This window comes from Nyctibius grandis, chromosome 27 (genome assembly GCF_013368605.1).
Source record: "Nyctibius grandis isolate bNycGra1 chromosome 27, bNycGra1.pri, whole genome shotgun sequence".
Lineage (NCBI taxonomy): Eukaryota > Metazoa > Chordata > Aves > Nyctibiiformes > Nyctibiidae > Nyctibius > Nyctibius grandis.
In genome coordinates this window covers 2,827,553-2,884,784 of record NC_090684.1, presented here as the reverse complement: position 1 = coordinate 2,884,784, position 57,232 = coordinate 2,827,553, and the positions used below count along the sequence as shown (strand labels likewise).

The following is a 57,232-nucleotide window of genomic DNA, read 5'->3' as shown; positions in this document are numbered from 1 at the left end:
TGCTCTGCTCCATGGGGAGCCCCAAGCTGCTCTCGGAGCCCCCCCTTTCCTCGCCACATGCAGGTGTCGGGGGGCAGGAGGGCAGCGCCAACGGGAGCCGCGCTTCGGGGAGATGGGCTGTGGAGTTAGCAGTACGGCAGGTACCGGCATCCGCTCTTGAAAAGGCTTTGTGCTCAGCTGGGGCACGGCACACCGGATTGCCCCCCCCCTGCCTCCTCCCCGAAGTGCAGCGATTTGGAGCCCATCCCTTTATCGTAAATCAACAACAGAGCTAATATTCATATCGAGGAAGTGAGATAATATCAGAGGCCAAGGTGGGCTCCGAAGTGGGTGCGTGAGACATGCACAAGTTTGGGGGGAGAGGGAAAGGGGGGCTGTGGTAGGAGCTCTTTATCAGAGAGGAAATTGCACTATTCAAGGGGGAGAGAGTGTGTGCGTACACGTTTGTGTAAATAACACTTGCCAGGAGCAGGAAAGAGCCCCCGGAGCAGGACAGGCTTGCTGCCAGCTCCTGCCAGCACCTGTGGTCGGGTCGGCACGTTGCAAACCCAGGCTGGTCGGTGTGTACCTGGGCTGGGGTCTGCCCAGCCCCGACAGGGAGCCGGTCCCTGCCACCTCCCTGGGCTGGCACCTTGAGAGGATGAGAGCAAGTCCCCAGGAGACCCGGGGGATCACGGCAGAGGCAGCCAAAGCAGCGCCAGAGCTCCCAGAGCCACGGGGTGCAGTCCCCAGGGGCTGGGCACCCTTGGCACCCAGCGTGCTCGACCCTGCAAACTTCACCCCCTTGCTCCATGGCAGAGACACGAGGCCCCAGAGAGCAGAGGGGTTTGGTTAGAGGCAGGCAGTGCAGCAGTACCAAGATCCAGCATCTCTTATCACACCTGACCTGTTTTTCCCAAATAACTTCTATTGCTCCCCAAACAAACCCCTTGGTGCTTTTTCTGGAAATTAATCTTAGAGACATTTGAGGGGCAAGGTCCACCCTCATCTTCTGATTAGAAGCAGTGGGAATTCCCAGGATTAAAACATAAACAAACCAACCCAGGTTGGATTTATGCCTTTATTAGCTGCCGTTGCTTCCCTCTCTTTGAAAAACCCAAACCCTGTTATTTGTTCTTGTGTAGCTGAGCTTGGTCTGGGGCTACCGACTGCCTGGGCTGGGCTTTTCCCCCTCCGAGGGTGGCCAGGCTGGGGGTTGGCTGGCACCCAGGCAGCACCAAGGTGCATTTGGGCAGTGGGGAAAGATGCTGGGCGGCAGCTGATCCGAGCCCAGCCCTCGGGCGAGCGGGCTGCGGTCCAGGGAGCGGGGGGAGCAGTGGGGGGCCGGGCTGTGCAAGCCAGCGCGTCCAGCTCATCGGGGCCCTCTCTGCGGGTTGTCCAGGAGGGTGGTCGGAGGCCTGGGGAGAGGGGCTCCGCCGGGTCTGAGCCCAGCTCCCTGCATGGCAGCAGGGCACGGCAGCGAAGCTGTCCCAGGCTGATTGAGTTTCCACAGGCTGGGTGTCCCCTTCCCCCAGCGCTGCTTTGCCCAGCCCCGGCCCCCTCCCCGGGCTCAGCCTGGGCTCCCCGGGTGGGTTACTCCCATCCCCAGCTGGTGTGAGCAGCCTCATGCTGAAAGGGTGTCTCTGGGGAGAGCATCTCTCTTCCCTGCTCCATCAATCTCCCAGCCCACCTCCAGCACCGATGTGCCTGGCAGTGGCAGGCTCCGGGGGGGCTCAGCTGTGGGCTGGAGACGGCTCCCTGCTCCTTCCTCCTCCCCTGGCTTTTGCATAGCACCCAGATTTATTTTTACATAGGAAGCAGCTATGCAAACAAGTCCTGGGCCTGGGGTGCTGCGCAAACAGGGACGGGAGGACCCAGGGCTGCGTCGTCTCTTCCCGAGTCCTTTTGATGGTACCAAGGACCTTTTCCTTGGTACTGATGGAGAAGTGGGGCTTTGCAGCGAACAGCAACCACCCCTTGCTCTGCCTGCCTGGGGGATGCTGTGGGAGGAGAGGAGGCAGCAAAACTGTAGGGATGCTGCAAGGCGGCCCCGGTTCATCTCCTGCGGGTACGGAGAGGGGAGCACCAGCAAATGCCACTGGGAGGGCAGCGGGGCACAGCTGGAGCCTGGGCACCAGCGTGGCAGCTCCGTCCTGCCCTGCTGCAGAGGTGGATGGCTCCTGGCAGCACGGGGGCCTTCGGCTCCCACCGCAAGTGCCGGGTGGGTTGTTTCCCCTCGCCCTGGCACAGGTTTGCTGGAGTCCGCAGGGATGGAGAGAGGGACCTCAGCCCCGCCGGGGTGATCCCTCCCTGCTCTCCCCCCATCTCCGTGGGGCGTGGGGGTTTCTCTGTGTGCTCCCTGCTCAGATGGGTGGTCCTGGTGCCTCTGCCCGTGCTGTGCCGGGCCGTGCCCTGGCCTGCGCGGGCACAGGCGGGCTGCAGTGTGCCGTGCCTTTTTAGGAGGGGTGGTGGGGAGGGGGTGGGGAAGGAAACATGCCTGCTTCGTTATTTAGTGTCCCACACACGGAGCCTGCCTGGCCCTCGGGAAACCTCCATCCACTGCGCGGCTGGGATCTGCAGCGAAAGCAAACAATGGGATCCCCAGAGACAACAATGCCCCATTGTCCTTTGAAGCCATAACAATGAAACAATAGACCACAGTCTGCTCCCTTTATTCCCAGGCACGCCCCCCCCGCAGCCCTGTCCTGCAGCCCCGGGGCCGTCTGCGTTCGGGGGCTCGCGCCGTCCCCGAGGACCCGCCGCCACTGCTTGCTGTCCCCCCGTCCCGCTCGCACGACTCCCATCCCTCGCTCGCGGGGTGAGTCTCGGGGGTCCCCGTGGCCTCCCTGTCCGTGCGGGTTGTGCCTGAGAGGAGAAGGAGGTGGCTTCTGGCAGGCTTTGATCCTCGAGCTTTCATCAGCGGGAGGGATGGAGGAGTCCCGTTAGGTCACGCGGTCCGTGCCCCGGAGAACAGCGGGGCTTTGTTGTCTCCGGGGATGGCCACTTGTCAGCTCTCGCCGTCACGGCACTCCCTGAAGGTTTCCTGGTGTATCCTCCTCCTCCTCGTGGGGTCTGAAACAACCCCAGCGGCTGTGCCCACCCTGGTCGCTGCAGACACCCCCAAATGCTCCGTGGGAGGGTGGGCCTGGGGAGGAGGCAGGAGGGGATAGAGGCAGGAGGAGGGGATCGGGTGCAAGGGGTCCCATCTCGTGGGGACCTTAGAGCTGCTTCTGTCTCCTGGCCGCATCTAGCCATCCCCAAGGATCAAGCTCTCAGCTCTCTTTGCTTCCCCGTGGTCCCCAGAAGCTGCTGGGGGCTGTTTCGGAGCAGAGGGGTGAATCCCCTCCCTGCTTTGCCAGATGGGCTGCGGCAGCCCTGGGCACTCGTGGCTGGCAGCGTGGGGGGTGGGTGCCCAGCCTGCAGCCCCAGGGGTCCCTCTCGGAGGGTACCCAGTCACCGTGCAGCGTGGGGGAGATGCTGGGGGGGCACTGGGCAGTGGGAATGCTGCTGCAAGGCAGCCGTGGTGTTTCCTGCCATTGAACGCTCTCCTCGTCCCTTCACCAGCTCCTGACAAGCAGGGATGGGGGAGAGCCAAGGCAGGGACCACCAGTGCTGGAGCCAGGACTGCTTGGCTGGGCTTGGATCCGGCATGGATGAGGGCTCAGATCCCCAGTCCTGGCTCTGGGAGTCAGAGCAGGCGGCACGTTGGACCTGGGCACCTCTCCTGTGCCTCCCCAGCTGCGCCTGTGACTGTGCCACACGGTCACCGCCGTGTCTGCGTCAGCATCCTCGGGGCAGCAGCACGTTGGGGTCCGATTTGTCCTTTTCCCAATCCTTGTTTGTCACAGAGGGAGAAGGGAACCCGGTGCTGGGCTCGGGGACATGGGGACCCTGGTGTCCCCAAAGGCCACTGCCAGCCTCCTCCTGTGCCCCATGGGAGCTCCCGGAGGCCCCCCCTGCTCCTCCCGGTTACCTATGGGCAGCCAAACCCACCTGAATAGGTAATGAATGGAGGAGAGAAAAGAGCCCCGAGTACATTGTGTTTGCCACAGGCCGGGAACAATTGCTAAATACAAATCACACAGAGAAAAGGGAGAGAGAGAGAGAGACAAAAGAAAGAACCCCAGCACAAAGGAGAGGAATGAAATGGTAAGTAAAGTCAAACAAAAAGGAGCCGGGCTGAGACAAAAGAAGGGAACAATATCCCCGAGGCAATAGGCTCCTGAACAATGGGGACAGTGACAGCGGCACAAAGGCACACTGTTTGCAAGTAGACGTTATCTCACACAGCCACTGGCAGCCCTGGCCCTGGCGCTTCTATTTTCAGGGATGCTTTTGTGCTGCGCTGAACAATATTCCTTGCATGGCTGCAGATAGAGAGATGAGGGGGGTTTGGTGCTTGCTGTTTTTTTTATTTTGCCTGCCCGGTGCCAGCTCTGTAATAAAAACAGGTTCAGCCCTTCGGAGAGCGGGGCAGAGCGAGGGGGTGGGTGGGCAGAGCCGGCCAAGCCGACCCATTGATGCCAGGGACGGGGCAGAGCATCCATCGGTGCTGCCTCCCGCAGGGGCCAGGCTGGGACCCCAGCAGTGGGCAGCCGTGGCAGGGCTGGCACCCCGGGACGAGCGGGAGCCGATGGCTTCGGGGCGGTGTGTTTTATGTTTGTGTCCAGGGCTTATCAGCTCCGAGCTTTGCATTCAACCAGCTGCACTTGCAGGCCTGAACCCAGAACCGGGCAGACCAGAAAGATGGCTTTTCCCAGCTGCTTTTGTTTCAAGCACTGAAGTTTTTAACCTCTGAAGTGTGCGGGCAGGGACAGAGTTGCCTGCTGGGCTGAGAACTCCCCAGGTGCTGGCAGAGCTGCCTGGCTGCTGGAGGCTTGGCTCCCTGGCATCCCTCCACACCCGTCCCCTGCTCCCTGGCCACGGGTGCATCACCCAGCCCCGATGTGTAGAGGTGATGGCACAGTTTGGAGGGGTGAATCTGCAGGTCATGGCTCTGCCGTGCTCGGACACCGCAGTGTGCCCTGGGTGAGGATGTCCCGGATGGATCCAGCCTCTTCCTGCCACCCACCAAGCTCAGGTTTTTGCACAACCTGGAGCTACAGGAACGGGTGTGCAGGCTGTGCCCCTTTTGGCATACTGGGGCTGGCAGGAGCTGTGCGGGCACTGCCACGGCTAACGGGGCTGGGGCAAGACGGGGCTCTGCTCTGCACCCTCTTTGTTTGCCTCCTGCTTGTGCAGGTTGCTGGTCCTTTGCTGTCCTTGGCTGGCGTAAAATGATAGTTTAGAAAGCCGACATTGGTTTATTGCAGCGCTGGGTGCATGGGGGATCTCTGCTCCTATCATGCACACCTAAGAACAAAAGCTTGCTCCTTATATACATAATTCCAAGAAAAGCCCACCCATTCAAAAAAAAAACTTATGCATATGCTAATACGTTATGTAATGCATTATATAATGTCTTTATGCCTGCGTACTAAATTGGGGAAGGGGTCTTGGGGGGTCTCTGGGGGTCGCTGGTGGTCCCAATCCCCCTTTAATCGTGCTTGTGCGCAAGCGTGGTCGAGGCCCTTGTTTACACGTACGTGTGTTCTCAAGAAGATATTGTTTTGGACTTATCTCTCCTCTGACACAAGAGTTTATGAATCAAGTTAATTTAGACATCACAAAGTTGTTCTTTACAGTTTTGTTTTGTCTTTTGGCCCCTTATATAATTAGCAGAGACCTTTGTTTTTCTAAGACTAAGCGTAAACAGCATGAATCATTGTCTACTAGAACCTTGTTATCAATCCCATAAACAAACTCTATCTACAAAACATGTAGTTTGCTTCAGAACCTATTGTTATTCTTTATTATTCCAGCTAAAATGAAAATTATTGACAGGAAAGTTTGTTCTGTGTAGAGGTAACACAGAGCAGGCCTTTTAGAGCCTGCTCTGAGGCCTGCTCTTGCTAAACCATTGCTGAACTGAACCGTCTGGTATCACTCCCATCAGACAGGCTGTCCCAGCCCGCGATGGAGAGCTCACTTGCTGGGCCTGCCATGGTTCCTGGGCTTCAGTGGAGCTGGTGTGGGTTTCATCCAGCTCTTGCCTGGAAAACCCTCTTTTGGGGCCTTCCCAGTTGTCTCCCGATGTCTGTTCCTGCCTGGTGATGGGCCGGCTGCGTCGCGAGCCCGGAGTCACACGAACACGGTTACGCACCAGCGCATTTACAACAGCGTGGGGTTGTTACTGCAGGGTATGTTATCAAAGCACCCCGTCTGCAGCACCCAGGAGCTTTCTGAGCCAGCTGGACCCGTCCGTTTGGGCAGGGACTGATGTTCCCACAAGCCACCCATCCCTTCCTGGAGCTCCCGGCATGCTCGTGCCCTTTTCCCCTCTGGTCCCGCATTCGGAAAACCATCCCTCCTACGCCGCCCCACCGCGAGCTGCCACAAGCCGTGGGGACGTCACCCAGTTACTGTAAGTGACTTGGGAGAGGAGAAATCAGGGTGTTGCGAAGACAGAGTCACAGACGCCCCGTATCGGTGCCGATCTCCCGAAACACCCAGTTTTAGCAGATGGGTTTAGCTCTCACTTGAAAAAGCTGCGTTTCTGATATCGATCACGTTATCTGAGGGTACATCCTGTTGCTAAGTTTGGCTGCTTCCTCCCTTCGACAGCTGTTGTGCAGCTACAGCTGCTTCAAACCTGCGCGGCGGGGATGGCGTGTGGCGCGGGGGGGTTTGGTGCTCGGAAAAATAGATCCTGGGTTTCGTTTGACCGTGGTGAGCAAGAGCGATGCGGCCTCTCGGAGGGGCCGCACCGAGCAGGGTTGTATCCTGCCCTTTTCTGCCCGGCCAGTGGATCACGATGTGATCAGACACCGAGGACACGGCGCTGGCGGGGGGAATATTTGAGGCACTAAATCAAAGCAAAGCGGCAGCGTCTTTACATGGAAGTTGTTGTCAGGAAAAGGGTTGTTCCCTAATCCTGACCGCCCGGTATCTGGTTTTGGGGTTGTGTTTGTACACGTGCTCTGAGCTGTGTCTCGAGGTGCAAAGCGAGCGCAGGAGCAGTCGTTCTCCTGGAGCCAAAGCCCCTGTGCTCTCTGTGTCTTGCCGGAGAAGCAGCCCCGTGTCTGTGTCCTGCCCTGCCCGCGGCAGGAGCTCGGCGAGGCCAAACCCTCTGCAAGTCCCCGTTCCAAAGGGTCCGTGGGCCATGCAGTGCGATGGGCACCAGCAGAAATCACCAAGCCGGGGACTTTAACCCACTCGGTTGGGGCAGCAGCTCTGCCCTCGTACCCCTCGTGCTTCCCCAGGGCTCTGCCATGCCGGCTCACTGATCTCTGCATTTAAAATCCCTGGAAGCAGGATGATGCTCTTTGGTCTTCTGGGGAGAGGCGAGCCTGCTCCTCCTTGCTCTGTGCAGCCCTTTCTGACCATCACCCAGCCCTCAGGGCTGGAGCCAGGACGTGTTGCTGCTGCTCATCCCCTGCCTGCCTATGTGAGGAATTCCTCTCCCGAGCCTGGTGGGCGAAAACAAGCCTGGCTCCTCTGATATAATTCAGCGAAGTTGAAGCTCTTTGCTGCAATTAGCTGGTATTTAAACCCTCGCTAACCCTTAACATCCTAATGACAATAATAATGATGCTCCACATGTCCTGCAGTGCCGCGCATCTAAAGATTACACTCGCTAATTAATTAAGCGCCGACTCCCCCCCTCTACTTTCCTCGCTGAGGAGAAGAAATCGCTAAGAGTCTCTTAAGAACGGACATAAAGGCAGGGAAATCCAGGCACCAAAACAAGACAAATGGGGATTTGAAGACAATCCGGGCCGGGTCCATGTGACCCGCGGAGTGGACCAGGCAGCAGAAAGGATAAAAATGCCAAGCGCAGAGCGGGGAGAGAAAACAACCGCCAGCTTAAAAACCCAGGGAAAGAAAAGCACCAAGATGAAGGGAGTGACAAAGCATCAAAGGGAAGAGAAACCAAAGGCGTCGGAACAAAGGACAAGCTGGAACAAAGGACCAAAGAGGGGAGAACAAAAGCACTAAATAGAAAACAAAGGCAGGGGACAAGAAAAGCCCCTCTGTCAGGGCTGAGCTGGAGGGTCCCGGCCGGGGAGGTGGGTGGCACGGGCGGTGCTGCGGGTCCCTGCTGGAGCCGGACTGGCGGAGGCCGCGGGAGCCTGGGAGCAGAGACCCCGGGAGCCCAGTTTCGCCTTTGAATGGGAGGCGATGGGCTCGGCCCCCCAGTGCCACGCCGTCTCGGGCGCTGCGTGGAGGTCGGCAGCAGCTTGGGGACGTGGCTTTGCTCCCGCGCTGCCCTCTGGCCGCGGCCCCCTCCCGTCCCGCTGGGTGGTCCGGCCATCCCCTCCCTCCCCACGCGTCTCTTCGGCGCAGCCTGCTCAGCATCACCCCTCTGCGCTGCCCCGCCGCAGACACCCCGGCGCAGCCCCCTGCCCCGTCTGCCGCCCCGGCCCCACGGCGTGGGGACGGCTGGGGATGCTCTGGGGATGCTGCCAGCCCGGCTGCGTCCTCCCCACCCCGTGGCTTTCCCTTCGGAGAGGAGCCATGGGCCGGTGCTGCGTGTGTGGCTAGCCTGGTCCAGCCTGCTGGGCTGCGCTCTGGGGGGGACGATTCGCATCGTCTGGATTAAAAACAACGGCAGCATTTAGGTTGGGAATAGAGAGTTACAGAGCTGCGATGCTGCTTTGTTTCCTCTCCCCGTCGCATCCCTGTTTGGGGCTGGCAGGGTTGTTGGCACGCACGGGGCCGGCTGTGTTACGCGTGCCGCCTCGCGGGGGGACGCGGCGAGTACCCCCGGGGTCAGGCAGCCGGCGTGGGGTGAGGATGGTGACGGTGGAGGGGAGCCCGGCCGGAGCCGGGGTGCTGGCAGCCGGCGCTCCGCTCTGCCTCGGGTGCTTTGGCTGCTCGTAGCTGCGATGGGTTTGGAAGCGGCGGGTGATTTCAGTGTGTTTGGGAGGTGCCAATCTGGCGGGCTCTTGGGTAGCCGGAGAACCAGGCAGTGAGAGCCAGGGGCTTTCTGCAAATCCCACTTCCAGACCCCAAACATGGCTCTGCTCTCCATCACCTGCCCTGGCTGCACACCTTCCCTGCCAGCCGGCTGGTGCCATCCCCTTGGTGTCCTGCCTGCAGGCAGCGCTGGCCAAAGCCGCCCTCCTCCGCCGGCACATCGCCCTGGGCAGAGGCTGGCAGCAGGGAGGGGGTTAGGGCAGTGGGGTGCAGGGTTTTGGCCATGTCTAAATGTTCTGCCCAGGCAGGAGCCGGAGCTCACCAGCAATCTCAGCCCACCCCACCCCAGCTCTGCCTTCCTGCAGGATCATTATTTGCTCAATTTTACTTTGCTTTTCGGGCGAGCTCTCTCTGAGCGTTGGCTAAGAGCTGAGCTGCTCCGAGTGCGCTCCTCATAGAGCAATCCTGGAACATCTTGGGTTTATTATGCCCAGATTAGAGCCTGTTACGCTGCGGGCAGACTCGCTCGCACAGCTCCGACTCCCTGCAGTAGCCGGGCACTGCCAGCGCTGGGGAGGAAGGCAGCACGGAGCTCCCAGCCGCTGGAAACGCCTCTGAAGTGGCCAGGATAAATTGTGGTGTTTGGGTGGAAATTAATTGGTAGGTTAATTCCTGGAGCTCACCCACCACCCTGCTAGGAGCCCAGGAGGGCAGGCGCCGGGCGGGGAGCAGGGGAAGAAGCTGCTGGCTCCGGGAGGGTTTGGGATGTGCTGCTTTCACAGCGAGGGTGCAAGACCATCACAGCAAGGTGCCCGTGGCCTGGGGGTGCAGAGGGCTGGGAGGGCTGCGGAGCTCTGCCGCTGGCCCTCGGCGTGCCGCGTCCCTCAGCCCTATGGACCACGAGAGCCCGATACGGTGGGGTGAACTGAGGACAGCCCCAGAGCTGCCGTGGTTCCAGAGGGCTTGAGCTGCTCCGTTAGCATTGTCATATCAGCTTGGGTTTAATGGGCTGCAGATGTCTGTCTGTCTGTCTGCCGTGCGAGGCCGCAGCGCATGTGCCCGCTACAGCTCCCCGGGAGCCAGTTCTCATCAGATGGCACAGCCGGGGCATGTCCAGCCTCGGAGCCTCTTGGCTGCAGGCTTGTTTCTGGGTCTGCTGGGCTTCAAGGGACCCTTTTGGGTCCCTCTGCTCTCCCCACCAGCCTGGCACAGCTTCTCCTTGCTGAGAAGAGCAGCATGGCCACCCGCCCTCGTCCCGCATGCAGGGGGGTATCGCGAGATGCATGAGGCAGGTCTGGAGGCAGGAGCTGGGGAGGGTTTGGACCCCATCATCTCCCCAGTCCATGGATGGCCAAGGCTCCTGAGCTGCTCCCTGGCTCCTCTCCTTCCCCCTGCCTTGGGGCTGCTTTTTGGGGTGCTCCACATCCCCAGGGTCAGTGCAAGGGTAACACCGTGCTCGGGTTTTTTGGGGAGGTCCGTGGTGTTTGTGAGATGCCTGGCGGTACCCCCTCTTCTGCCTGCTGCGAAGGGGGGCTTTAGTGGGAGCAGGGAAGGGAGGCAGGAGGGGGGCCCATGAGCCCAGCCCCTCCAAAACGGCGAGGAGCTGAGCTGGCATGTGGCTGGCCGGGGTGCTGCCACCACGCCAGCTCGGGCATTGCCACCACAGCAGCAACTCACTGCCCGAGCAGCCCCCAGCGGGGTGCGTGGCAGGGACCCCGCGGGCAACGGCAGCACCTTCATCCGCATCTTCCCTAGGTTTTCCCAGGCAGCAGCGAGGCGGGGAGCCACGGGGGCAGCTGGCAGGACCCACGCAGTTTGCTCCCTGCTTTGCAGCTTTCCCAGGCTGGTGAGGAGCAAAGCACATGCCCATTTCCAAACAATGGGTCCGCTTCCGCGCAGGAAGCAAGGTCGGATTTGTTCTCCCTGCTTTGCCCCCTCCAGCCAGTTATAAAGGGGCCAAGCCATTGTCTGAACCATTTCCATGACTCAGTCACCAGTATCCTGCGATCGGGAGGCCGGGACTCGCAGCCAGCACAAAGCAGGAGGCACGGCTCCTGCGGCCAGCCGCACCGCGGGCTCCGCAGCAAGGGTGGGGGGCTTGGGAAAAGGAAGGCGAGCACTGGCCGTGCCTTTCCCCTCCGTGCCCCCTGCGCTGGCGGCAGCGGGATCTTTGCCCCCACCAGCTTTCCTGGTCCCTCCACCCATTGTCCCGGCTTCCTTCTGCTGAGGGAGGCAGAAAGCTGAGGGTGGGATCGCAGGGTGGGAGCAGCCCTGGTTGCTCGCCCCGGGGCAGCCAGGTAGGGAGAGATGGAGCAGGAGCTGAGCAGGCCCCATGCGTCCCCGTCTGAAAGGATGGGGACCACCATGTCCATCCTGACACCTCGTGCCCATGGTCCTGGGGCTGCCCAGCAGGTCCTGGGGCTGCCCCGAGGGTCCTGGGATGACTCACAGTGAAGTGGAGAGAAGGAGATGCAGGTGGAGCTGGTGTGGCTCACAGGAGGACATGGAGAGGAGCAGAGCCAGGATGGGGACAGGACCCATGGGTGCATGGGTGGTGACACCAGGGGATGGGCAGTTGGGCCACCAACTCCTGGCACCCACCTGGGAGGTGATGCTGGTCCCAGAGGACCGCAGTGTGGCTAGCACCTGGGGGGGACCTGCCACGCACGGGGCAGGGAAGGCCACCGTGGCCACCATGGCCACTGGGGACAGGGAGGAAGGAAAGGAAAGTGAAAGTCCGTGGCTGCTGCTCTGGCCTGGCTGTTGCTATGACGACCCGAACAAAGCTTCTGCTCCCTTTTTTTGACTCAGTTGTGCAGGTCTTCAGCCCCTTTGTTAATTGTTTCCTCGTCCAGTTTGGGGGATGCACCTCCCTGCCCCCTCTTGCCCCCGGAGCGGCTCGGGGGCCCCAGGAGGTCGCCGTGGGCTCGCCTGCCTGCTCAGTGCTCGCTTGGCCGCCGATAACCATCTCCCTCACGTGACCTCTTGGGGTCTTCTCCCAAGCCGGGGTGGGGGAGCGCTGGCAGCCGGCAGAGAGGGGCCGGCAGCTTTGGTGGGCGCACGAGGCTGCCCGTGCATGGGATGGCACTGGGGACAGCCAGTCCCCCCCGTGAGGAGGGGGCTTCAGAGGGGCTGGGGGGTGCAGGGGGAGCTGCCTTTGCATCCTGCCCTGGTGCAGGTTCGGTACTTGCTGCGTGGCCCCAGGAACGCCGTGTCCTCTCCTGGCCTCAGTTTCTCCATCTGTGAAATGGGAACGTGTATCACTGAGCTCCTTTACATTTTGGGGTCTGTGGGTGCAGCCCACTTGCCACCTTTGGCTTCCAAATGCTGTTGTGCTTCGTGTTCGATCCTCTGGGTGAAGATGCCAGATGGGAAACTCTCCCAGCTGACTTCTTGCCTGGCTCTGCCCAGCTCTGCTCATTCCTGTGTGCTGGGGACAGGGCGAGGGGAGCTTGTGTGTCGGGGTGGGTATGGGGGGTGGGTGCCTGAACCCCTCCAGGTACCCCATGTTCCCAGTTAGTGTGTGGTGGCTGGGGGAGCCGGGAGTCCCGGGAGCCCGAGAGCTCTTGTCTTCTGCTCCTGGGACTGGGTGAAAACAATGTTTGGAAAAAAGAAATTCCCATGGAAGAAAATGACAGAGTGGGGGAGGAAACAGCTTGGAGTCAATGGGAATTTTCCCCTTGGTAAAACATAAACAGTTCTCCTTCGATGTTGACATAACATTTTAAAGATTTCATTATACAAAAAAAGAGACTGTTTGTCAACATTTGTTTGTCCAGACCAGCCCCCTCGCTCTCCAGCTGGAGCATCGCTGTTTTCCTTCGGGAAGGTGGGTGCCGGGTGTGGGGTGCGGGATGCGGGGTATGGGGCAAGCTCCTCAGTGGCCAAGGGCAGCAAAGGCCCTGCCAGGGCCCCCTTTCCCAGTCAGTACCCGAGCTCCCAGCCAAGTTGTCTGCTCAGCATGAGCATGTGGTTCCCCAGCCCGTGTGCGGGAGCGCTGCCTGTCCGTCTGTCTGTCCGGCTGGAGACAACGTGCCAACATTGTCTCCCAGCCCCATGGTGGTCTCGTGGCTCAAGGCTGGTTGTGGTGGTCTGGGTGAAGGAGCAAAAATTAGGGGGTGATGTGGGGAGGAGAGGCTGGAAGCGGGGCTTTGGGGGTCTGTCACTCGGCGTGCCGTGGTTTTGGGGCTTCCCCCGGAGCTGCGAGCCAGGCATCGCTCCAGCCCCTCGCTGGGAGCGGGGCAGGACCGGTCCCTGCACGGCCGGGGGGTGCCGGGGGGTCCTGGGGTGCCTCCCAGGACTCCTCCGAGTCGTGCCTCAGTCTTTGGGAGTGTCTCGGCCCCGCCACAGGGCTCCAGGGCAGAGGGTGGGAGCAGCCCGGGGGCTCCCCGCGGTGTCACGCGTGGGTCCCCCGGCGGGGCAGGGGGTCCCGAGGGGAGGGGACGGGGCAGAGGGGCCGCCCCGGAGGCGGCTGCTGGCTGGCTGGTCCGGTGTCCCTCCTCCTTCTCCACCTCCCCTCCTCCTCCTCCTCCTCCTCCTCGCTCCCTCTCTCCGCCCGGCGCCGGGGCAGCTCCCACCGGAGGCGCCGGGGACATGGAGCGGACCTGAGCGGGGCGCGGCGGCGGCGGAGCCCGCACCGGTACCGGCACCGGCAGCGGCGGCAGCACCGGCAGCGGCGGCGGGGACCCGGACTCAGCGCTGCAGCGCGGCGGAGCCGTGAGTGCGGCCGGGGACGCGGGCGGGGGCACGGCCCGGGGTTGGGGGGGGGCACGGGCATTGCCCGGGGGGGCACCGACACGGCCCCGGGGCGGCGAGCATCCTCCCGGGGCGGGGAGCATCCTCCTGGGTCGCGGTCCCCGACCCCGGCTGGGCTGAGCGGGGCTGGGGGGGCCGCCTGGTGGGACCCCCCAAAGCTCCTTTGCGTAAACAGAAGGAAAAAGGGGAAGGGGGGGGGGGGGGTGCAGGGCCCGTCCCCGCACGGCCCCGTCCCCGCTGCAAAGTTCAGGGGCTGCAAACTCTCCTCCGAGAGCCCCCCGTGCCGGCAGCCGTGCCCGGGCGAGGGCGAGCCCGGCCGGCGAGGGGTTAAGCCCCGGGCACGCCCCGGGGGCACAGTGCCGGCAGGCAAGGGGTTAACCCGTGGGCGGCATCCTCCCCCCTCCCGGCCCTTGACCCGGCTGCCACGGGTCGCCCCCCTGCAGCCCCTTCCCCGGGGCGTCCGTCCCACCCCCCGGGGAGGTCTCTCGGCCCTTCCCGCTGGTCGCCGGTGGCTGCTCTGGGTCGGGGCTGCGGGGGGCCGCAGGGCATAGGCTGGCAGCCCCCCCAGACACGGCACTGGGGGGGTCACAGCACAGACAGGCGCTGTGCGCGGACAGACAGACACGCTGTGCCAGCACAGACAGACCCCGCGGGGCAGCACGGGCGGGCAGGGTGCCCGGCTGCCGTCCCTGGCCCCTGGCACACGCGTGTGCGTCCGCAGGGCTCGGGGCTGTTTGTGGGTGCTCGTGACTGTGCAGTGCTCAGGGGTGCGGGGTTGGGGTCCCCATCCCTTGTCCCCATCCCTTGTCCCCATCCCTTGTCCCCATCCCTCATCCCCCGCCGCACCATGGGGCAGACGGGACACTCCTGCCCCGTCCTGCATCTCCCACCGCCTTGTCGAGAGGCGATTTGTGCCCGGTGTGCCCGCATCGCTCCAGCCAGCCCCGCAGAGCCCCAGCCCCGCGGCACCGCCGGGAAGCAGGGACGGGGGCCGGGCAGGAGAACTTGCCGGCGGTGCCACGCACGGATGTTTGTCTGTGCGAGAGGGGCCGGGGTTGGTCTAATGGGGTTGTTCATCGCTATAACGCGGCCAGAGGGAGGATTTGGGACTGGGGTCAGCCCTAAACTCCGTCGCTTGCCGGGATCTAAGTGCAGATGAACCTTGTCGCTGAGATTACATCTTCCCCGGCAGCCACGGCTGGTCCTGCCCGTGCCCCGGCGCCGCGTGTCCGACCCGTCCTGGGCAGGTTTGGGTCTCTCGGGGCTGAAGCTGCTGCGCAGCGGAGCCCTCCCGGCTGCGGGGCTTGTACCGTGGGGTCCCGCAGCCGGCTGGCAGCCCTGAGGTGCTGTGGGTGCAGCCGCGGGGGGGATTTGGGGGATTTCACCCCCCCGGGCGCTGGGAAACCGCAGCTCAGGGAGCAGGAAGGCGAGTGATGGAGCGCAGAGCTGGGCGCTCGCCCCCAGGGACCCTCCGCAGTTTAACACCAACAAAGTTAGTGGTGGAAGAGAAAAACCAAGAGATGCGTCGCCCAGGGAGCCGTAAAGGAGAGGGTTTGGTGTGAAATGCATAAATAAATACAAAGCTTTGCTTCTTTCCACCTCTGCCTAATGATTTCCAGTGGTTTATGCAGGGATTTTGGTGCCAGTGGGGGATGCTGCCCAGGAAAAATTACAGACCGTGGCCACATATTGTTCGAGTCTCAGTTACATCTTGTGAAGTACCTTCAGCATGGAAAACACTTGACTTGCAAAGCAAAGCTGGAGTAATAGATTTTAGGAGTGAAAAAGGACCATTAGCTCAGCTAATGTGATTTTCTCCATAGCACAGACCCAGATAATATCACTCAGTTACTCTCCTATTGAGCCAATAACTCGTGTTTGTAATTCATGCAATTTCCTTTTAGTTCAATTTAATTTCGTACAGAATCCATTCTGTTGACACTGATACAGTATTTTTTTTTTTGAAAGCCTGCGATTTCAGAGGCTCCGTGTTAAAAATAGCTGCTGTCCTTTGACAAACGTGTGGGCAGGCTAAAGACAGTTTTCTAAATCATTTGCGAGTGACACATTTTTACCAACATCTCCCTTTGTGCTATTTGTTTCACTCACGATTGGCAGAGCCGCTGCCAGGACTGCCCTGCCGTGGGGCTGGGGGCTCGCCCGTGGCATCTGATCTGGCATCTCACGCAGGAGGTGAAATCCCTTCGGAGCAGAGTCATAGGTAGGAGCAGAGATCCCAAATTTTTAAAACTCCGTTTTCCTCCCTGACGTGAAGCTCTTGGTGAAGCTCTTCGTGCCGTTGTGCAGCTCACCTCCTCCGGCGTTGCTTTTTTTACCCCTTGCACCCAAACCACCCCCCGCTGCTCCCCAGAAAGTCCTTCTGATGAGCAAAGTTTGTTCCAGCCAGGGTGCAAGATGTCCCGGGGGCAATAGTTGGACTTTTTGTCTCCCTGCCGAATGTCCATTTTCCCTGGGGGTGCCGGGGAGCTGTGCCCTGGCACGCGGGGCCGAAGGGAAGATGGAGCAGGTCGTAAAGTTGTTATGTGCTAAAGGGGTTTTGATTTCGTTCACGGGACGCAGAGGAAGGGTTTTTTTTTCTCTCCGCGCAGGGGACACAGAAGCACAGTAAATCTAGTCTCTCACTGGGTTTATTTTTACATTTGTGACTTGCTGGTGGGCTCCCCGGGGCGCTCACCCCAGCCTGCCGCTCTCGCCACCCGTCGCCTTCCCGGAGCCGAGACCCGCCGGGGCCGAGCAGCCGTTCCGCACCCTGCGGGCAGGTGGGGGGCTGGGGGTGATGGGTGGCTCTGGGACCTGGGAGCAGCCGGTTTGCACTCCCCAGGCCAAGTGTTTAGGGCTGGTTTGGGGGGAGACGGCGGGGGGCTGCGTGCCCGCTGCTCCCGGGGTTGCAGAGTGCCGCGGGCGGGCTGGGGCGCGGGTCTGAGCTGTGTCCCCCGGACAGAGCATCCTCGGGGGGCTGGTGCTGCAGGTGTTGGAAGTTTGCTGGGGGAGCAAATCCCTGCGGGATGCGGTGGGCTGTGCGGGGTGGGACGCTTCGCTCGCTGCCGGGGAAGCCGGGTCACCTCTGCTGTCCCCAGCCCTGCCGTGTGCTCGGTGCGGCCGTGGCTGCTCGGGGATCGTGCCCGTCCAACAAACCCCAACTTTGAAGGGGTTTTGGGTTGGTGTTGGTGTCGCAGCAGTGCTGGTGGCCCTGCTTTTGGGGCTCCCTTGCTGCAGACCCAGTGGATCGAGGGGGGTCGGGGACCCTCGGGGCCGTAAGCCCGCGGCCCGTGGCTGCTTGCCGTCCCGTGCGGCGAGCCCCACTTTGTCTGCCCACCACGGAGCCACGTTCCTGCTCGCTCCAGCTTTATCCCGTTGTAAACACTCACTGTGGTTCTGTGCCGGCTTTGTGCGTGCACGTGGAATTGCAGACAGCAGAAAAGCTTTTATTACCCGAGCGACAACCTTTAGCAGACGGCTGTGACCGATGGTAGGGACGTGCTCTCGGTACAGCTCCGCTCTGGTTTTATACCCTCCAAGTTCCCAGCCTTGCTGATTAAATGCGTGCTGTTTTTTTTTTCTGAAAAAAGGTATTTATTTGAAAAAAAAAACAAACCCCTCGCAGGCAGGGCAGTGGCTACCTTCAGCCTGCGATGCCGTGGAGCAAGCGGGCTGGCCTCTTTTGTTCTCTCCTGCGGCCGCGCTGCCGAACGCAGCATCGCTACGAACTCGGAACTAATAATGAAATATTTTCATTTTTCCCTCAGCTAGAAAATCCTGATGGGTCAAAGCCGCCTCTTTTTGTGTGTCTGGCAGCAGCCTGGTCTGGCAGCGGGGCTGATGATGGAGGAGTTGTGCTCAGCAGGAGGGAGAGCCCAGAAAGACGGGCAGCCCCGGGGTCGGGCGTTCCCCGGCTGGGGGTCCCTTGCAGCGTCGCGGCCACCCCTGACCAGCCAGGGCTGGGCTATCCTGGGCTCTGCTGCTTTATTTTTCACAAACTTTGTGGAGGTTTTGGTTTCATTGCGCTGCGGGGAGGAAGATTTGGGACACTCAAATGTTTTGCACGATGCATCACTAATTTCCACCCCGTTTTAACCCAGTAAAGAACATGCAAAAGGGAAATAAATTAGTGCAGCTTATGACAGTTCTGCTGGGAAACAGCTCGATGCCTTTACCCCATCCTGCGCCTTTTGGGGAGTAACTTCAGGAGCCAAATCCTCTCCCTTGGGTAGAGCTGCCGCTGGCCCGGCCATGCCCCGGGGAGCTCCCCGTGGCTGGGCACTGCTCGGGCACTGCTGAGAAGTGCGTGGGCTCCTCCAGCGCAAGGAAAGTTGGCAGGGCCCAAGGCATCAACTTTTGGAAAATTTTCTGCTGCTTGGAAGCCCTCCCTCCCTCCCACTCCGTGTCCACCTGCTCCAGGACCACATGTCCCGAGCTGGAACCTCTCCAGCCCCGAACAAGGGCCCTTGGTCTGCCCAGTCCCACCAGCTCAGCGCTGGCAGGGAGGGAGGCTGGGGAGGTGCGGGGGGCACGGCTGGCTGTGCGGGGCCCTGGCTGGGTCAGTAAAAACATGAACTGGGGATGCAGCGGCCGAACCTGCCTCAACAAAGTGTTTATACAAGTGCGCTGGAGCACACGGGTAAGGGGAGGATGGCAGTAGGGGCACTGCGGGAACAGCCCCGTCCCCTTCGCCTCCAAGCGCCCTGCCACCACCTCGGACCCTGATGACTCTGCAGCTGCTTTTAGCTCAAAAGTGTTGTTTTTCAAGGGGAAAACTACTTCTGTGACTGTTCTACCGGAGGGAAGCTCCCTTCCCAGCCGCCTTGTCCCGCTCCTGCTCACAGCCCTTCAGCTGATGAATGCAAACTGGGAGATGGGTCTGAAATATTTGAAATTCTGCCTCTCCATAATTTAATGCTCCATTACCACCCAGGCCTGCCCGAGGCATGTGACCGTTATAAAAGATGCAGTCTGGTGGCTGCAGAGCCTGGGCAGCTCCCCCCCGCATACCCCCGGGTGTCTTATCAGAGAGGAGCGAGATAATGCGGCTCATCATTAAAGCTGCCCTGCGAGCACCCACTAGCCCCGGCCGAAATCTGCTGGCCTGAGTTATTATTTATTCATTCTGCCTGGTGAAGGCAGCTCGTGGCAGTTCATTGTTGGGAGGAAAGGGGGTAAGATCATAAATTAAATATCGCAAAGAGAATTAAAAGAACGTGGGGTAGCAGCGAGCCCAGGGGAGGTGTTGGATCCTCTTTGCCCGTGCAAAACGGGGTTATCGCGAGATGGGCCGGAGCGGGGGCATTTCCCGGCAGAGAAGAGGCTTTTCGTGCCGCCGTGCTCAGCACCCGGGATCGTCACCTCCGGCGATGTCACCCCTTGCCTGGGTGCCTGGATGGGTGTGGGGCTGCAGCCTTCATCCCCCGTAGTCTTCCTCCCTTGTTCTGGCGGGGTGTTGATAGCGGCGGGCGGCTCCGCTTTGCAGCCTTGCTCGGAGCCTGGAAAACCACTTGTTTGAACACTGAGCTCGGGGATGGCGACGGGTCGGGCTGCAGCGGACGTGCCGGTGCGCAGAGCTGGCACCCCGGGCTTGCCCTGCTGCCCGCGCCGGCTGGCGAGGCCACGGGGGAGCCAGTCCCCCGTGCTGGGCAACCCGCATCCCTCCTGCCGTGGCCCCATGGCTGCCAGGGTGCTTTGTCCCCACCGTGTCCCTGCAGGATGCAGAGGGGAGAGGACAGGACCGAGGTCTGTGAAGAGGCTGCGCACACAGCTCGTCCCACACACGGCTCATCCCTGGTGTCCTGACACTGGGGACACTGGGTGCCTGAGGCCACTGCAGCAGAAACTGGGGACCCCGCGGAGCTGGGACAAAGCCTTGCAGGGCAGGGGGAGCGTGGCTGCGGGGACGGGGTGTGTGGGCACGGGTGTGGGTGCTCCAAGCTGGGCAGGAGGGTCACACACACCCCCCCCCCCCCCCTTAGCCCCTCTGTACACCTGCTAAAGGTGAGCTGGTGTGCGAAGGGTTTAGAAAACCCTCTGCCCTGGCCCGGGGTGGCAGCCCTGCCTCCTGCCTGCCCCAGGGCTACGGGAATGCCAGAGCCCGGCTTATCTTTTGTCTGGAACAATAGAGGGCTTGGCCCTATTGTTCTACCTTGCACCAGCCGGAAAGCGAGTCCCCTGGGGCAGGGGCTTGCACAGGAGTGTGCCTGTGCCCGCAGGGGTGATTTACCGGCAGGGCTGGCAGGGCCATCCTCATCCTCGCCCGTCCTGCTGCGTGGCCCTGCGCAGGCGCTGCCGCCTGTGGGCAGCTCTGCAGGTGAATCCCCGGGCTGGAGGGATGGCTGCTCGAAAGATGGGTGCTCGGGACCTTTCCTGCTGCTTTTCCTTGCTGTGACACAGGGATTTCAGGAGCTGGAGGTCCCCATGGCACGGCTGCGCCTGGGCAGGCTGGAGGGACCCTCCGTGGGCTCAGCACGGGCAGAGGCAGAGCAGTATCTGCCGTTCGTGGAGGTTCCCGGGCTGTGATTTGGGTCTCCAGGTGCATCACTGGCCGATGGGCTTCCCGTGGCCAGTCCGTCGGGTCTGTGGGTCCAGCCTGGGAACTGGCGTGGGGAACACACATTTTTACAGGGCGGGGGTTGTGCGTGTGTGTGTTTTCAAGCAGGGCTGGTACTGGGGGCTGGGTACCGGCCGTGGCTCTTGGTGCCAGTGTCCCAGCCCAGGGGAACAGGCAGCAGCAGCCCTGCGAGGGCTTGAAGCCAGCCTGGCGGCCCCTTCCAGCCCTCCTCCTTCTGAGGAGCAGCTTCTTTAGGGGGGGCAAAGCTCCGCTGACCCATCCCCGCGCGGCTCTGGCAGCCGCGTGTGACTCTGCCAGGGCGGTGTGAAATGCCTCCGGTCCCTCTCGTCCCCCTCGCACAGCCCCAGGCTGAGCCCACGGCACACAAGTGGTGAGTGGCACAGCGGGGTACGCGTGCGTCTGCCTGCGCGGGCAGAGCAACTGTGCCTGCCCACAGCCCTGCCGAGCCGGGCAGGGGACGCGGCACGTGGAGGCAGGAGCTGCCAAAGCCCCTCGCTGGAGGGAGCAGGCGCGGGGACCCCAGGGGAAATCGCAATGTGGGGAGGGGGGGGACAGGTGGCACCGGGCACAAAGAGCCCCTTGTGCGCAGGGCATACCCCCGTGCAAACGGCGAGGGCTGTCGGCTTCGTGCCCTCCTCTGTGCTGCGTTTTTGTTGTGCAATGAGAACTACCCCGGCAGGGCAGTAAAAGCTTGTTCCCGAATCTCTGCTCTCCTAGAAGAGAGAAACCCGGCCGGGAGCTGCTGCACAACCAGGATTTCATGGGCTTTAGCTCCTCCGAAGGGAGGAACCTGCTCTGATAACGGCGATGCCGGGGGCAAACCCCGCTGCTGGAGGCTGCTCTGGCTCCCCCGGGGCACAGAGCAGTGCGGGGTGAGCTACTGCCCAAGCCGTGAACGCAGGAGCCTGAATCCACACCCTAAATCAGGGGTAACACCATCAAAGTGACCGTGTCTGACACTAATGGGGGGGAGAAGTCAGGCAGAAAGTGTTTTCCTTGGGGTCTTCATCCAGACTCAGCCAGCCACGACTCTCCTGAGCTGGAGCGGAGTTAAGGCTGCTGTTAGGGAGGGTGTGATGGGTTGGGGCTGAGGATGGAGAGGTACCGAGCACCCGTCCTTCAGGCTGCCTTCTCTTTCAGAGGGAGGATGACTATGGCCCAGGCAGCTCCCGTCAGGCCAGCGAAAAAAATAAAGTCTGTTGCTGAAACATCAAGTGGCCCCAGCAGCTGGAGCCTCCCCCCCTGCCCCGAATTTGGGCAGCAGCTGGGGAGGGCAAAGTGGCTCCGTGGAGCCTTTGTCCCTCCGTGTCCAAACATGCAACAGCTTGGGCATAGGGACCCATTTGCTGCAGCTCAGGATCCCGTGCAAAGGGACCCCGAAGGTTTCTGGGGTGCTGCAGGGTGTGGGGTGTGGAAGCACGGTATCGTGATTTTCAGCTGCCACCGTGGGCTTGGGTACTGTGTGTGAAGGGCACCAGGGCTGGCTCCGAGCGTCCCTTCGGTGCTCCCGAGTGTGCCCGGCTCCTCTGGGGAAACAGGAGTGCAAACAAGATGGGACGGGCCCCCCCGAAGCCTGGGGGCGGCTGGAAAAATAATGCCGTTAGTGGAAGGTGTAAAATGCCATGAGAAGCTCAACGAGGGGAGGGGGTGAGGACACCAGCTGATGCCACGGGATGGACCACGGGACTGTGCCGAAATAGCACCAGGTCCCGCGTGCCCGTGGGACCCCGTGGGGCAAGGGCTCGGGAAGGCCAGCCTGGGAGGTGCAGGGCACAGCACTGGCGAGGCAGGGGAGCCCTGTGTCTTTTTTTTTTCTTCTCGAAGCAGGAGAGGAAAAGGGTCAGATGTCTTCGCCCCTCCGTCATGCGATAGGAAAGTATTGTTTACGAGGCAGCCGAGTCAAACGTGCCCTCCGCTCTGCCTGGAAACGCTGAGTGAGTGAAATTACACAAAAAACGACACCGAGATTGGCCTCCCGATAAGCCCGAGGGCCGCTTTTGGGCGAGGGGGAGACAGAAACTGTGAAGAAAAGGAGGGAGATGTGCTAACCGCGCTCCTGTGCCGTGCCGTGCCGTGCCGTGCCGTGCCGGCATCGCCGTGCCGTCCCGCAGGGGCTGGGTGAGTTGTCCCCATCCTTCGCCTCCCGCTATGGGGGGGATTCTTTATTTGCTTTGAGTTTGCTGATTTTTTTTAATTTTCTTTCGCATAATTTGATGCAAGTTGGTTAAATCGGGGAGTGGGGCGATGGAACGAGTTGGTGCTGGGTGTAAAGGCTCAGCACCCGCGAGCCGGGCGGGTTGTTTTGCATCCAGGCAAAGCTTTGCCAAAGGAAGAAACTTGTTTTTAAAAATTATTTCTGATGCAGAAAAAAAGGAAAGCAAGAGTAAACCAGCCGTTCACCAGCATTCCTCCCTCCTCTTGCTTCCCCCGCGTCTTCCCTCGTTAACACGCGGGGATATTTCTGTGTTTAATTGATGTGTAAGGCAGGGGAGGAGAGGAAGGGCAGAGGAGAGGGATGCTGTAAGAAGGAGCGCTCAAAGATTAAGGTTATGGGGTCTGTGCTTTTCCCTGGAGCATTTCGACCTGCAGGGAAGGAGAGTTTCTCCTCCCAGCACTTCGCAGCCATCCCTGCCCACGCCGCTGCTCGGCCCCGAGCAAAGTGCTCGCCTCTGCTTGGCACCCTGAGCACCCCCTGCAAAACCCGAGACGGTGCAAGGAGATTTTTCTTTATCGATAAGTCTTATTGAGTGGGAGAAAAAAAAAAAACAAGCCATCCTGCAGAGTGTCTAGTGTTGAGGCCAGGAAGCGGGGATGACCAGCGTGGTCCCCGGCCATCACGTGGGCCGTCGCTGGGATTGTTCCCGCGCCGCCTTCCCCCGGGCTTTGCACGATTTTAAATAATTCCAACGCGACGGAGTTTCCTCCGCTTCCCTGATGAGATCATTCCCCGTCCAATAAATCTCGCGGCCAGGAAGTTCCACCTGAGGTTCAGTTTAATTTTTCCCCCTACTTAAAACCCTCCTATCACTCATCCCAGTAGAGGAAAAATATGTTTGGGTCGTGGCTGTGAAGGCGGTGGACCTGTGCCAGTTTACACCCGGGGAAGGAACCGACAGCCTCTTTGTATTTTATTATTTGGATGGTTATAAAACTACTGTCTGCTTTTTGTCTGCATCCCAAAGCAGCCGGGCTCACAAGAGGCAGCTTCCCTGGATTTTGGGTTGCAGGGGCAGGGCCGAGCGGTGGAAGGGGGTCCCAGCAAAGGGACTAATTCTTTATGCCAAGGCAGGAAAGCGTTTTGCAGTGGGGTGTCCCTCTGCCATCGCCTAAGAAACCAGAGCGAGGTGATAGGGAACCCCTCTGAGCACTGTGACACCGGAGACAGCAGTAAGGGGGTGAGGTGGATCTCAGGGGTGAGGTGGATTTTGGGGGTGAGGTGGATTTCAGCAAGTGAGATTATTCCACAAGACATAGAAAAGCAGGAGCTGAGTCTCCGAGGACAGAGCTGCCCTCTAAGGACTCGATCTGCTGGAGCTCAGGGCTCTCATGAGCCATCGGCCGGTGCCCTACGCAGAGCTGTGGTCTCCCGCTGTACGTAGGTGACAGAGGACACAGAGCCATCCTCTCCAGCAGCCCAGATCCTCTTCTTTCCCCTGCCACAGCCTCAGGATTCATCTTTTTCTCCCTGTCTTGCAAGTGTTCACTTAAGTGAATTTAGTGATTAATACGGGTTATTTTCTCTCTCCCTTCAAGTTTTGAATAGCAGGATTGATTCGATTTCCCCCTCACCCTCTGAAGGGCTTCTCTGCTGGCGTGCGCCAGAGAGGTGCATTTCATTAGCAGCTCTGGATACGGCCCGGAGGCCTTTGAAGAAGGCAGGTTGGTTTTTTTTTTTGGGTAGAACTAGTAAATGCGATGCTAGCTGGTTGTAATTGCTTTGGGGTTAAATCTTCCACGTGCCATGTGGTAGCAGGAGACCTGTGCTGCTGCTTTTCCTCTTAGTAGATGGCGGATTGATGCTCACCCACCCCCAAAGAGCCGTGACGTGGCAGTGCCGAGGCTGCAGCAATAGGAACTCTTCCAAGGGTGGAGGGGGAGATAGATAACCCCAGGATGGGGGTCCCACACCTGGCTGGAGAGGGGCCAGAGTGGGCCTGGGTGGAAGGTGGGGCGCTCAGGGTGGCACATGCAGAAGGGTGACCCCCTGCTCCTTCCTGCGCCGGCCGTTCCCGGGGCTTTCCGTGATGCCGACGCTCTCACCGTAGTGTCACCACTTTGCTCTGACCCTGCAGAGACGTTTCTGGAGGCCGTTATCCTTCAGGGGAAGAGAAATTGCCTTCGGGGAACTGGTGGTGGATGGAGGTTGGACAAAGATGGTCTGTTTTGTGTGGACAGTGGGAAATCCCAGCCCCTGCTGACACCAGAGCTTTTCCCCTGGCACCCCAAGTCTTGCCAGGATGGAGACGGGCACTTGGGGTCTGGGGGGCTCTCTGGGATGGTGAAGGAGCCATCGGCTACTGCTGGGCAGGACGTGCCCGGCAGCTCATGTGGGCATCACCCTGCCCGTGGCAGGGGCCAGCCTGCTGCCCCGTTCTGCACTTGCTGGGCACTCACTGCTCCCTGGGGCGTTCCCCTCCCCAAATCCCCCCCACCCGCCAAAGATCGCCCTTCTCGGCGTTGATTTTGCAGCTTTTCCGGCAACCTGAGCTCTCGGCAGCCTTCGGGGCAGAGCGAGGTTGTGGCTTTCCGTGGGAGCGCCGGCGACAGGTAAGATGTTGAAAACACGGCGTTTGAGGATGCGTAAAGCATTGGCTCGTGCCCCCCCAGAGGCAGAGCGTTTCCGTCGCTGCAGCACCCCGCTTCGGGGTGGGTGCACGCCTGTGACGCAGCCCCGCGGGGAGCATGTGTCCCACCAGTGCCGCGGCTCCGGGCGGCTGCCGTCCCTCGGGGACACGTGGAGCTGTGGCTCTCACGCGGTGACGGCATTTCTGGGGCTGAACGTGTTTAAAACCTGGGTTTAAAACCTGCTTTTTTGGAAGCAGTAAACCCTGGGGTCTCCGTTTCACCTCCAGCCAACGTGCTGGCGGTCCCCGTCCATCCAGGGCTGGGGCTGGTGGTCCCTGCATCCCCCATGGCCACCTGCTTTCGCCTTCCCGGGGAATAACCCACCATGGCGGGATGCTCTGTGTCCCTGGGGAGGGATGGCAGCCCCGTGAGCTTCCCCCGGCCATCCCTGGCCATCCCTGCCCGGGCACGGCGGAGGAAGCCATCCATTCTTTTATGTGTGAAGGCACGCCGGGCGGAAACGGGCGGAAACGGCCCCAAAAGGACATTCCAAGTCTGGCAGGAAAGCGACCCGCTCGTCTGGCAGGAGATGGACTATTGTCTGTCCCGGTGGCCGGCTGGGATTCCTCGGGTCCTGCCTGGAAGAAGAAAAACGTCCGCGTGTGTCTTATTTTTTTCTCTGCCCTCTCTCGAGGGGGTGCCGGGGGCTGCCAACGCCGCACGTGGCTGGTGCGTGCACAGCGCTGGTGTCGCGCCGCCCCGGCTCTCGTCGGCGTGGCTGGGTTTGCTCGTACGGTGTTTTCCCCCTTGGGTTTTGCCCTGCGTGTTTCTCCCCTGGCTGGGTGGGTTACCTGGGCCGTGGCGGCAGGATGCGGCCGTGGGGCAAGTGGCTGCGTGCTGCTCAGGATGGGTGGGTTTGTTTTGGCATGGCCGGGTACCACGCTGGGCTCCTGAAGGGAAGAGGCTGCCCTGACCCGTGAAATGATAGCTGGTAGCTTCCTGCTGTGACTGGGGAGTGAGGGGAGCAAAAGCCCCACGAGCCTCCCCTGCGGCCCTGGGCAACCTGATGGGCAGGTGGGGGCAAGGTCAGCCCGAATATCTGGGCAGCCCAGCTCCCCCCGCCAACTGCCGGCCGCTCTCCCCGGGTCCCCCTTCTGCGGGAGCCCTTTGCTGTGCCCTGGGGTGGGATCGGCCCCGCGACGAGGGGCAGGATTAGCCCCGGGGCAGGATTAGCCCCAAGGCAGGTGCCCTGCGGCATGGGGCAGGGATGCTGTGGCACAGGTCAGGGGTACGGGTCCATTCCCACACTCGCGTCCTCTCTGGGACAGCAAGGGTGGCCGTGGGGCAGTGCCGCTGCCCTGAGCTGAGCACCACCACAGCTCTTCCTCGCACCCTGACACCGGGGTGGGGGTACTCTGCACATTTGTGCCTTTCTGGCCTCCTGCGCTCTCCGGGATGTTTGCAAAGAGCTTGGGTTTCATGTAACCTCAGCGCCTGCCTCGTCCCTGCCCCAGCCACGGGCAGACCCCCCCCCTGCCTTGGGGAAATCTCACCTCCAGCCACCCCCTCCAGCCACCCCACCAGCACTTCCACCCGCAGGCAGGCTCTGCTGCGAGGAGAGAGCCCGCTCCAGCCCGCACCACCCCTTTGCCCGGCAGCTTTTTGGCTTTTCATCCCCTTGCTGCTTCGTGCCGGTGCGGTGATGCTGGCAGCCCCCTCCTCTGCAAAGCCAGTGCCCGCACGCGTGCCCGGGAGGAGGCTCTGGGTGCTGGGGGGGGGTCTCAGCACCTCACCGGTGCTCCCCGAGCTGCTGCGGTGCTGGGCAGGGTGGGGGTTTGCTGGTGCCTCGCCCCCCCCCCCGGCCCTTCGAGCTGTTCTGCTGTAACACAAACAGGGCAGATAGGATCGGTGGCAGGAAGGGTGGCACGGCGCGGGGAGAATGGCAGGACGTGCCAGTCGGGGGTACGAATGGGGAAAGAAGAGCTGTCGGTGTCCTGGAAATCTGGAGTTGGGAGGCAAGGTGGGCACATAGATGCCTGCACAGGCATCATTTTAGGGCTTCAGTGCTTGTGAGATGAGCCCCCCCAAAATGCCGTGCCAGGAGGAAGCAGCCCCATGGGTCTCTGGCCCCTCACCGAGGACTCGTGGCTCCTGGGTGAGTCCATTTTGCTCCTCCAGGCTGGCACATCCCTCCCTTCCCCTCCGCCCTGCATTAAATGGGACACATGAAAGGCAAAGATCTGTTACGCTCCCGGTGCCAAGGCAATTGTTCCCGGCCCTATTGTCTGCCCGGAGCCCAGCACCTGAGCCCGAACCAGCCCCGTAACAAGAGAACGGCGCCGGTTCCTCCTTTTTCTTCTCTTTTTTTGTTCAGCAAACTGTACAATCAATCCCCAGCGAGGCCCCTTTTCAAACAGACCCTATTAAAGTATCGGCCCCATTTTAAGAGTAAACTTCGAGTGGCACCGGGAGGTTTAAGTACAATAGAAATGTGACCTGCCTGGGGGGGGGAGCGGGACGGTGCTTTTGTGCATGTCTCAAAGCGAAGGCATTGCTCATTGCTGCTGCCATCCCATTGCCCGGGCACCCGGGCAGCATCCCAGTGCAGGGAGGGAGGGCAGGGATGCACTGAGCAGGGTTTGGGGTTTTTTTTTGGCCTTTAAAACACAAAAAGGCTGGAAGGAGGGAGCTGCTGTGCACCCACGCCTGCAGGTCCTGAGCTAAAGCAGCCAGGGCAAGGTGCTGGAGCTGCCGGGCATTCGTGCCTCAGTTTCCCCACCTGTAGCACATGGAGGCCACGGGCTCTGGGGCAGCCTCGCAGGGCAAATCCCGTGTCGGTGGGTCGTCGGAGCTGGCCGAGCCGCGGGCACAGCTCCCGGCTGGCCACCTGCCACGCCACTGCCAGGCGATGGGTGTTGGGGCGGGCACTGGCCGTGCCCATCACCGGGCTGGCCAAGGTGAGCCGGGGGCAGGCAGGGGCGCTGCGGGCGGTGCCGCAGGATGCGGCAGCCACGGGGCGATGCCGCTGCCGGCCGGGCCGGTGTGGTGGGGTGTCCGAGGGAACCGAGATTAAAAAAAGCCCGGCTCAGATCAGAAAGGCTGGCGCGCACAGTGCCCTATTGTGGGGCTGTCACACTTCCCTTTGCTTTATTGCTTTTGTCCAACACCCCATTGTTCCACTTCCTTTTGTCCCCTATTCACAGCCCTGGCTTTTCATTACCCAGCCGGCCTTGTTGTTTTCGTTTCTTTTGTTTGAAGTTCCTGAGAGGAAGGTTTTATTTTCAGCGGTTTGATTAATTCGCAGCTTGAGCTGGGCTTTGTTTGTTATGTAATTGCTGCAGCCCGGCTCAGCCCCTCCTCCAGCCCAGCCCGCACCCCCAGCCCTCATTTCGGGGGTCCCGGTGAGCCGTCGGGGTGGGGGCAGAGCGTGGGGGTCCTGGTTGCGGGGTGCCAGAGCAAGATGCTCTCCCCATCCCACCTCAGCAGCCCCTGTGGTCCCACAACCTGGTGTAAATCCCTTCCTTAACGTCCCCCTTTTCCCATTATTCCAACCCTGAAAGGGTTGGTGGCCCCGAGGGGGCAAACCCCTGCGAGCACGGCTGCATCCCTTTGGGGCCAAGGCACGGCGTGCCCAGCACTCGCTCGGGGCTACGGCCACTGCTGGAGGCTGCAGCAAGGGGCTTTGCCAGGGACGTGGCTGTGACACCTCGTGTGGGGCACATCCCATTGATAACACAGACTCTGGCCGTGCTTGGGGTCCCCTGGGGTCATACAGCCCGTCCCCCGTACCAGCTCTCAGTCACGTCTGGCAGCACCAGGTCATGGACTGGCACCCGTGGCCGTTGCCCTGGCTGGGGCTCAGTTGGTCCCAGCCCCGCGCCGTGCCGGGGGCTCCCAGGGGAGCGGTTCTGGTGGCCGTCCCGGCCATTGTTCGGCGGGGCCAGGATTTCCATTTCCCATCGGAGCAGGAAACCTGCCTGCCGCCCCGCCGGCTTTCTAGGCACAGCTCCGAGGGGGCGGCTCGTGAGCTGGGCACCCCTGGGGTGCTGCCCCGGGTCTGGCACGGGTCTCTGTCGCGGGGAGCCTGGGGTTGCTCTCTGCCAGGCTGCTGGGTGAAGCGTGAAGGCACGTGCTCGTATTGGCCCTAAATCCCACACCTCTGGGTCACTTTCTTTAGGGCTTCGCTTTGTTGCTCCGTTCCCTTCGCAGCCCGAAGCGTGGAGGGTTTGTTTCCCTGGGGGCTTCTGGCTGTTGAGCCCCAAATCTGCAAAAACCTGAGCTGAGAAAGCCAGGAACAAGGGCTCAGCTTTACCGAGCCGTGGCAAAAAGCAAGACCGTTGGCCCTGAAAAACCAGCAGCACCCCAGTGGTGCCCAGGTGGTGGAGTCACCATCTCTGGAGGGGTTTAAGAAAAGCCTGGACATGGCACTTAGTGCCCTGGTCTAGTTGCCATGGTGGTGTCAGGGCAATGGTTGGACTCGATGAGCCCAGAGGGCTCTTCTGATTGATTGATTGAGTATGGGGCCGGGCTGGGAAGAGGGGTGCCCGTGGCCAGGGGATGCCCCACGGCCGTGCTGATGGCCCTGCCACCCCGCAGGATGTCCATGAGGAGCCCCGTTTCTCCCCACCTGGAGCTCGATGGAGCGGGCAGCATGGTGAACTGCACCATCAAGACGGAGGAGAAGAAGGAGGGCGGCTACGAGTCCCCGCCGGGGGCTGCCCCCAGCACCGAGCCTCGTCCCAACGACCCACCAGGGCCACCGCCGAGGGAGGGCACTGACCCCCTGGCCCTGCCACAGGTGGGTCCCAGGGCTGTGACAAACGCTGGTCCTGGCTGGGGTCCCGCCGGGCTGGCAGAGCATCGCGGCCGTCCCCGCTCTGCGCCCGGGCTCCGTCCCACGGCAGAGGGGGGTGGTTGTTTCCCCAGCTGGTTATTCCCCATCCTAAGGAAATGAAGCTGAAACCTGGGGCTCCCCCAAGGCTTTGGGCCGTTGTTGGTGCTCTCGGGTCAGCCCTGGGATTTGAATGCTTCGCCTTCGGCGTTGAGCCCCCCGCGGCCACCTCCAGGCGTGCCCCATCCCTTCAGCCTCCCTTTTTAATTGCTCTCGGGTTTTCTGTCCCCTTGACCAGCAGCCTCAGCCCTCCCTCTCCCTGCGCTGCCTCCCGGGGTGGGGAAGGGGCTCACAGGAGCCGGGCAGTCTAAATAAATAGCAGAAACCTCCAGCAAACAAGTCTTTGCGGCATGAAGAGCAGAGATGCTCTCAAGCTGGGCTGGGGGGGGGGATGTGGGGATGCTCACCAAGCCTGGCAGAGCGTGGTCCAGCAGTCGGCTGGGCAGGGCTGGCTCCGAGCATCCCACCAGCCCGGGAACCTGGGGATGTCCCCATCCGAGTGATGCTCTGTGTGCCGCAGGAGTCCCGCTCGCCTGCGGGCGATGCGCTGGAGCCCAGGTGCTCTGCCTTCGAGCCGGCCGGCGGCAGCCAGGAGAAGCTGGACTTCAACAGGAACTTGAAGGAGGGTAAGGAAGGTTCCCCAGTGCCCTCTTGGTACGCCCCCCCCGCTCCCTTGGGGCCCCTCGCTGTTGTTCCAAAGCTGCGGGATGGGCCAAGCCACCCCGTGCCGTGGTGCAGAGCCAGGGCTGTGCTCACCTGGCTGTCCTCTCCCGCGGACAGTGATGCCGACCATCGAGAAGTTGCTGTCCAGCGACTGGAAGGAGCGGCTGCTGGGCCGAAACACCGCTGAGACCAAGGAAGTCAAAGGTGAGGTCTCCCCCCAGCCACCCACCTCCCCATCCCCCATCCCACACCCTGCGCCCAGGCAGCCAGGGCTGGAAACGCGGCATTCCCCCCTTAGCCGGAGGGGAGGTGTGCCTGCAAGTGGGCACATTTAATAGGGATTTGCACCTTTTAAACCAAAATATTAATTTTATTTTTCTGGGGTGCGAGCATCCCTGATGAAAGCCTCCCTCTGGCTGCACAGAGGGGATGGGTCAGCACGTGGGGGTGTCTTTCTGCCCCCATGCATTAGCCATGCATCACCCACCAGCACCCAACGGTGGTGGTGATGCTCTTCACCCTCCCCAAACCCCTGACCCGCAGCCGCTTGGTTTCCTCCAGGAACCCAGGAGAGCCTGGCAGAGAAGGAGCTCCAGTTGCTTGTCATGATCAACCAGCTGTCCACGCTGCGGGACCAGCTCCTGACGGCCCACTCGGAGCAGAAGAACATGGCCGCGATGCTCTTCGAGAAGCAGCAGCAGCAGATGGAGCTGGCGCGGCAGCAGCAGGAGCAGGTGGGCTCGGATCTCTCGGGGGAAGCGTTTGCCAGGGACCACCCATCCCTTTGGGGTCCCTGTGGGATCTGCTGGCCACGGGTGCAGGACCAGGACACGGTCCCCCTGGGAGTGCTGGGGAGGTGGCTTTGGCACTGGGGGCAGTGGGGCTTTGCTGTCTGCCCAGAAACTCTCCTGTTTTCTGTGCCCATCCCAAGGAGTTGCTCCTTGGAGCCAGGAGGATGAGGGTCAAAGCAGATGGGAATTGCACTCCTTAAAATAATTAACCCCCACAGGGTCCTTCCTGACTGGGCTCTCTTTGCACACCTATTTTTGCACCCCAGGGTGGGGGTGACACCGGCCCTCCCATCCCTTGTCTCTCCCCGTGCCCTGGGAGGTGGCTCAGCCAGCCCCTGCCCGCCCTCCCCACGGCCCTCGGGACCCTCCGCGGACCCTTTGTCTCCGTTTGGCCAGTGTTGGGCAGCTCGGGGCCAGCTCGGCGCTGCCGTTGCTGCCGCTGAGCCCCACTGTCTCCCCTCTACCAGATCGCCAAGCAGCAGCAGCAGCTCATCCAGCAGCAGCACAAAATCAACCTGCTGCAGCAGCAGATCCAGGTAAAGACGGGGGGACACCTCCCCGTGTCCCCCTTCCCGTGCTGGGTGATCGCAGCCCCCTCGTGTGCCGGGCTCGTGTCCCCTCCTGGGGCCAGGCGAGGGGACGGCACCTCCCTGCAGTGTCCCGCAGCGGTTCCTGGTCTCTCTGCTTCTCTCCCCCTCGTCCCTCCAGCAGGTCAACATGCCCTACGTCATGATTCCTGCCTTCACCCCCAGCCACCAGCCTCTCCCCGTCGCTCCCGACTCCCAGTTAGCGCTGCCCATCCAGCCCATCCCCTGCAAACCAGGTGAGCGGGGTCCCCCGGGGCCGCCCCAGCCCTGCGGGGTGCCCGTGTCCCCCAACCCCTCTCCCTCTGCTCCCTGCAGTGGATTACCCGGTGCAGCTGCTGCACAGCCCCCCTCCTCCCACGCTGAAGAGACCCGCCGGCTCGGGCCACCTCCAGATGCAGGTACAGCCCCAAAGCACCTCCACCCCCCGGGCTGGGGTGCTGCAGGGGGCTGCGCTTCACCCCCCGCCTCCCCTCTGCCACAGGAGACCTCACAGCCGCTGAACCTGACGGCCAAACCCAAAGGGTCCGACCTCCCCAGTGCCTCCAGCTCGCCCGGTTTGAAGATAAGCAACTGCCAGTCCCTCACGTCAAGTCACGGGGCCACCAGGGACCTGCAGAGCAGCCCGTCCACCCTGCCTCTGGGTGAGGCATCCATCACTGATGGATGGTCCCGTGGCCTCCCCTGGCCACCTCCCAGAGAGAGGGGACATCTCTGCTCCCTGGGGTGGCCTGGGTGGGCACCTGCTGCTCCGTGCCACCCCCTGGGGGCACACAGCTGTGCTTGCCGGGGTGGGAGGGGGTGCTGCGGGTGTCGGAGGAGCGGGCGCTGATGGTGCCCGTGCCGGTGTCGTGCCAGGGTTCCTGGGCGAAGGCGACGCCATCACCAAAGCCATCCAGGACGCGCGGCAGCTGCTGCACGGCCACAGCGGAGCCGTGGAGGGGCCTCCGAGCAACCCCTACCGCAAGGTGAGGGCTGGGCGCCGTCCCCCTCTCCCACCCCACCGTCGGGGGCCAGAGCCGGGGCTCCATCCGTGGGCAGGCGTGGAGCTGGCTCCTGACTCTCCTGCAGGACCACGTCGGGAGCGATTCTTCCCCCGTGATGGAGCGGATGGAGGATACCCCAACCCACCGCCTGGACGAGGCTCTGCTGAGCTGTGAGATGGACGGTAAGGGTGGCTGGGACCACCGCGGGGTGACCCCCCTGCTTGCTCCTTCCTCTGGCTCCTCACCTCGGCCGGGGTTTCCCTCGCAGGCTCACGGCACTTCCCCGAGTCCAGGAACAACAACCACATCAAGCGGCCCATGAACGCCTTCATGGTGTGGGCGAAGGATGAGAGGAGGAAGATCTTGCAGGCCTTCCCGGACATGCACAACTCCAGCATCAGCAAGATCCTGGGTGAGTGCCGCGCCGTGGGGTCCTGCCACCACCCGCACCTCGCTCTGCCGCGGGCTCCTTGGAGCAGCTCTGCTCGTTAAAGAAAAAAAAGGGGGGGGGTCCGGCTCCTGGGTGTTCTCCTGCTCCTGGAAATGTGGGGCTGAGCGTGTGGGGAAGGAGCCGGGGGAGGACACGTGGGCAAGGCGTGCCTCCGTGCCTCGGTTTACCTGGGCCACCCGGCTCGTGGTGCAGGTGTGGGAGGTGCAGGTCCCTGGGGGAGCTGAGCCGTGCTAGAGGGTGAAGGACACCCAGGAAAGGGGCACGTGGAGACTCACAGGAGGATTTAGGGGATGGGGAGGGGTGTCTCTGGAGGTCCCCAAGCCCAAAGCCCTGCTCAAAGCCTGGGTAACTCCGTAGTCCCAGCAGGATGCTCAGGGCTCTGTCCCATCGACTGTTGAGCATCTCCAAGGATGTGGAGGATCTCCAGCTCATCCTTCTCTCTCCCAAACTGGACGCTGGTCCAGCTGCAGCCTCCCAGGTGCTGAGCTGAGGGGATTAGTCCCTTCTCTGCGCCAGCCTGGCCCCGAGCCCCTCTCCCAGCCCAGCAGCCTTTGTGCAGTGCCCTGCTTTGCCCTCCTGCCCGGGGTGCTGGTGGCCAGTGGGTCACACGCCGGCACAGCCTGTTCTAGCCGCAGCACATGCTCACCACACCTCGGAGAGCATCGAAAGCCACGGCCCAAGAGGTGCCCGGGGAGGGTCAGGGCTGGGGACCCGTTCCCGGTGTGCCAGGAGGGCTGGGTGCCCATTCAGGTGCCCTTCGCACAGGGGATGGAACGAGCATTAATTAACTCTCACCGTGGTGTCCTGGCCAGGAGCTGGCATGGGCTTCATCACGGGGGTAAGCATGTCCCGCGGCTCCTCTCCGCACAGGCTCCCGCTGGAAATCCATGTCGAACCAGGAGAAGCAGCCCTACTACGAGGAGCAAGCCCGGCTGAGCCGCCAGCACCTGGAGAAATACCCCGACTACAAGTACAAGCCCCGACCCAAGCGCACCTGCATCGTGGAGGGGAAGCGGCTGCGCGTGGGCGAGTACAAGGCGCTGATGAGGACCCGGCGGCAGGACGCCAGGCAGGGCTACTCGACAGGGTAACGTGCCCCTTCCTCCCGGCCAGGGGGGCTCGCCGGGCGGGTGGGTGCCCCAGGGGGCAGGGGGAGGCGAGGGGAGCCCCTCACCGTGACTACATCCCTCTGTCCCACAGGCCCCAGGGCAGCCACGTGTCCCCCGCCTCCTCGGACGTGCTGTACCCGCGGCCGGTGGGCGTGCGGCTGACCCAGCCCGTGCTGGAGCACTACCTGCCCCGCAGCACCGACCCCAGCATGCCCGTCATCGTCAACACGCGCAGCCTCAAGGACAGCGACGGCGGCGACGACGGGCACTCGGTGGCCGACGGCGAGGTGTACCGCTACAGCGAGGACTCGGACTCGGAGGAGGGCGAGGACAAGAGTGACGGCGAACTGGTGGTGCTGACGGACTGAGGAGGGGCCGGGGGGGGGCGGTGGCAGGGCTGGGGGGTCACAGCATCCCCCCGATGGGATGGGACTGGGAGCAGAGGAGAGCTTGATGCTGGCGGGCAGGACTCGCTGCTGCCTGCCCGTGGGTGCTCACCCCACAAAGGTGGGCACCCAACGTTTTGGGTGGGGTGCATTGTGGCAGGGATGTGAGGAGCCACGGCCACCTGACCTGGGGACGTGGGTGCTGCAGCTGCTGAGCTGTCACCCACCTTCAGCCCCCCCGCCCAGGAGGTACCTGAGGGTATCAGGGTGCTAGAAAACCCCCAGAGCAGCTCCCAACCCTCCAGCACCCACGGGTCCCTTGCAGAGAGCCTCACCTGCACCCACCAGCCCCACTGCCAGGGGCATGGGATGGGGACACGGGATGGGGACACGCTTGTCCCTCACTCAGCCCTGCCTGACCTCCCCACTGCGTTTCCCCTCGGTCTTTAGAGCCTGCCAGCAAATTCCCACGGAGCCATTTTTAGCTCTCGCCTGGCCCCAGTACCAGCCAGGGGCTCTGAGAAGCCCTTTGTGCTCCGACAGCTCTGGCCCACTTTGTAAATAAAGCGGGTGCGTGTTCCCTGCCTGCACCGGCCCTCCTGCCCCTGCCGTGGGTATGTGCCCCATCATCCATCCCTGGGCACCTCTCCCTCCTGCACCCCAGCTCTGCAAGCAGCAGGCTGCGCCCGTGACCTGCGTGGTGAGACCCACAGAGAGAGAGAAAGGAACAGCCAGTAAAAACGGAAATAATTAAAAAAAAAAATACCTTGTTCCAGTCAGAGCTTGGCCCGGCGGTGTTTGGGGTGCAGCGTGGCTGTGCAGGATGTCTGGCGGTGCAGGGTGTCTGTCCGGCTGTGCACGGTGTCCATGCACCTCCCTGTGGCAACAGCCAGAAACAGCCTGGCCTCCAGCCTGGCACCGCAGGGCCCTTCTGGGGTGCAGGAGGAGCCGTGGCCGCCCGGGCTGCAGCGGGGGGACAAGCCCTGCAGTGGGGGCTTTGCAGCGGACCCCTGTGCTCAGCCCCGGAGAGGGGGGGTCTGGTGCAGCGGCTCTGCAGCATCGGGGCCCCGGTGCTGCTCCCCTGCACCCTGCAGGGCTGCCGTGAGGATGGTGGTTATCCAGGGGGGCATCCTGCCTCCTTGCCCACCCAGCAGACACATCTCCTCTCTTTCCCATCGTCAGTGCTTTATTTATTCCCCCTCCCTGTGCTGCTCTGGCTGGGGGTCCCTGGGGAAGGGGTGCTGGGGTCCCCGGGGAAGGGTGCTGGGGTCCCTGGGGAAGGGGTGCTGGCTCCCAGGGTGGGCTGGGCTGTGCTGCAGAGGGGGCTGGAAGCAGATGTGCCCCACAAAGATGCAGCTCTTCCTCTCTCTCTCTCTTTTTTTTTTTTTTTTAAGACTGTAAATATAGATAGAGCTTTATTTTGTTAATAAGACGATGAGTAACTTAACCTGTATATTTCACATACTTGTTTACAACTGTCCCCCCCCACCCCTTGGCACAATAAAGATGACTTTTTGGAGCAGAGCTCTGGGTTTGGACTTCACCAGCTCTCACCCCAGGCGGTCAGAGCCCAGATGGGGGGTGCTTGTCTCCCCCCTTCCAGCTCAGCCCCCTCCTAAGGCTCTCGCTCCCTGCGATGTTTTTCACTCCATCCGTGGTGGGTCCCGGGCTGCTCCTTTCTCCTTCCCACCTCTCACCTGTGTTTTCTCGAGGTCTCACCCCATGTGGCAGCAGGTTTGGGGTTCAGCCTCTTCCACCCAGTGCCCGCTGCAGCCAAGTGCTCCAACCTGCCCTTGCCAGAGCCGGAGCCCAGCGTGGCCTCGGCGGGGGCACAACGAAGGTGTGGGGTCAGTTCTGCGAAGGCTTTGAAACCTCGGGGACAAGGACAAGCCTCAGCAGCTGCTGCCTGCAGGGAAGGGAGGTCAGGAGCATGGGGGGACATCAGGAGCCCACCCTGTCAGGACATACCCTGCCCTGACCTTGCACGGCCCCTCCAGCCACAGGAGAAGGGCTGATCGCACACCCAGGTCCCAGGGGTGCTGCCCCTGCTCCAGCACCAGTCCTGCCCCAGTCCCTACAGATCTGCCATCATCCCGCACATCCAGCTACCAGCAGCTTTTATTTTGCACCAAAACAAACACCAGATGCAACAACAGTCCCGGTTCCTGCTGGGGTAGGTTCCTGTGCCCGTGCTCACCTTGTCCCGCTACCACTTGCCAAGCAGCCAAGGCAGGGGCAGGGGGTCTGGGTTCACCCCACAGCTCATGCACCACTGCAATGAGCTGGGCAGTGCTCAGCGAGCCCCCATCACCCTCGTGGAGCCTGTGGTGGGGGAGCAGCCGAGTGCTGATGGGCTGAAGCTGTGCACAGCTCATGGAGCAGGTCGGCTCCCTTCAACCTCCTGCCGGGGTGTCCCACGTGGGGACACAGCCAAGGGAGGAGCACAGGGATGGTGCCCATGTGAGGGGCAGGACCAGCCCCCCCCCGGCCCTGGGGGAGATGGGGAAGGCAGAGCTGGGAGCCCCTTGCTCCAGCAGCACAGGATGCTCCGAGGGAAGCCACGATGGGAGCAGGGAGCTAACGGGAGTCTGGGAGACCCCGGCCGTGGGGAGAAGCGGAGCCAGCCGCGGGCTGAGCACATCACACGGGTGCAGGCACTCAGCACCCACCAGCAAAAGCCCGCTGGTCCCGTGCCCACGTGGCTCTCGGCCGTCGCTGCCCCTTGCTGCTTTGCACCATCGCAGCCCGAGCGCAGCAGCACCCACCCCTCGTGGAAAAGGGTCCCACGCTCCGAGACAGCCCCAAGCCCAGGATCAATCCTGACCCAGGAAAGGTGCTGGTCCAGGGGTGGGAGCCCAAGCAGCACGGAGCGGGCAAGGCGAGAGGGGACAGAGGGAGCAGCGAAGGCAATGGGCACAGCGTGTGCGTTGGGCAGCTAAAGCAACTGGGCAGCTCTGGGGGCTCCTGAGCAAAGGGGGGACCCGTTTTTCCCCCCCTCGGGGACACCACAGAGGGACCAAACCGGGTGCCAGGCCAAGCAGCAGCAGTGCCAGCAAAGCACGGAGCTGCCGGGCACCGGGGCCAAGGCGGGACTCGGCGTTAAGGCGATGGTAAGGCTTCCTCGCGTGGGCAGGGACCTCTCTGAGGCCGTGGTCCTCTCGAGCGTCTCATGGTCCGGTCTCAGGTATGTCCAGGGTCTCCTTTAATCGGTGGCTGGGTCAGAGCCCCCTCTCCTCCCCCTGGCCACCATCAGGACCTGCCCTCGCCCCTGGCTGGGGCGGGGAAGGGGCGAGGGGGACGCGAGGGCTGTGGATGCAGCAAGGACAAAACAGCTCAGGGTCTCACGGGCCGGAGATGCTATTTGGAGATCTGCAGGGCTGTGACCACCGGCTTCATCTTGAAGTACTGTTTAAACCTTAGCTTTGCATATCTGCCGAGAGAGGAGAGAGGGGGACGCAGACGTGAGACCCTCGTGCCCCGGCCCCGTGTCCCCTGGCCTCGGAGGATCCCTCCAGCACGGAGGGATCATTGGGATCCTCTTGCTCCGGTCATTTAACACTGAACTGCGCTGGGAGCAAATGCCCCCACAGCCGGGGGGACTCACCTTAAGAAGTTAAAGTCTATGGTAGAGTATTTATCCTGGATGAGGCCCCAGCACGCCCAGAGGAAATGGGATGCCTGCGACAGACAAAACACGGATCAGAAACGGGCACGGAGCATCCCTGCCTGCGGGACGAGCCGCTCGTGCCTCTCCTGGCTGGGTCCCAGGAGTCCCATGGCTGTGACGACAGGATGGCACACATGTGTATTTTTATAGGCTCCAGACGCTGGTCCCAGCCCAGGTGAGGGATGCCAGCAGGAAGGATGCTGAACAGCCACCCAACACGCTCAGGGTACCAGCCTCTGCGTTTGCAGCTGGGATGTCCCTCCTGGCAGCTCCAGCCAGGAAACCAGCCGAGATTTTGCCCTAAGTTTCCAGAAAATCGTCTCCGCCCACCCGTGGCATTTACCAAAGAGGATTTCTTCATGCTCAGCTGCACCCAGGGTCTGCCTGGCCATCAGAGACACGCTGTCCCCTGGCACATGTCGGAGGGACGGCGGGCGGGCAGCGCTATCTTTGACCTCGCAGTGCCTCCGAGGTGCAGCCAGGCTCTTTGGGGCAGCTCCTGCGCCAGGTAACCCCAAACCCCCAGGCTGGCACCCGCAGCCCCGTCCTCACCACCATGAAGCCCCAGCTCACCCCAGAGCGGAGGAAAACCAATCCCATGGGCAGCCCCCGGGATGCTCCTTCCCACCTCCACCACTCACCAACGAAAACTTGTTCACTTGCACGTAGAGAGCCTCCAGCTCCTCCTCGGCCACGCCGGCGCCTCCTCGCTCCCCCTGCGTGAGCTGCTTGTAGGCGTGCAGGTAGGAGCGCAGCCACTGCAGCTGGGTCTCCTTGCTGGGGTAGAGGCGATAATCCACCTCCTTCACGCCTGCGAGGGGAGCCGGGGTCAGAGATGCCCGAGGGGCCAAAGGGGAGGCTTCTCTGGGGCAAAGCGGTATGGCCATGGGGCTCTCCCCATGCGTGACCGAAATCCCTGCAGCAACGGGTGTGCACAAGCTGGGGATGAACCTGCTGATTTGAGGCACGCACCCAGCCCTCGCATGGTTCAGAGCTGGGCTCGTGCAGGCATCGCATGCCAGGCTGCCCCTCGCCATGGAGACCCTCCCTCGCCCATCCCAAGGAGGAGCTGCCCCATTTCCCACCACAGGACTGGGGATGCAACTGCCTCCTCCATCCCCAGGGACTGGGAGACCTCGGGGCAGCCGCTGCAACTGGGGGGGACCTTCGGTGGCGCGGAGAGGAGCCCGACTCACCCGCAAACTCGTTGAAGTGGTTTCCGATGTCGAAAGCCTGGTAGTTGTAGCCGGTGTACTCGTAGTCTATGAAGCGAACGCGCTCTGCGGAGGCAAAGGCAGGGCTGTGAGAGGGGCTGGAGGTGGAGCCGCCGGCCCCCGGGGAGGTGGGCGAGGGACAGACCCTCCGCCGGGCGTGCGAAGCTGCCACCACGGACCTTGCGTCCCGTCGTAGATGATGTTCTTGCAGAGCAGGTCGTTGTGGCAGAGCACGACGGGGGACCCCAGCTGGGACAGCGTCTCCTTCATCCAGGCCAGCTCGTGTTCAAGCACCTCCAGGCTGGGCACGTCCTGCTGGAGGCTGGGGAAGGGGATAGGGTGGGATCACTTCTGCTCCCGGGGAACCTCCCCTGGGGGCAGAGGGGCAGCGTCGCCCCTTGCTTCCCTCTGTGCGTGTTATAAACGAGCCCATCAGTGACAGAAAGCGAGGGCTAACGAGGCCATTTTTGGTGGGGAGGCCAGGTTTGGCTTGGGCATGCTGCGTGGTACCCAGGGCACTCGGCAGATGCCACGGTGCAGCCTCAGCCCTTCCCTTCTCCCCACTAACACCCGCATCCATCCCCCAGATTCACCCAACCAGCCCCCCCAGCACTCGCTCCCAAAGCACCCAACTAACCCCCAGGCGACGAGAGGGTTTTTTTGGCCTCTGCCAGGGCACGTACCCTCTCAGTAACCTCAGAAGTTCCAGTTCCAAGAAGAGAGCCAGTTAATGATTACCTAATTGGCTGCACGGAAGGCGCAGGCTTGGGTAAAGTCTGCCTGCAGTGGGGCGAGTGCGGAGAAAAGCCCCGTGTCCTGCCACTGCTGCTCAGGGAGCGGGTTAATTATTCGCTTGCTTCGGGTTCGTTCACCTCGGCCACCTCTTGGGGCTGCCCGCATCCTTCCCAGACACCCCGGCACTCACCTGGCGTGAACCCAGGCTCCCAGAAATGGGATGAACTGGTTTGAAGTGGGAACTGGCTGCGTTAACCTATACTGGGTTTCTAGCATCCCCTCCAACGTCAGCTCGACGTTGCTGCTCAGATGCCCACCGTAAGAAGGGCTTGAGCTTCAGCTTAGTCTAGGGAGGACTTAAAATACAGGCTGGATTTGCAGGGAGGAGGAGGAGGCAGGTTATCACAGCAGGTGGGAATCTCTGGCTCAGGCCAGATCCTGCCTGGGTGCTGTGCAGACACAACCCAGAGCTGTCTCTGCTCTAACACTGCTCCCAGACTGCAAAGGTGCTGAAGGGTGCGTGGAGATGCCTCCAGCCCACCTGCTCTTGGGGCTTGGCCACCAGTTTGCTGACGGATGGATGGTGATCCAGGAGTGGCCGCGTGGCCAGATCCAGCCCTGACACCATCCCCAGCCCCACTCACCAACCCCAGCGTCCCGCAGAGGCTTTACCTGCGAACCGGGGCTCTTCCCCCCGGTCCCGTACGGAGAAGACTTAGAGGTGGGTGGGCAGCGGATGCCCAAGCCAGAGCCTGGCTCTTTGGGATCCCTCTGCCTTTACCTGGGGTTGGATACCTTTGGGCTGAGATCCATCTTCACAAGGGTGAGGTATTTGTGCAGCTTCTGCCAGAGGATGGGCTTGGGGAGGCTCCCGTTGGCGTGGATGGCGTGTACCCGGGCCATCTCCTGGGCCACCAGCCTGGAAGGAAACACGGGTGCGTGGGTGAGAGGTGGCCGTGCAGCGGCATTCCCGGGAGGAGCACTCCTCAGAACCAGCTCTGAGACAGCTCCAGAAGGGCTCCCCAAAAGCTGTGTTTAAAAACACAGGGTCGGCACAGCTGAAACTCCCCTCCACTTTGGCTACGAGCCCCTGAAGCACTTCAAGACCCTGTCTGGGTCTTGACTCACCTCTCCAGGGCAAGTCCAGCTAAAAGCCGTGGTTCTCATGCAATCTCTATTCACCAAAAGCTGATGCTTTAAAAACACGGTGATAAACCTGGCTGCAGTTTGGCCCCGTCACCCCCCAGCACCACCCAGGATTGTGCACATCAGCACCAGTCTGGAGCAAAGGCGGCGAGGAGGAGAGCTGGAAACCTGGAGCAAACCCCTCGTGCCCGGAGAAGCACCAGTTCCCCCACCCCGTGGCTCCCCCCTAGACCCGCACACCGAGGCCGTGGGGGTCCTGCACACCTGAAGATGCGGGGGTCCCGTACGTGGTCGGGCCCCAGCGCGATGCCCGGCAGGAACTGGTAGCAGAGCCCGTTCTGGAAGGCGCAGTAGAGGTCGGGGGCGCAGCCGTGGGCGCGCAGCACCTGGAAGTTCCTCAGCTCCGTCTCCCGGTCCACGAACAGCTCCGTCTTCCTGCCGTAGACGCGGACCAGCACCGCGTCCGCCATGCCCTCATCCGTGTAGCAGGCCACGAGCTTGTTGGTGATGCCATCGGTGAAGAGCTGGAGGGGGAGAAGGGCGGCAGGGCCGATGCCTGTACGTCCCTGCCGTGCCACGGGCACGGGGGGAAGCCCCTTCCCACCAGCAGACCCCAGGGAGAAAGCAACAGGCAAATGAAAGCACGAAGCAGCAGTGCCCACGGCAGGCAGGAAAGCTCCCGGGGCAGGTGGCACGAGTTTGCAAGGCCTCGGGGCTCACGCACGAACTGGGGCTCTGCACGGGGCCACGGGCATGAGGCTTCGGCTGCACAAAGCTGGCGGTTTGGGTGGAAATCCTGCCCTTTGTCACCTGGGAGCTCAGGGATAGCTCGGGCCAGATGTGCTGCCAGCACGCTTGGCACCCGAGCAGCCCCAGGAATCGCTCCCAAAAAAATCTTTTGGCACAAAATGAAAAAAAAAAAACCCAGCAAACAACCCAGGGCAAACACCACCCACCCCATCTCCTCCTCCCAACGCTCCCCACGGAGCCGGGTCGCTGATAGGCAGGGACGTCTCTGCTGGGGACGTCTCGTGTCATCGCTCTGATGGCTCCTCACAGATGGAAAGAGAGTTTTGTTCTCCCATCACCCCGGCTTGGCCGCCCGCCCGCGCACATGCAGGGGCTGCCGCTGCCGCCTGCGCCGCGCTCCTCTCCCCATCCCGCCGCGAATTCGGTGCCCTCCGGTGCACCGAGGGGTTTGGGTCTCCATCGCCCCACGGGAGACCCCTGCCCCATGGTTCCCCGTGCAGGCAGGATGCTCAGTGCCGAGGCTCAGCACGCTGGGGTGCCGCTGCTCCACACGAGAGCGATTTCTTTATCCCCGTTGGGTCTGGGGAAGCCGGAGCAGGTGTGATGCTGGCGGAGCAGGACGGGGGTGAGGGCACGTGCTACGGCAGCAGCGGTGCTCGGGGGTGGGACAGCTAATTTTAGACATCCCACTCAGCAACTCACGCTCCTATATAGGGTGCCTATATATAGGGATCCCCATGCAGCCTCCCGAGGGAAACTCAAAGCACTGGAATGAGCCCCCCGAAGTCAGACGGCGCTGACACCCCTCGTTACACAGCTGGCTGGTGTCGGATTCGGGGTGTACACGGCCACCACGTCCCATCGGGCTGCTGCCCCTCGGCCGCAGCTGGCACAGGCTGAAGCCTCTCAAGCAGCCGAGCTGCTTTTCCCAGGGCAGATAATCCGTGTTTCCACCACGGTGCCGCGCTCGGCTCTCTCCTCTCCTCATCCTGCCAAGCCTTAGAGGCCAGAAATTCAGTGAGCAAAAGGCATTACAGCCCAGCCCTGCTGCAGGCATCACCCGGGGCCGGCCCCTCCATCAGCCCCACGCACACCGGCCGCAGGTGAACGGCTCCGTGTCGCGATGCTCAGCGCTGTGTCACCTGCAAAGCCCTCGCGCTGCTTTGTGTTGCTACTCAGCCCGATCAGCCCTTTCCAGCGGGTTTAATGGGATTACTGAGCCTTATCCCCCCGGAATTCCAGGCCACTCACTTTGGAGACTCACACGTGGTTTGTCAGCAACCTGCACGCACGCAGGCGGGGGCTCTCAGCAGCTCCTCCAGCTCCCGAGGAACGAGCACGGCTGCTTGGCAGATGCCCGGTGCCATTCCGCGTGGATCCAGAGCGCAGTCGGCTATCGGCGGGGCCACGGCGCTGCTACCAGCCCCGGTCCTTCCCTGCTGCGTTGTGTGACAGCAGGGAAGGGGGGAAAGTGAGCGTGACCCCACACCACGAGCCTCGCGGCAATTAAACGCAGAGCAAGACCCAAGCCCTGTGCAAAGACGCTGAAGCACAGCAGCTCCATCCGACACCCCGGTGCTGCGCCTGCCGTGAGATCCCCTCGGCATCCCCCAAGCACCGCCGCGTTGGCTGCCTCCCCGTGCAGGCTCCCCAGCCCCAGAGGTGGCCAGCAGCCCGGGGGCCAGCTGCAGCAGGGCACCTTGCTGCCAAAGTCGGGCTAAAAAAGTCCAGCCACGCCGGAGTCAGAATACAGAATACAACAAAACCTCGCAGGGGTTTGGCTCCACGTCGCTGCTGCTCTTCTTATCGCCAGATGAGGGATGGAGGAGTGCGTGCTTCCCTGATAGCGTGGCTGGCTGACTCACCGGTACCTTCTCGTACGGAGGGGCTTCTGCCCAGGGACAGAGCTTAAAGGATGAGGAGGGGGAGGCCAGGAAAGCAGCACACCCTGGAGCACAAGGGGCTGGAGACCCCAGGAAGCAGAGGGCAGGCAGGGGAGGCCGAGCACCCAGACCCTTCCTCCCCATCTCCCACACCCTGCCTCAAGCGCTGGGAGGTTTTTCCGTGTCGGCGGCGCAGGCTGGTACAGCCCCTGCGAGCAGCTGTGCACCGACACCGTGCAACGAGGTGCTGCGAGCCGGGCACGGCTCCAGCCCGCGGAGGAAAGCGAACAGGAACGCTAATAGGAACCAGCTGAGGAGCAGCGCACCGCTCCAATCCCCTCCCGAACAGCTCTTGCAACACCAGCAAGGGAAACGCAACTGGAGGTTTTTTTCCCCCGCTCCAACTCCTAAGGTTTTTTTGCCTTTTTTTTTTTTTAATTAAAAACACACGCACGCACACAGAAGCTGCTGTTGAACACTGACCCCCTCTGATGCCTGGAGAAAGCCTGGATACCAGAGCGCTGGGGTCCTTCCCAAACAGCCATCGCCACCAAGGGCTGTGCTCGGCGCTGCGCGGACCCTGAGACATTTCCTGCCCCTACAACTCCAGCTCCCGGCTTCCTGCCTATTGCCATCTACCCTTTCAGATGCATTTTCCTGTAGCTTCTCGTATTTAATTACACTTGGCTATTAATACATTTTTAATGACACTCCAGGCACGCAGGAAGTGTGTGCCTTCGGAGGACACACGTACACCCATATAGGTTTAAGCGCACCCATCTCCGCCACCTCCCCACTCCAGTGCCCATCGCCAGGAGCCCGGGGAGGGCACCGACACCACCAGCCTGTTTGCATCCCAGACCTGGCACCTCTGGGCAGAGGCGAGGATGGGGAAAGGGGCTCCCGTGGCAGGCAGGTGCCAGCCCTGGAGGACCCAGGGGTCCCAGCAAAGCTCTGCCAGCTGCGGGCAGCCAAGCCCCTTCCCGTGCCAGGAGCCCAGCGCTGAATCCCAGCTCCCACCCGAACCTGTGCTCAGCCCCCGCGACCTGGCAAAGGTGCCAGCCCACAAGTAACCCAAGCGAGAGCTGCTCCCATGGGCAGGGGCCCGGCAGCGCTGCTGTAAGCGCTGGGTGCAGGCAGGGGTGCAGCACCTGCACGAGAGACTCCCGGGGGGACCAGCAGTGCAGGCTGCCACCCTGGGAAGCCCCCCAGCCTTCACCCACCTGGGCAGCCTCCAGGGACCCTAGGGACACACTTGATTCACAGCCACCGCTCAGTGACCGCCCGAGGGGTCCCCAAAGCCTGCAGGGGGGTGGCATCAGACCTTCGCACACCTGATGGGCCCCGGTTACGCTCACAGAGCGGAGGGGAGGACTGGGGGTGAGGGGACGGGGTGTTGTACCCTCCTTGGCAGGCCCCATAGCCCCCCACAGTGGGTCCTACAGTCACCCTCACCTTATAGCCCCCCACCCAGAGTGAGATCTATAGCTGCCCCTGGGTGGGCCCTATAGCACCCCGGGGTGCACCCCACAGCCCCCCTCAGGCTGACCCTGTAGCCCCCCAGGGTGGGCCCTACAGCACCCCGGGGTGCACCCCACAGCCCCCCAGGGCAGGCTCTGCAGCCCCCTCGGACGAGCCTCCCGGGGGGGGCGCGGGCTGCAGCGGCCGGTCCCCGGGGGGCTCCGCGCCTGTTCCCCCCCCCGACCCCCGGCGGGGCGTACCTTGGTCTTCACCCTGGCCGGCTCCCAGCCGGGTCTCAGCTCCCGCACGATCCGCAGCGCCCCGGGCAGCACGTCGCCCTCATCCACCGCAATGCCGAGGTGGGGCACAGCGGGGGTCCCCCCCCCGCCGCCGCCCCGCTCCGGCCCCGGGCAGTCGGGGCAGCAGCCGGGCGCTCCGGCCATGCCCAGCTCCGCGCTGCCGGAGCCGCGGCCCATGTGCCGGGGGCTGCCGCGGGGCCGGCGGCCGCGGGGAGGAGCCGTTCGCCGTTGGGAAGCCATGAGTCACCGGCCGCCTCCCCCTCGCCGCCGCCCGCCTCCCGCGGCAGCGCCCGCCCGCCCCCCGCCCGCACGGCGAGGTCAGCGAGACCCGCACCGGCACCCGCACCGGGACCCCGCACCGGCACCCGCACCGGATCCGCACCGGGACCCCGCGCCGGGACCCCGCACCGGCATCCCGCACCAGGACCCCGCACCGAACCCGCACCGGACCCACACCGGGACCCTGCACCAGACCCGCGCCGGGAGCCCACACTGGGAGCCCGCACCGGGACTCCGCACCGGCACCCTGCACCGGACCCGCGCCGGGAGCCCCCACCGAACCCACACCAGGACCCCGCACCAAACCCGCACCAGGACACCCTCCCCACCCACCACACCCGCTGCCGGTGCCCTCTGCGTGGGTGCCTCCTCTCCCCCCCATCCCCAGAGCCCCCCAGCCATCCCAGGGGGGCTCCACACATCCCTTTGGGGTCCAGGATAAAAAGGATGGGGATGGAGCACATCCCACACATCCCACGCTGTGCTCTGGGCTCCAGGAGGGACGTGGCCTCTCTGCACCGGCCTCTCCATCTCACCCACCAAGCGCCGACCCCCGTAGCAGGAGGGGACGGGATTTCCAGGTGGGCTGGAGAGAGGTTTGATAGTTAAAGATAGAGCACGACTCGCCCCTTGGCACAGCCCCCCCGCAGCCCGCTGACACCGCTCCAGCCCCGCTTCATTATCAGAGGAAATAACAAGGGCACATGGCTCGGAGCGGAGAATGCCCCCTCCAAAGTTTACAGCTGGCTGCAGCTGAAACCAGCTCAATGGACCATGGAGACTTGGGGAAAATCATTTAAGGAAGGGGAAAAAAACAAAGCAGCCAGTTCCCTGTGTTGCTAAATATAGAGCGAGCTCTGTCAGTTTTAATAGGATGGTCATAATTGCTCCCGCTGCTTTGCTGGGCTGAGTGTGGCCTAATTGCTCGCCCGTACCAATCCCGAGCGTTACCACGGGGCAGCGGCGGGTGAGCGGTGCCTGGCAGCCGGAGGGCACAGCGGCCACCAGGAAATTGCCCGGGCGCAGGCGATTAGAGGTGTTAATAGGCTGGCTTAAGGGGCCCGCAAGCCACACCGCTGCAGCCTGGGCATTTTTCCCTCCCGCTGAAGAGAAGCAGAACTGGATCCACAAAACCCATCCTATTTTCAGAATCATAAGAACCATTTTGGTTGGAAAGGACCTTTAAGATCATCAAGCCCAACCGCTAACCCAGCACTGCCAAGCCCACCACTAACCCATGTCCCTCAGCACCACATCTACACGGCTTTTAAATCCCACCAGGGATGGGGACTCCACCACTGCCCTGGGCAGCCTGGTCCAATGCTTGATAATAACCCATTTTGGGTTATTTTAGGCCAGCCTGACTGTTTTCCAGCTGGGGACTATAGGCAGAAGCCATCATGGGAGTTTAAGTCACCTGGTGGTTTTTCAAGCTCACATCTGCTCGAGTCTTCTCCAGCTCCTTTGCGGTGTAGAACAGGACAGAGGAGGTTTAGTTATTTCCAAGGGAAGAGTTTCCCTGTGGTACGGAGGAAGGGGAGAAGCTTTCCAGCACCTCTGTACAGCCAGAAGGCTGTGGAGAGGCCGGGCTGTAGCTCCTGTGTGGACCCCCCCTTGCCGAGGGTCTCCGGGCAGCTCTGCCCTCCCTCCTGTGCCCTCCCTCCCGTGCCCTCCCTCCTCTGCCCCCGCTGCCTCCCAGCCCCTGGGTTTCCTGTGCCGATGAGCAGCTGCCTGGAGCGCCCGGGTATGCTCAGGAAACGCTGGATGAAAGCAAGATACGCTGGGGCCCCTTCCCTTCACCCCCAGGCCCTGAAGAGCCATTGCCACCGCTCTCCTCGCCCCTCGTTGGAGGTGATGGGTCCATGCTGCAGAAGGCGATGGCAAGAAACAAGTAACATCATTGGGTGCCTCGAATTTCCCATCCCTGGAGCCCCAGGGTTGTGCATCCCAACTTTAAGACGTTTAAATGCTGCACAGACCCTCCCAGGAGGGACAAACATCCGCTTAGCCACATCCTCCCTGCTGTCAGGCTGCGCTGCCGCTCCGTGGGGCAGGGCAGGGGATGGAAGGGGCCGGGGAGTGGAGGGGAGTGCAGGCTGCTGCCTCCCTGCCTGGAAAGGTCACGCAGCACCCACCGTTTCGGTGCTGGCAGGAGCATCACCCTCCCGTACGTCCCTGCAGCCTGAGAGGCAGCTCGTGCCAGCCTGCGCTCCGGGCAGCCCTGGGGATTCACCAGCAGCCATCGCTGGTGGCAGAAAGGAGGATGAGAAGCTTCTGTGAGCGATTGCACTCAGATGGTGGCTTGCTCCAGGCTCTGCTCCAGAAGCCCAAGTGCTGTGCTCTGCTTTACAGACACATTTTCCCAGGGCTTGGCTGTGGGCTACGGCAGTCACAGACCTGAGCTGGTCGAACTGGAGATGAGAGCGTTGTTGCAAATCCCTTGGCACTGGGGAGCGCTTGGATTGGCAGCTGCTGGGCTGTAACTCAAAGCACCGCAGCTCTCCTCCCACGGAACTGGAAATGTCAGCCTCCGGCTGGGAGCACTGGTCTGCCCCTCCTGCCAGGCCAGCCAGCACGGGGCTCCCGCTGAGCATCCCCGCACACGGCCGGGACAGAGCCAAGCCTCTAGCTGTTAGCTGGAGCCAACGTGGCCATGAAAACACCCAGGCACTGGGGCAGCAAGAGCTGCCTTCCTGCCGGGGCAGAGTCAGCCACCCTTAATCAGACCCACAGGCACCTTCCCCTCCCCAAAGAGCAGCAAAGTAGACGTACAGCCCTGTCCCTCTGTCCCCAGGGGTGTGAGCAGTGGACCCGAGCTCCCCGTGGGAAGGCGGGTCAAGGCATGGGTAGCCCACACAGCAGCTCATCTCCTGCAGAAAGGGCTCGTTTGCTGCTTGAACAGCCCCCGGTATACCTACAGGCAGGTGCTGTGGAGGTAGCTGGGAGGGTGCTTCACTCTTGTGAAGCAGGGAAGGACATAAATGCCGTGTCTGCTGTGGTGAATCCCAGCAGAGGAACACTTGTTGTCCGGTTCTCTTAATACAAGTGTCTGATCCCTCCCTTTGCAAGAACAAGCACCCACTCAGCATCCTGTTGCTCTGAGATTGTTTAATATTAAAGTCATGGAGAGGGGTAGGGTGAAGACCAGCTAAAACTACCATTAAACCCAGCCAGACTATTTTTTTCTCCTGTTCAAAGAATAACACAAACTGTAACGGATCATCCCTCCTCAGTCTGTCTGCAGCCTGTGAGCACCCCCACGCCAGCCAGCAGCGATCGGCCGCGTGCCGGGTGCTCTGTTGCACAGCACCCTAAAAGTCCCCGGAGGTGCAACTCCAGGCACAGGATCCCGTTTTGATCTCCAGACTGAAATCTCGCTAGAAGATGCATTTAAGGCTCGGTTCTCCCCAGCAGCAGAGACTCTCGGGAAGCAGAGCGGGGGTTTGGGAGTGGGAGCAGGCAAGGTTTAGCTGTTGCTTCAGCACAGAGAGGAGGTGGCTGAGCTGTGAGGAAACGCTGCTCTCGTTTGCACTTCAAATCATTTCTTCTCCGTGGTACTCTTGCCTCCAGGCTGGTCCCCCATCCCTCTCTCTCCTCAGCCCCTGGCCATCAGCGGGCTGTGGCGAAGCCGATGCGGTTGTGGCGCCGGTCGAATTTGGTGTAGTAGTGCCCGATGAAGCTGGCGCCCAGGATCCAGATGGGACCAGCGGGGGGTGGGATATCCAGCCCTGAAAAAGCCACCACGCAGACGTCCTCCCCGTACTGGGGTTGCTGCAAAGAGGAGGAGACCCACGTGGTGATGGATGTGCCAGGAGGGAGATCCCTACGTGCCCGAGGAAGGGCTGTGATCCCCAGCTCAACACCCTCTGCTTGGCCTCCACGTTCCTTCCTCCAGCAAGGAGGATCCCTGCCTGCCTCTGCTCTTCGCTGCTCACCCCAAATCTCCCCCAAACCACCCAAGGAAGCAGCGCGGAGGGGTGCAGCTTACCCTGAGGATGTAGGCTGAGCCGCTGAGCGCGTAGGTTTTCCCACCCAGGTGGAAAGAGATGTTGGGCAGCTGAGGGACTCGGTCACAGTCCACCATGTACTGTGGGAGGGGGAGACGGCGCTGAGCCCCTTTGCTAGGGGAGGGATGGGCTGGGGTGCAGGCAGCGAGGGGCCAGGGGCACGGAGCAGGGCAGAGGGGTTTGCTCACCTCTCCTTCGGCCATTTCTGCTGCCCCGATGGCTTTCATCAGCACGGAGACGGGGCCGGCTGGGCCGGTGATGTAGGATGCTCCCGTGTCGATGGCCACTGAACAGCCTTCCTTGCAGAACAGGATTTCAGCCCCTACAGAGACCCTGGAGAGGGAGGGGAGAAAGGTGACCCTGAGTCTCCCATGGTGACCACAGCTCTCAGGGCCACGTGTGCCCACAGGCGAGTGTGCCACATCCTTGTCCAGGCAGAGCATGTGCTGCTCCTGGAGTACAGACTCCCCGTGGCCCCAGGAACCCTCCTTTCAAGCTTCTCGAATGTGAAAGCTAAGCTTCATCATGTGTGGGTTTAAAAGAAACAAAGCAGCATTGTTTCAGTGCCTCACTCTCCTTCCGCAGGACTAAAGGGGGTTAAATCCTTCCACTGCGGCTTCCCAGTTGAATCAGCCCAAGGTGCCACCCCCTCCAGAGCATCCCCAGGGCTCTGTGCTGGAGGAACCCACCCCAGGAGGGGAAAGCCCCCGCCAGCAGCACACTCCTCCGCATCCCACCTTCCCCAGCACCCAGCGAGCTTTTCCCAGCCCAGGGAGGTTTGCAGGCTGCGGCCGGTGCTGTGCAGAGGCACCCCCTGCCCTCACCCCTTCATGCTGATCTGCCAGTAGCCGCTCTTGCTGACGTTCAGGTAGTGGAAGTCCCCGGTGTAGTAGGCTGGGTCGCTGCCTCCGAGGATTATTTCCCCCCCGGGATTCAGAGGAGCGTTCCTAGGGTGCAAAAACACAGTGGAGCGATTCGCCCTCGGCTGCTGTCCCTGAAACACCAGGGAGAAGGGACCAGCAGAGAGCAAGACGGAGCAGAAGGAACCCCGAGTTAGAGCACAGGGTGCAAGAGCCCGCGGGAGAGGGGGTGCCACATGCTGAGGTCTCCAAGCAGGTCGGTGTGAGCTCCTACAGACCAGTGCCCGGCTGCCAGCGCCGGGCAGGGCTCGCCTGGGGCAGGACCTGCTGCCCGGCCCCGGGGTGCGCGGGGGGCTGTTAGTGGGTGCCGTGTCGAGAGCGCTCGTGCTTTTCGTCTTCTTACTTCGAAGCTCTGCAAAGAGAGAGATGCTCCGTAAGCCTGTGGTCTGGGGGTGGCTGCGTCCCAGGGTGCCAAGGGGACCCAAGTGGCACGCAGATGAGGCTGCAGCTGCAGCCAGCGTCATTAGGCTTTGTTCGTTATTGATGGATCCACCTTTAGCTGAGGTAAAGAACTCCCGTGCCTGCTTTAAGCATGTTTGTGCATCTGTTTGTCACTGCAAGTTGCCAGGCTGCTGTACCTGGGGCCGGTGGGGAGTGCTGGGGTGGGGGGGGCAGCGTTCCTGCTCTGCCAGGACAGGCCCTCCCGCTGCTCCTGAGCATTTTGGTGCTGCTGGGAGGAGGGATGCTGGGACACAGCAGTTTGGGGCAAGAAATGAAAGGAGGTTTGGCTGCTGGTGCAGGTTTTCCTTCAAAAGATTTTGTTGTTTTGTTTTTTTTTTTTTTTAAATTTTGCCTGTAAATGAAACACTAAACCCACTCCCGCTGTGACTGCTCCAGCCCCGCTCGCAGAGCAGGTGACTGTGCAATCCGACAGTGACAAACGAGCGCGGAGCAGCCGCTCCCGGCCTCGGCACTCCCTGCCCAGCAGCTCCAGATAAGCATCCACCTGGCTCTGCCTCTTGCGCTGCCTCATTCCACCCCAGCTCCTCCAGGCACCCTCCACGTGCCCGTACCCTCCACCCCACCCTGGGTCCCGCAGCCTCAGCCGTGGCTCATTCCCAGTCCCGAGATGCAAACCCAGCACCGCCGCGGTTGCAATGCCCATGCCCTGCGAAACAAACACCTCCCCAGCCCTGGCACCCGCTCCCCACAGCACCCACCGGCTGTAGTAGACAGAAAACACGTCCTCCTTGAGGATCTGCTGGGAGAGGATCCGGTCGAAGACGGGGGTGATGCCGTCGATGGCCTGGCTGGGGTAGCCCATCCCCAGCACCCCGTCAAACCTGGCAAAGATGAAGGGGAAGGCGGGCAGCGCCGTCGCCTCGGCGAAGACCTGGATGATGGGGATGTCTGATACCTGGGGAAGGGCACGAGTGTCCTTGCAGGGAGCTGGGGGGCTAAATCCCCCCCAAAGAGCCCCCATACTCTTGGGTAACTGGGGATGCTCTTACGGGGGAGCAGAGCCACACGTGGGCATCTCCTTGCTGAGCCAGCAGCTCCGGGTCTGCGAGTTCAGGGCACGCACTCACCATGACAACGTCCTGGCTGAGGAAACCTTTGACGCTGCCCGTCCCGTAGCGGATAGCGAAGCCCGTGCCGTTGGCGATGTACGTCCGCGACTTGGAGGAGTCGTAGCGGCTGTGGGAAACTGGGTAGAGGGAGAAGGGGCGTCAAAGCAAGCGAGGGAGGTGGCGACGGCAGGACTGGCTAAGGGTCTCTGCTCCCCCAGCCTCTGCAGGGTGACAAACCCACCCTGCCCCAGTGCCAGGGGACCCGACGGCAGCAGACCCCGCTGTGCAAAGGTAACCCCCCCCCCGAGATGGAGGGTCGTGCCCCCCTACTCACCGCAGGCGCTGTAGAGGGGGGAGCACTTGCAGGATGGCACCCACAGGTTGGCCGAGCCCGTGTCGAAGACCACCTTGAAGATCTGCGCCGGGGTGCCGATGCTGATCTCGCCGAAATACTGGGTCTGGAAGAGGGACGGCGTGGGGAGCATCGCTGGGGTCACGGCTCAGATGCAGACCCGAGCCCCCGCAGCAAATGCACCGTGGGGTGCAGCGGGCAGGACTCGGGGGGTGCGGGGCTGTGTTGGGGGTGACAAGCCCCCACGCAGGGAGACACTCACGTCCAGGTAGTTAGTGAGGAGGGTGGGAGCCGTCCCGTTTCGGGGCCCGGCCCCACCGCTGTGTCTGCCGTGCCTCAGCTCGGGGAACACATCCGACACCTTCACGCCCATCTCCCGCAGCGTCTGGCGCACGGAGGGCATCGGCCGCAGCGCGACCCTGCGGGACGAGGGCAGGGCTGGGGGCCGGGGGGCACCCGCAGGAGACCCCCCCCCAGCACCACCTCCCAGCCCTCCTGCCTTAGGAAATCCAGCCGGGTGGCTCTAGATGGCAGCAGCTCCCCACAGCACCCCAGTGGGTCCCCGTCCCGCTCCCACAGCCCCACACCAGCGCTGGGGGGATGCAGTGGGGGGGATGCTCCACAGCCCACCCAGGAAGGGAGCCCCCCGGGGCTGGCTGCTGCTGGAGGCATCTACTGACACCGGGCAGGCACCCACGGGCTGAGCCCAGCCCCACGCTCGGCTCGTTTGCGAGTGAAACGCTCCGTCTTGGCCCCCTTGGTTATTTGGGAGACGGGGGTGGTGCTGAGCCGTGCCCAAGGGGAGAGAGGAAGAGGAGCGAGGAAGAGCAGGTGGGCTAGCACAGAACAGAAAAGGAGGTGGGAGGGGGGGGACGGCTGCAGCAGGTACCGCAGGAGGAGAGTCCTTCGGTCCTCAGCACCAGCCCAAGCACCCAAACCCGAGGGGACACAGTGAGACCCACCACGTTGTGGGCCACCTGCGACACGCACGCCTGCTACCTCTGCAGAGCCTGGGCTGGCGAGGGGAAGAAGCCGGCGCCCCAGGTCACGGCCAAGACCACCAGACACTGCTGCACCCTCCTGCTCTGTCCTGCCGGCATCGCGCTCTCCCAGGGCTCCTGTGCCAGCAGCTCCCTTGAGTCCCAAAGGGGAGGATGCTTTTATAGCCTGGGTTCCTGCATCCGTGTGGGTTTCTCCTCCCCACCGGCCGGGGGAGGGCTGGGGATCCCATGGGCAGCACCGTGGGCAGGTGGACGCTGACCATGACAGTCCCTGTGGAGGGTGGCATGGCCAGGAGAGCCCCGTGCCCGGCGGCAGGTGGGCAGGGCTGGCGAGCGTGGCTGGCAAGGGGAGCTGCAAATAGCTGGGAGCCACAAACCCACACGCCTTGGGGTTAATGGCATTGCTACGAGTCAGCATCCGGCCCTCGCCAACACAGCGTGTGCCAGGCACGGGCCAAATGCCTGCGGGTGTCAGGCAGGAGAGCTGGTGGGTGATGCTGACTGAGGTGGAGATGGCTCAGGTCTAGATGGCAGCCTGGGCACGATGTCCCCGAGCTCTGTGTGTCAGAGGAATGGGGTTTTCCCCAAAGATCTGGGGGTGGGAAGAACAAACAGGCGCTCAGCTGCAGCCCCTTCAGCCACCAACAGCAAACCCACCAGACCCCACTGCCCTTAGGGGTGCTGCCCTGGGCACAGCGATGGGGGCCCCCCGCCCCAGCTCCATTACACCAGTGAGGGAGCAGAGCCTTAACACAGAACCTGGGGGCAGAGAACAGCTAAACTCGCTGCAGTTGTTACACATGACGTTAGATCAAGGTACACGCCTGGCACACCACGGTCCGTTCTCTGCCCTGTATAGGCAGGGTGCAGAGGAGCCCAGCGTGGCTCTGGGTGCCCGAGCTGCCGTGCCCGCTCTGCCCTGTGCTGTGGAAGGGAGGTGCTGCTCAAAACCCCCAGCGTGGGCTGCAGAGGACCCCTTCGTACAGCGTGCACCGCTGGCCCCCAGCTCACACGCGGCCATCTTACCCCAAGCGGTGCCCAGCCCAGGGTGGTGGGTGCCGGATCAGGCCCTGTGGCTCTGAGCCCAGCGCTTGACCTCAGGGAACCTCGGTGGGAAATGACTGCAAAGGCAATAAAAATGTTCTCGGAAGAAACCTGACGACACACTCGCTCCTGCCTCGAAACACCCAGCTACGCAACCACGCTGGCGCACTCCTGTGTGGACAGGATTTTAGGGCACTGCTGTCACCTTTGTCCAGGGGACACCGGTGCTGGAGGGGGGACACCCCACAAGATCCAGACAGCTCCCCTCCAAACCTGGGCCTTCAAAGCCTCCTCCCACGGGGGATTGTGCCTGCAGCCTTTGGAGCCGGGGAAGGCTGACCTCGGCGGGCACCGAGGCTCTGCCCCGTGGGTCACAGCCCCGCTCCCCCCGGCCCTGACGTCTTTTCCCATGCTGAGCCCTGGTGCTGCGTCACTCGGGGGAGCCTCGTGCCCCGGCACAGGTTGCAGCGAGGTGCAGAGGTCAGGAGGCAGCAGCCCAGCCTGGGAGCAGCGGCGATGCAAGAGAGCGAGCCTGGCAGGGAGCCACCAGACATAAATCCCCTTCCCGGGCATCCCGCGGGCTCTGCCTGCTTTCCCGAGCCCCGTTCCCCAAAGGAGAGGCTGGGGCTGCAACGGGGTTGGCACCACAGCCCTTTTGAAGGGAAAGCAGGGCATAAACAGGCAAAACCGACTTACCCATCAGAGAGCAGAGGGCTGGTGCCTTGCAGTGGCCAGCACCGGGGCTGACCTACCTCGCTGGCAGCACCAGGGCTCGAGGATGCCCCTCAGCACAGGGCACCTTCCCCCATGCAAGAAAACCCCCACAAGGCGTTTTCCACTCACCCCCGCCAGCAGCAAGCAGGGCTGAGCAGCTGGTGCACGGGAACAGCGATGGGAAGACCTGACATGGGGCTTTAAATAACCTGCAACGGGTGCGTTTGTGCACGGGGTTATAGGAACCAGGGCAGAGGAAGGAGCATCGCTCTTCAGTTATTTCCCTGCCTGCTTTCAAGGAGTCGAACGATCGAGCTAAGAATGAATTCAAGGAAAAGGCTTCCCAGAGAGAAATAAATGCTTCCCTGCAAGATAAATGCATTCCTCTCTAGCGTGGGGCTGAACAAGCGTGTTTCTTAAAATAAAATTTGAAATATTAAGTACTTCCCTCTCTAAATAGAACCATCAGGAAGCTTTACTGAGCAGCCTTATGTCTTGAGGGATCTTTTAAAACAGTATAAAAAAGGTAGATGCATTTCTGTCCTTCCCACACATTTTACACGCTTTTCTAGCTCGTGAGTTTGTTGCTAGTAAAAACACACGAGGCTTGTGAGAATCCTTGTTCCGGATGACTGAAAAGCTCAAGCACAAAAGCAACTTTTGGGAAGGACTGAGAGGCGGCTCTGGATGGCACCAGCACCGGGGGAGTTTGGCCATTGACGTCAGCAGAGCCGGGGCTGCACTCAAAGCGTTTGCTTATAACCCAAACTGCTCTGGCAGGGCACGGTGAGATCGTGATTTACTGAACCAGAGGGAAAACATTTCCCTGCAACAGGCTGGGGAGAGCAACTCCAGCTCGCTGCCGCCTGCCCCGTCCCAGAGGCAGCTCACAGCTGTTCCCCGGGTCACTTGGAGCCTGATGGGGACACGTCCCCCACTGCCACTGGGGATGATGCTCCATCCTGGCTTGTTTTTCCCAGCAGGATGAACTGGGGCACACACCCTGCTCATCCAGGCTTGCTGCCATGGGGATGGAGGCATTGTCCCACATGGTATGTCTCTAGGAGCCCTCCGCTTTCCTCTGGTGAAGCCCTGAAGGTGAAGCTTGGCCAGGAAAAGTTGCTCTACAGCCTGGGGTGAAGCAAAGACAAGGACTGCAGTGGGGCACCAGGGAGGCTGCAGCCCTTACTTACCCCCACGCCGTCCAAGCCCAGCCTTCCTCTCCCATCCCTCCTCCACAAGCAGCTGCCCAGCTCTCGCTCTGCTCCAAACCACCTCAGTGCTATCAGCAAAGCTGGCCCTGATCCCAGCAGGACTGAACCCACCTCTGCCTT

At 62.1% G+C, this 57,232-nt stretch overlaps 3 protein-coding genes across 5 annotated transcripts; 1 reads left to right on the top strand and 2 right to left on the bottom strand.

Annotated features, from left to right (window-relative positions):
* The first annotated feature begins 13,570 nt into the window (after nt 1-13,570).
* On the top strand, nt 13,571-34,897 carry SOX13 (SRY-box transcription factor 13). Of its 3 annotated transcripts, none has more exons than XM_068419327.1 (14): nt 13,571-13,653; nt 29,651-29,852; nt 30,466-30,571; nt 30,726-30,812; nt 31,170-31,342; nt 31,867-31,935; nt 32,111-32,222; nt 32,302-32,384; nt 32,468-32,627; nt 32,842-32,951; nt 33,055-33,151; nt 33,238-33,381; nt 34,291-34,507; nt 34,621-34,897. In XM_068419327.1, the coding sequence occupies exons 2-14, from the start codon at nt 29,652-29,654 to the stop codon at nt 34,895-34,897; spliced, it is 1,836 nt and encodes a 611-aa protein (XP_068275428.1). In that variant the 5' UTR covers nt 13,571-13,653; nt 29,651. The 3 variants fall into 3 exon arrangements, with proteins under 3 accessions (XP_068275428.1, XP_068275426.1, XP_068275427.1); XM_068419325.1 differs by having other exon boundaries at nt 32,108-32,222; XM_068419326.1 differs by lacking the exon at nt 13,571-13,653 and adding an exon at nt 24,093-24,148 and having other exon boundaries at nt 32,108-32,222.
* A 2,887-nt stretch (nt 34,898-37,784) lies between these two features.
* Nucleotides 37,785-46,310, bottom strand: ETNK2 (ethanolamine kinase 2). Its single transcript, XM_068419395.1, has 8 exons — nt 46,032-46,310; nt 41,942-42,201; nt 41,313-41,450; nt 39,976-40,118; nt 39,779-39,862; nt 39,224-39,393; nt 38,520-38,593; nt 37,785-38,345 (listed from the first exon to the last, which is right to left on the bottom strand). The coding sequence occupies exons 1-8, from the start codon at nt 46,308-46,310 to the stop codon at nt 38,273-38,275; spliced, it is 1,221 nt and encodes a 406-aa protein (XP_068275496.1). The 3' UTR covers nt 37,785-38,272.
* Nucleotides 46,311-49,958: 3,648 nt separating this feature from the next.
* REN (renin) lies at nt 49,959-54,239 on the bottom strand. The gene is made up of 10 exons (XM_068419431.1): nt 54,139-54,239; nt 53,402-53,558; nt 53,122-53,245; nt 52,806-52,924; nt 52,437-52,633; nt 51,620-51,628; nt 51,181-51,303; nt 50,545-50,689; nt 50,338-50,436; nt 49,959-50,120 (listed from the first exon to the last, which is right to left on the bottom strand). Exons 1-10 carry the CDS (start codon nt 54,237-54,239, stop codon nt 49,959-49,961), a joined length of 1,236 nt encoding a protein of 411 aa, XP_068275532.1.
* Nucleotides 54,240-57,232: the final 2,993 nt, after the last annotated feature.

Bases quoted from the DNA above. Each gene is read 5' to 3' on its own strand.
- ETNK2 (XM_068419395.1), bottom strand. From the start codon at position 46,310: ATGGCTTCCCAACGGCGAACGGCTCCTCCCCGCGGCCGCCGGCCCCGC. The intron at 39,863-39,975 runs GTCCGTGGTGGC...TTGCCTCCGCAG, and splicing joins CATCTACGACGGGACGCAAG to AGCGCGTTCGCTTCATAGAC. The intron at 39,394-39,778 runs GTGAGTCGGGCT...CTCCCCTCGCAG, and splicing joins CCACTTCAACGAGTTTGCGG to GCGTGAAGGAGGTGGATTAT.
- REN (XM_068419431.1), bottom strand. From the start codon at position 54,239: ATGCCGGCAGGACAGAGCAGGAGGGTGCAGCAGTGTCTGGTGGTCTTG. The intron at 52,634-52,805 runs GTGAGTGCGTGC...GCCCTTCCCCAG, and splicing joins TCAGCCAGGACGTTGTCATG to GTATCAGACATCCCCATCAT. The intron at 50,437-50,544 runs GTGAGCAAACCC...CCCCTCCCACAG, and splicing joins CAGAAATGGCCGAAGGAGAG to TACATGGTGGACTGTGACCG.
- SOX13 (XM_068419325.1), top strand. From the start codon at position 29,652: ATGTCCATGAGGAGCCCCGTTTCTCCCCACCTGGAGCTCGATGGAGCG. The intron at 32,952-33,054 runs GTGAGGGCTGGG...ACTCTCCTGCAG, and splicing joins CGAGCAACCCCTACCGCAAG to GACCACGTCGGGAGCGATTC. The intron at 33,382-34,290 runs GTGAGTGCCGCG...CTCTCCGCACAG, and splicing joins CAGCATCAGCAAGATCCTGG to GCTCCCGCTGGAAATCCATG.